This window comes from Bombina bombina, chromosome 3, assembly GCF_027579735.1.
Source record: "Bombina bombina isolate aBomBom1 chromosome 3, aBomBom1.pri, whole genome shotgun sequence".
Taxonomy (NCBI): Eukaryota; Metazoa; Chordata; class Amphibia; order Anura; family Bombinatoridae; genus Bombina; species Bombina bombina.
Window position 1 is genome coordinate 245,422,496 of NC_069501.1, and position 72,089 is coordinate 245,494,584.

Genomic DNA, 72,089 nt, shown 5'->3' on the forward strand with positions numbered 1-72,089 from the left:
CCTTGCTGATTGGACAGCACCAATAAACAAGTGCTGTCCATGGTGCTGAACCACAAATTGGCTGGCTCCTCAGCTTAGATGTCTTCTTTTTCAAATAAAGAAAGCAAGAGAACGAAGAAAAATTGATAATAGGAGTAAATTAGAAAGTTGCTTAAAATTGCACACTCTATCTGAATCACAAAATAAAAAATTTGAGTTCAGTGTCCCTTTAATAAACCATGTCTAAAAGGGTTAATTTCATAATGAAGCAAATACCACTTGCCCCTTTCAGTATTCAAGACAGTCCTAATGTGTAAATTAAGGTGGCGCCAAAAATATTGGCCAATTCCTAATTTATAGTACCTTAGCGAAATAACTTTATGTGCAAATAATGAACTAGTTTTAGTCGTTTCTATTTTCCTATTTTCTATGTTGGCCCCTCTGATCTCTATATGTTTCGTTTTGATTGTATCTATGTACACGTGTGATTTTGTGGGGATATATGCCACTATAAGCTTTTATGATTAAAGAATTTTCTTTTATTTGACAATGCTTAAAATTGTTATATATAACACATCAATTCGGTTAAAAATGGTAAAATTCTCACAGACACCGGTGTCTAAAATGACTTAATAAAATTGGGGTTTTATAAAATGATCTATGCAAATTGCAATTTTTACAGTAATACTTTCTCTTTCAGCAAAATAAGATATAAAATTATACAATTTACAGCACTGATCTTATCAATGTAAAAGGATAGTTATCTTCTAACACATTTATATAGATGAACCATCTCCACTAGAAAGTTTTCGACAAAGATTATGATTTGTTAAAAGTTCGTCTTTAATTTGAAATGTCTTCCAAGTTTTTTATTTAAAAAACAGGCTTATTGGCCGTATATATACATTCTTTGTCTTTTGTAACAGTATCAACTCTGTTGCCAGATATTAAGGCAAATTAACGGTTAGAATGTCAAATCCTAGCAATTGCTTAAATTATTTTTACATACAGTTTTTTCAGGCTCTTTTCTCCTCTTTATCCTTTGTTGAACAGTGCACTGTACCGTTGTTTTTGATGCTTGAAATCTCTGTATGGTTCCGCCTGTTGCCAATCTGTATGCTTGCCTTTACCGATGTGGAATACTCCCGGACCTCTTGACAAACGCCTGATTACTGTCTCCTGACGTGGCTGGCAAGGCAACCGTAGTTTGGTGGCTTCCGTTTCTCAGAGGACGGTGTTCCCGGACCTTTTGTCAGGCAAGGTGACCGGAATGGTCTCTTCTCGTTTTCCAGAAGAATATATGTAGAGGTGCTCACGGACTTCTTGACAACAGCCCTATTTCAGTCTCCTGACTTGTCGTGGCTGACACCGACAAACACACGCTAAAGACCCTGAGCTTGTAAAAAGAAAGGTTCTGGCGAGTAAAAGTCATAAAGAACAAAGAACGAATTCTGAAGCACTCCGGTTGCCTTGCCAGCCACGACAAGTCAGGAGACTGAAATAGGGCTGTTGTCAAGAAGTCCGTGAGCACCTCTACATATATTCTTCTGGAAAACGAGAAGAGACCATTCCGGTCACCTTGCCTGACAAAAGGTCCGGGAACACCGTCCTCTGAGAAACAGAAGCCACCAAACTCCAGTTGCCTTGCCAGCCACGTCAGGAGACAGTAATCAGGCTGTTGTCAAGAGGTCCGGGAGTATTCCACGTCGGTAAAGGCCAGCATACAGATCGGCAAAAGGCGGAACCATACAAAGATTTCAAGCATCAAAAACAACGGTACAGTGCACTGTTCAACAAAGGATAAAGAGGAGAAAAGAGCCTGAAAAAAACGTATGTAAAAATAATTTAAAGTGAATGTAAAGTCAAACAAATAGCAATGCATCAAAGTGTTTAATTGCCCAAATAAAGGTTAGTTTCATTCATCATATTTTATTAAGATCAAAATAAAAGTCAAAATATCTAATATTACTTGCTATTGTTTTCGCCGTTTCCTCCGCTTGCATTTTTGGTCCCACTTTTCTAATCTGATTGACACTTGGCTGCCTTAATGTTTTTTTCTTCCCCGGGGCGTCAGGATAGTTGTTCAACACGTCACTTTCTTTAAACGCGCATGCGTGAACTACTCAGTGACGTAGCGTACTCCATGCTCGTCCCCGAGTCTCGCATGCGCAATAACGAAAGAATCGGAATCGGAACCTTACGTAGTTTAAGCGCATGCGCAATGGGAAAGGAGGTGCAAAACTTTCTAGAGATTTGCTCACTATACGCATCAGCGTTTGCTACGTAATTATTTAAACGCATGCGCAAATGTCGGACCTGCTCGTGAATGAGCTTCAAAGAAACGTCACGGAGTGGGCATAAAATATTGAAATGAGGAATAGGATATAGGGCTGCAATCCTGGAAGTAGACGGTTGGGAGGAGTTGAGTGCCTACAACGGAGATAAGTTCTAAATAAAATAAATGTATATTCCTTTTCTTTATTATATTGTTAGTAATGCGGATTCACTATTTTTAACATTGTGAGCAAGAATGTTTAATTATAACAAGTAAAATTTACATTCACTTTAAGCAATTGCTAGGATTTGACATTCTAACCGTTAATTTGCCTTAATATCTGGCAACAGAGTTGATACTGTTACAAAAGACAAAGAATGTATATATACGGCCAATAAGCCTGTTTTTTAAATAAAAAACTTGGAAGACATTTCAAGTTAAAGACGAACTTTTAACAAATCATCATCTTTGTCGAAAACTTTCTAGTGGAGATGGTTCATCTATATAAATGTGTTAGAAGATAACTATCCTTTTATATTGATAAGATCAGTACTGTAAATTATATAATTTTATATCTTATTTTGCTGAAAGAGAAAGTATTACTGTAAAAATTGCAATTTGCATAGATCATTTTATAAAACCCCAATTTTATTAAGTCATTTTAGACACCGGTGTCTGTGAGAATTTTACCATTTTTAACCGAATCGATGTGTTATATATAACAATTTTAAGCATTGTCAAATAAAAGAAAATTCTTTAATCATAAAAGCTTATAGTGGCATATATCCACACAAGATCACACGTGTACATAGATACAATCAAAACGAAACATATAGAGATCAGAGGGGCCAACATAGAAAATAGGAAAATAGAAACGACTAAAACTAGTTAATTATTTGCACATAAAGTTATTTCGCTAAGGTACTATAAATTAGGAATTGGCCAATATTTTTGGCGCCACCTTAATTTACACATCAAATTGCATAAACCTGATGGATTAGTTTATTTAAAGGTGAGCAAGATTCCATATTGATTAGGACAAGTATTAAAACATCTTCTAGGTATCAAGACAGTCCTAAGCCTGCCACCTCGCATATGCTCCTTACCCCTGAACCCGCTCTGCAGAGTATGAAAATTATATTCACTGGTTAATATTAATGGTTTACTAAAAATGTTTTATAGCTTTTTGAATTTCTGTATTGACTGTTAAGCATTTATTTAATGTCTAAAAATTAAACATTTTGTTCATGATTGGTTAATGGTATTAAATTATTAAAGTATTATTGTAAAGCTCTTTTAGCTGTAGTTTGGCTCATATTCACTAAGAAAATGTGTCTAAGTAGCCATATTGTTTATTTGGTTAATGCTATTGGTTTATTTTGAATTGTTCTAGAACTTTTAAATTGTGACATCAGATTTGCAATTAACAAATCAGGATTGGTTACCAAAAATGCTTACTAATATCATCAATAGTCTAGTGTAGCAGGTAGCTGGGTTGAAACTAAATTAATTGGAATAATTTTTAAATTATTTCTATCTTATTAATGCTATATTAAACCTTTTAATATTTTATCATAATTGAGTCCTCAATAGTTTGCATAAATATTATTATTTAATAATCATATTATTTCAACGTTTTAATATTTATAAACATCCTTAATATACCCAAGGCTTCACTCCTGATCACAGCCTGTTATCTAAAACTGTGTATAACTGTTAAAGTTGTGCATACTTGTTACCCAAATCTTCCATTTTGAACCCTTGCATCCACTTTCATCTTAGCTTTCAAACAAACATGATTATCCTTCAATTTTGCTCTCCTAACACTCATTTCCACATTCCATATTTTAGCATAAAAGGATTTATAAGCAAAAAATAGGCCCTATACATTTTTTAAAGTTAAAAAATATATATTCACAACTAGACACATCACTTTCTCCTAAATTCCACTGCCTTTGAGTTACACTTAACTCCAAACTGTCCTTCATTGCCCACATCCAATTGCTTTCTTCATCCTGCCGCAACCACCTATGCAATATTACAAAAATTCGTCCATTTCTGAGCACTGACACTACTAAGCAACTAATCCACTACCTTTTAACTTCCCGACTTGACTACTGCAATAACCTACTAACTGGCCTTCCTCTCTGCTGCCTCTCCCCACTTTAATTCATCCTAAATACCTCTGTCAGGCTAATTCACCTTTTCCGTTGCTCTATATCTACTCACCTCTCTGGGAGTCTCTTCACTGGCTCCCCATTCACTCCAATAATAAATTCAAAATTCTTACCCTTACCTACAAAGCCCTTAGCAATGCTGCTCCCCACTACTCAAACAATATACTCCAGCCCGCCCACCTATGATCCAACAATGACCTGCTCCTTGCACCTTCTGTCATCACCTCTTCCCATGCTAGACTGTGGCCCCTATTTAACAAAGGTCTTGCAGACCTGATCCTACACTGCGGATCAGGTCCGCAAGACCTCGCTGAATGCGGAGAGCAATACGCTCTCCGTATTCAGCATTGCACCAGCAGCTCACAAGTGGTCTTTGTGATCGCTGCTTCATAACTGCTGTTTCTGGCGAGTCTGAAGACTCGCCAGAAACACGGGCCATCAAGCTCCTTTTGGAGCTTGATAGATAGGCCCCACAATGACTTCTCTCTCGTGCAGCACCAACCCACTGGAACGCATTTCCTTGCACTGTCAGACTTTCCCCTAATCTGCCTTCTTTTAAACGCTCCCTAAAGACATTTTTGTCCAGGGAAACCTACTACCCATTTCAGTAACAAATAAATTGCACTTCCCTAATAATTGCCCCCATTTAACTCTGTATTAACATCATTCTCACCCTTGCAGTAATTTCTTACAGGAATTGGGCCCTCAATTCCTTCTGTATTTGTTTGTCAAATGTTGTTTTGTCTTTTACAAGTTTTGTATCATTGTTTTACTTATATCAACTGTACCCATGGACAGTGCTGCAGAATATGTTGGCGCTTTATAAATAAAGAATAATAATAAAATTAGTCATATAAGCCACAATTCTTGCAATAACAACAGTTCACGATTCCTGCAATGGATTAATTGTAAAAACAGACATATTGTTTAAGAAACAATTGCTTTAACAATAGCACGTTATGATTTTGCAGTTTATAAGCTTTTGGTCTTATTAAAGGGATACTAAACCCATTTTTTCTTTCTTTCATGATTCAGATAGAGCATGCAATTTTAGTTGGTGCAATGATAAATGCCAACAGAGTATGCTGTCTGCATTTATCGATGTGCGGCGGACATGATTCGCTATAGCAGATCATGTCTGTCCGCACCATGATAAATTTACCCCTTGATATCTTTATTTGAAAAGCAGGACTATAAACTTAGGAGCTGGCCCATTTTTGGTTCAACACCATGGGTAGCACTTGCTGATTGGTGGCTCACTGCCAAGGGTGCTAAACCAAAAATGGGCCGGTTCCTAAGTTTAGATTTCTGCTTTTCAAATAAAGATAGCAAGAGAATGAAGAAACATTGATTATAGGAATAAATTAGAAAGTTGCTCAAAATTGCATGGTCTATCGTCTATCTGAATCATGAAAGAAAAGAATTGGGTAAAGTATCACTTTAAGCAGCAAGCAGATTTTCTCTAATTGCTCACTTGAACTGTATTTTACGGTGAAGGAAATATGATTTTTGTTGAGTACATAATTAATATTTGAGCACTATGGAATATCACAAGACAAGAATTTTGGTTTGCATTAACTATTCCAGTATGAATCTAATTTTGGTAAATGGCTGAATAAGTATGTAATTACTAGGAAACAGATGCTTTGATTTTTTGCCATGGATAAACGTAAAAGACAAGATTTAAGATTGGGATTAGATATTGGGAATTTTTAACAATATTTGTCATTATCACACATTCTGACAGGATTAAAAATCCCTAAAGTTTTTCCAAATTTTAGAAGTGGAATAAATTCCAACCACATGTTCTTTATCACTAGTAGAAAATAATTATGATCAAAGAGAGAAAATAAGAACTCAAATAAAGTTACAAGATTAAATCAAATCCCAGCAAACCTTTCAGGATTGGATGATAAGAAATTTTAATAGAAATTACCTCTGCTATTTCAACCATTAAAACAAAAAATAACTTTATAAAGGGAGGAGGATTTTGAAGTAGATGTTGTTTATGACTTGTCACAAAAAGATAGATCTAATATATTTAGGTTTAAAGGCAAAAATAAATCAGCTTCATCTAGTAAATTTGACATTTCTGATAGTAATTCTTCTGGTTCTGAAAAACTATTAATACACCGGAAAAAACTTTTGTACTGAGGGAGGAAAATAAAAAAGTTAAACCAGGTACTTCTAATCAGGAATAAAAAAAAAATAGAATTTAATAAGAAAGGGCAAACAAATTCTGAAAATAAATGCACAAAACCATACCTCTAAACATTTATTGGAGGCTTTCTGGGAAAGAGAGGCGAGGGGGCATGTGACCAGTGACCCGCCAGTGTTTGGTAGATGGAACCACAACAGGAAGTGTGGAATCTCTGGGTGTGCTGTGAGATGGGAGTGTTGTGGCTGGAGCTAGGAATTCCCTGGAAACTGGGATGTTTCCCTGAAATAGAAAGATGCAGGATGGATACTGAGCAGACCTCTAAACCTGTGGCAATCCTAGAAGACCTGGGGCAGTTGGGTGATATGCAAGACAAGATATAACCATAAAATCAGAAAATAAAACATGCATCCAGGTATCAAGACAGAAAAAATATACTTATTTATTTTCTTGATTGTATCCTCTATGGCCCTAACTAATGGGAAATAAATAAACTTGCCATTTGGGATAAGGCGTGAAATATTACACCAACCATTGTATGGGCAGATCTCACTCAATTCTCTAAACAGGCATATAGAAATAAAATTAAATTGTTTCCAGAGAAATGTATCTTGCATTCACTTCCAGTTTTCCATACATGTCTTTTCTGTAAGTGCTATAAGTGCATTACGTAGTTTGAGACAAACTCATCAGATTTCATTAGGTGAGATAAAATAATGACACCTTCAAGCTTAAGTTCCTTACCGCTAGATTTGGAGTTTTGTCGGTAACGACCCGAAAAACTAACGCCGGCTTTTTTCTGGCCGCACCATAAAAATAACTCTGGTATTGAGAGTCCACATAAAGGCTGTGTTAGGCTCCAAAAATGGAGCATAGAGCATTTTTAACGCAGCTTCAACTCTCGATACCAGAGTTGCTTACGGACGCGGCCAGCCTCAAAAACGTGCTCGTGCACGATTCCCCCATAGGAAACAATGGGGCTGTTTGAGCTGAAAAAAAACCCACCTGCAAAAAAGCCGCGTTCAGCTCCTAACGCAGCCCCAATGTTTGCTATGCGGTAACCCTTCCTACGTCTGCACTTAACACTCTAACATGTACCCCGAGTCTAAACACCCCTAACCTTACACTTATTAACCCCTATTCTGCCGCCCCCGCTATCGCTGACCCCTGCATATTATTATTAACCCCTAATCTGCCGCTCCGTAAACCGCCGCTACTTACATTATCCCTATGTACCCCTAATCTGCTGCCCTAACATCGCTGACCCCTATATTATATTTATTAACCCCTAATCTGCCCCCCACAACGTCGCCTCCACCTGCCTACACTTATTAACCCCTAATCTGCCGACCGGACCTGAGCGCTACTATAATAAAGTTATTAACCCCTAATCCGCCTCACTAACCCTATCATAAATAGTATTAACCCCTAATCTGCCCTCCCTAACATCGCCGACACCTAACTTCAAACATTAACCCCTAATCTGCCGACTGGAGCTCACCGCTATTCTAATAAATGTATTAACCCCTAAAGCTAAGTCTAACCCTAACACTAACACCCCCCTAAGTTAAATATAATTTAAATCTAACGAAATTAATTAACTCTTATTAAATAAATTATTCCTATTTAAAGCTAAATACTTACCTGTAAAATAAACCCTAATATAGCTACAATATAAATTATAATTATATTATAGCTATTTTAGGATTTATATTTATTTTACAGGTAACTTTGTATTTATTTTAACCAGGTACAATAGCTATTAAATAGTTAAGAACTATTTAATAGCTAAAATAGTTAAAATAATTACAAATTTACCTGTAAAAGAAATCCTAACCTAAGTTACAAATAAACCTAACACTACACTATCAATAAATAAATTAAATAAACTACCTACAATTACCTACAATTAACCTAACACTACACTATCAATAAATTAATTAAATACAATTGCTACAAATAAATACAATTAAATAAACTAGCTAAAGTACAAAAAATAAAAAAGAACTAAGTTACAAAAAATAAAAAAATATTTACAAACATAAGAAAAATATTACAACAATTTTAAACTAATTACACCTACTCTAAGCCCCCTAATAAAATAACAAAGCCCCCCAAAATAAAGAAATGCCCTACCCTATGGAATCAGCCAATCAGAATCAAGTTCAATCCGATTGGCTGATCCAATCAGCCAATCAGATTGAGCTTGCATTCTATTGGCTGATCGGAACAGCCAATAGAATGCGAGCTCAATCTGATTGGCTGATCGGATCAGCCAATCGGATTGAACTTGATTCTGATTGGCTGATTCCATCAGCCAATCAGAATATTCCTACCTTAATTCCGATTGGCTGATAGAATCCTATCAGCCAATCGGAATTCGAGGGACGCCATCTTGGATGACGTCATTTAAAGGAACCGTCATTCGTTGTTCAGTCGTCGGCCAGGATGGATGTTCCGCGGTGGAGGTCTTCAGGATGCTGCCGCTTCGCTCCGGATGGATGCCGCTTGGATGAAGACTTCAATCGGATGGAAGACCTCTTCTGCCCCGCTTGGATGAAGACTTCAGCCAGATCATGGACCTCTTCAGCCCCCCGCTTGGGCTTGGATCAGGACATCGGAGGAGCTCTTCTGGACCGATCGGTGAACCTGGTATGGTGAAGACAAGGTAGGATGATCTTCAGGGGATTAGTGTTAGGTTTATTTAAGGGGGGTTTGGGTTAGATTAGGGGTATGTGGGTGGTGGGTTGTAATGTTGGGGGGGGGTATTGTATGTTTTTTTTTACAGGCAAGAGAGCTGTATTTCTTGGGGCATGCCCCGCAAAGGGCCCTGTTCAGGGCTGGTAAGGCAAAAGAGCTTTGAACTTTAGTAATTTAGAATAGGGTAGGGCATTTTTTTTATTTTGGGGGGCTTTGTTATTTTATTAGGGGGCTTAGAGTAGGTGTAATTAGTTTAAAATTGTTGTAATATTTTTCTTATGTTTGTAAATATTTTTTTATTTTTTGTAACTTAGTTCTTTTTTATTTTTTGTACTTTAGCTAGTTTATTTAATTGTATTTATTTGTAGCAATTGTATTTAATTAATTTATTGATAGTGTAGTGTTAGGTTAATTGTAGGTAATTGTAGGTAGTTTATTTAATTAATTTATTGATAGTCTAGTGTTAGGTTTATTTGTAACTTAGGTTAGGATTTCTTTTACAGGTAAATTTGTAATTATTTTAACTATTTTAGCTATTAAATAGTTCTTAACTATTTAATAGCTATTTACCTGGTTAAAATAAATACAAAGTTACCTGTAAAATAAATATAAATCCTAAAATAGCTATAATATAATTATAATTTATATTGTAGCTATATTAGGGTTTATTTTACAGGTAAGTATTTAGCTTTAAATATGAATAATTTATTTAATAAGAGTTAATTAATTTCGTTAGATTTAAATTATATTTAATTTAGGGGGGCGTTAGTATTAGGGTTAGACTTGGCTTTAGGGGTTAATACATTTATTAGAATAGCGGCGAGATTCGGTCGGCAGATTAGGGGTTAATAATTGAAGTTAGGTGTCGGCGATGTTAGGGAGGGCAGATTAGGGGTTAATACTATTTATGATAGGGTTAGTGAGGCGGATTAGGGGTTAATAACTTTATTATAGTAGCGCTCAGGTCCGGTCGGCAGATTAGGGGTTAATAAGTGTAGGCAGGTGGAGGCGACGTTGAGGGGGGCAGATTAGGGGTTAATAAATATAATATAGGGGTCGGCGGTGTTAGGGGCAGCAGATTAGGGGTACATAAGTATAACGTAGGTGGCGGTCGGCAGATTAGGGGTTAAAAAATTTTTTTCGAGTGTCGGCGATGTGGGGGGACCTTGGTTTAGGGGTACATAGGTAGTTTATGGGTGTTAGTGTACTTTAGAGTACAATAGTTAAGAGCTTTAGAAACCGGCGTTAGCCCAGAAAGCTCTTAACTACTGACTTTTTTCCTGCGGCTGGAGTTTTGTCGTTAGATGTCTAACGCTCACTTCAGAAACGACTCTAAATACCGGAGTTAGAAAAATCCCATTGAAAAGATAGGATACGCAATTTACGTAAGGGGATCTGCGGTATGGAAAAGTCGCGGCTGAAAAGTGAGCGTTAGACCCTATTTTGAGTGACTCCAAATACCGGCGGTAGCCTAAAACCAGCGTTAGGAGCCTCTAACGCTGGTTTTCACGGCTACCGCCAAACTCTAAATCTAGGCCTTAGATAATAAGATGAGACCTGTAAGCAAACGTTATACTTCCCAAAAGAACGTCTCTCTTCAGCCTTCCAACCAAAGCTGTGAGATTCATTTTACAATAGAAAAATAAAGTATGGTTTAAATTTTGTACCTCATATTTTAAAATGAAATTGAACATGAAATACTATTTTTACTGTGTATATTAAATACAAATTTCCCATGTGTTCTTTTAACAAGAATTTTGGTGTATAAATTAAATTTGCATTCTGCTGTGTACTTGACACTAATTTTAATGTGTATTGGTATCAGGCGTTTTAATATAACCTTTGAGGATTATCTATTTTATATTATACTAATCTACCTGGCTGACTCATTGTACCTGGCATTGGCTCACTGGATCCGATGATCTAAAGATCTCCACCCTGGCAAGATAATTTAAAATGTCACGTCATTATGTTAAGGTCCCTTAAATCATTTTAGAAAGGCAAATTATAGCTTGAGAACTGTTTATCTATCTATGGGAGCTGTTTATCTCTCTATTACGAGTGGAGCAGAAACTTGTGTTCAAACCACTAGAAGACATTTTTCCCCTCTGAGATTTGCGCTTGTATTACGAGTTGAAAGTAAAAAGTTTGTGCTGTCTCCTTCGCAAAGTCGCAGTAACAAATAGACTTTGAGAAATCACAAACACATTCCCCATAGGCTTAAATGGAGCTGAAAAAGTTGAAAAACCTAAGACTCACAAGTTGTGCAAACACAATCCCGGTTATTTAAAAGCAAAACATAAGAAGATAATATTTCATAAGCTAATCTTTTGCACAAAGCAGAATATGTTCTATTTATTCTTATAGAGATATTGGAATGTGAAGTATTTATAGTAAATAGACAGTATAACACTTTATTAAATATGAATATTGCATAAATATGCTTTTACATGTTTTCATTTACTTAAAGGGACATGCCACCCACATTTTTTCTTTTATGATTTAGAAAGAGAATGCAATTTTAAACATCTTTCTAATTTACTTATATTATCTAATTTGTTTTATTCTCTTGATATTCTTTGATGAAAAGCATATCTAGATATGCTCACTAGCTGCTGATTAGTTGCTGCACATAGAAGCATCGTGTGATTGGCTCACCATGTGCATTGCTTTTTCTTCAACTAAGGATATTTAAAAAATGAAGCAAAATAAATAATGGAAGTAAATTGTAATGTTGTTTAAATTTCTATTCTCTATCTTAATTATGAAAGAAAGATTTTGGGTTTAGTGGCCTTTTAACTGCAAAGGGCTCCAATGCACATATATATATATATATATATATATATATATATATATATATATATATATATATATATATATATATATATATATATGTATACATGTGTGTACATATGTATTTATGTGTTTATATGTGTATATATGTCACATATAAATACAACAATACATCTGTACACACATACAAACATATGTAAATACATATATAGACATGCATATGTATGTATCTCTATGTTAAAGCCCTTTTGCAGGCCTTTTTTTCTAACACCTGACACCTCATATCTTTGAGCCCTTATAACTTTTTATGCTATATTTATGCAACTGTACTTTGTAATGTATTTTTGATGTATATTGTAACACTTTTTTGACTCGCATACCAGTTAACCAGAGCTCTGGAGTCACGGTAATCATTCTAGAATACATTGCGAGTGTGCTCATGCGTTCAAATTTACTTTTAACTTGTAATGCAAGTGGAATTTAACTTGCACACAAACGGCCACGAAAACTCGATATAGCTTTTACGCAAACTATAGCACTCCACTAGGAAATTAGCCCTGTAAAGGAGAGATGCTTACGTTGCAATATAACATTCTTAAAAAGCCCCCAAAGGTTTTGTGTGGATTCTCTCCATGCTGGCAAGCTTCTGATCATCAGGCCTGGGTGAGAATTCCCCTGAATTTGTTTTATTTGCAATCTCTAGTCTGTAATGTATTCAATTATCTTAAAGGCTCTAAGGATTTTTACTGGTAAATTGGAAAATTAGCACTGGCAAGATGATTGACGATAAAAGTGGAATCTTTGTAAATTAATCCAACATGACTGGTGCAAAGTTTTCTCAATTGTATGTCAACCGTTTATATTCACATTTTTAAAATTGTGAGCCAATTTACTTAAAATTAATAAAAAAAAATTCAATGTATCCAGATTACAAACAACATTGCCAAATATCAGCCAAATTCGTGCATTCAAAATTGAATAATAATCAGTGTCTTACATGGAATTCTAGATCTATGATTACAACAGTTATATGAAGCACCATGCTTTATAAAGTATAAATAAAAGGCTGTTTTTTTTATCTATAAGCCATTGTTTCATTTTTTTTTATATATATATATTTTTTTTTTTTCAAACATGGAAAGCTTTTTTGAATATAAGCTACAGTTGCACGGTATACAGAATTCAGCATTTCATCTCCTAAACTGATATGTGAAGACATAAACTGCTGCGCGTGCATTTTGCAAAGCTTACCAGCCCCTTAAATGTCAGTCTCTGTATAGTGCACTGCAAACTCTATAGATGCCTACAATCTGCTATCCTGAGAGACGATAAAAGGTTCACTGGGATGATAAATGTAAGTCACAGGTGGAGAAGAATAAGATAGCATTCAGAAAATTTGCATGCTGATTAGTTCAGGTTTTATAGATAGTTAACTGACCATATTGATTTTGATAGACAATTGAGAGTCCGAGACGTTCAGAATTGTAATAGCTGGTATTTAATGGAATAATGGGGGTAAAAGTTAGGAAAGTTTAGTTTCTCAAGCCATAAGCAGGTTTCTAGAAAGGTTTTTAGATGGTCTAGAGAGAAATTAAACATGTAATTAGAAGACATTCTGTTTTTAACTATAGAATAACTTATCAACCAAGGCAAAGCATTTTTAAAACAAATTAACATCTTATTTTCTGCAATTGTTTTTCGGTAGCTAAACTCCAACCACCAGGCTTTAGTCTTCAGCTGAAAAAACTAGCCATTGTTATTATGTTGGTATAAACTTATGGTTCTGCTGTTGTTATCTGCTAAAACCAATTAAGGAAAGATATGTTGCAGAGTTAGACCTGAGAATTCTGCACTGTGGATTTCCAGCTCTGAGAATTAGAAAATCAACAATTTTCAGAGCAGCTCAGTGAATTTAATCATGGAACTTTTTTTTGGAAGATTTGCCTCTGTCAACTGTAGATGATATATATTGTAAAGTTGAAGCACCAAGGAGCAAAAGCAGCCAAGCCACAAAGTGGTAGACCACCCAAACAGAGTAGGGCTACTGAGTGTTAAAGTGTGTAGCTCATAACAATTGGTTATCATCTGTTGCATCACTCACTACAGAGTTTAGAACTGCTTCTGGAAGCAACATCTGCATAAGAACTGTGCATCAGGAGCTTAATGAAATGGGTTTCAATGGCCAAGCAGCTGTATACAAGCCCCACATCAACATGCACAATGCCAAGTGTCTGCTGGAGTGGTCTAAAGCACTAGAGCAGTGGAAACATGGTCTCCAGAGAGATGACTCATGCTTTACTCTCTGGAAGTCTGATGGAAGAATCTGGGTGTGGAGGACGCCAGGAGAACACTACCTACCAGAATGCATAGTGCCTACTGTAAAGTTGGTGGAGGAGGTAAAAATAGTCTAAGGCTATTTTTCAGGGGTTGGGTTATGCCCCTTAGTTCCAGTGAAGGGTTAGCTAAATACATTTTAGACAATTGGGTGCTTCCAACATTGTGGCTACATTTTGGGGAAGACCCTTTTCTGTTCAAGCATGACTGTGCCACTGTGCAAAAAGAGAGGTTCATGAAGACATGGTTTGAGGAGTTTGGTGTGGAGGAACTTGAGTGGCCTACACACAACCCTGACTCCTCTCCAACCGCATTGAACACTTTTGGGGTGAAATGAAATGTATTCATCAGTGTCTGATCTCATAAGTGCTCTTTTGGCTAAATAGGATAAAATTCCTACAGACACACTCCAAATTATGTGGAAAGATTTCCCAGAAGATTGGCAGTTGTTATAACTGCAAAGAGGGGGCCAACTCTATAATAATGCCCAAGGTATAAAACTGGATGTTATCCCATGCAGTATTCTGGTTACTAGCTCAAGCTTTGGTGATATACAGTGACTAACGAGAATTGTTGACATTATCCATTGCCCCAGTAAGTTCACATACTTTGGCACAACATTGAAGGTGTATACTGCAAACCATTGGTGCTCAATGACATAAGTAGTAAAAGATAGCAAAAAAAAAACCAAGTTGGAAATGAAATGTCTGATATGAGATATATGCTAAAACATCAGATGAATTAGTCTAATCAAGACTGCTCAGTAGAAAGACATTTTTAATCTACCACCAGAAGACTCTAAGGGTTCTGAACAAGGCAATCATGTTCATATGTTTTTATTATAAAATGTTCTTGATTGTCTAGTTTATGTTCTAGAGTACAATGTTGATCTTCACATTTAACCACAGTTGTTCAGTGGGATGCCCAGTACAGGTATGGTCCCTATGCTATAATAGAAATGTTGCTTACAAAGATCTTACTGTTTTCATATTTACCTCCACCTGTCAAATGCTAAATGTGTGCTAATGTAGGACCTTAGAAGTGAACAGACAAGTGAATTCATTACAGCCTTGTTTTTTTCACTGAATCAAAGTCTCTTTAAATTATAGGATGTACAGTATACATTTTTATTTGACGATCTAGAATAGATTTTTTTATTTGTGGTAAATGGTATAAGAATAAACAAATCTCTAGGGAAGATAATTTATAAACTCATTTGTGAAAAATTTTCACTTTCATAGGAGGTACTTAAGGTTGTAACTAATTATTATTTTGTATATGCAGTTATTAGTAAATAGAAAACTTCCTTGAAAATAATCAAAGAGCAATACAGCTTGACATATAACCACAGATTTGCAATGTAAGTGTTGTAAGTCAGATCCTGTAAGTCAGATATCAGAGCTTATAGTGAACTATTCTTAACCTTTAAAAAGCATGCAGGTTCCAAGCTGTTTAAGAGGTGAAGTATATGACATTGGTGAAATATGTTATTGGTTCAAATATGCTTATCGCATTTCATTACATTCAAATCTACTAGTTATTATGCATGTCTTTAAAAATACAAACAAATATATGTTAAAGGCAATGGTGTATTAAGGTTTTGTACTGCCCTAGGCACTCAAAATGTTGCTGTCCCCCCTCCCCCAGGTTTTAGACCTGTTTTGGCCATAATATTTTTGGTCAGGCCCAATCAAAGATTTCTTGAAACAATATTTCCCCGAACACAATACTAAGGGGCCAAATTATCATGGTGCGAATGCAGCAGTTTCCGCGTGAGCCTTCAGGCTCGCCGGAAACAAAAGTTAAGAGGCAGCGGTCATAATGCCACTGCTTCTTAACTCATCGGATACGATCGGATGATTGACACCCCTGCTAGCGGCCGATTGGCCACGAATGTGCAGGGGGCAGCATTGCATAAGCATTTCACACAAAATCCTTGTGCAATGATAAATGCATAGTTACTGCTCACCATGATAGTGTTTACTTTCTGTACCTCTTTGAATTTAAACCATTAAAGCCAGTAGGCAAAGTTCTGCATCTTTAAACTGGGTGTCGGCAACTTGTAGCGAGTGTATTGTTGCATCCCTCGATAGAAGCAGTGCGCATTCACAGATCAGTGATGTTAATGGATTTTTGACAGCTGTACATTGCACTTTGGATTATCTAACACAATATAAAGCAGATGCTTTAAATATTTCCAGTTTAAAAGTTACATAACAAATATAAAAAAGCCCTAAGGAATATTATAGAGAAATGCAGACACTGCATAAATGTACAGCTCCTGCTCTGTATTAAGGACCATTACATAGAATAGAATTGCATAATAAACAAATGCCCAGACTGTAAAAAGATCTCTGGGCTGGTGAGATTCTATAAGAATGCACTGCAGTCCTTTTATTTCCCTGGTGGAATTATATAACGCTACTTTTTACTCTGAAAACAGGTTGTCACTAAAGGGCTTATACTGCATTATATGCAGTCATTACTAATGTGCACAATGAAAATTTGTAATTTAACAATCATACAAAATGGATATATGAACCATTCACACAAAAATATGCAGGGAATTTTTTTATTATTAAGGTGCATATTGTATGAGGGTACCGGTATCCAAAAACATGCATGTATTTTTCTGAAGTAATTTATGTCATACAAGCCACTGCTGAATCTGGCCCGATGATCAAAAGTGCTGCGAGGCAGCAAAATATTCCAAGGGATCTGCAGCTATGTCGAGCAAAACTGTCAAAATATTCCAAGCTCCCGACATAGATGTGAACAGGTGGCATCGCTGAGAGGCCTTAAATATACTTGCCATTGGTCGGCGATGCTGGCTATAGATCACACCCAGCATCGCCGCCTATATTGGCGATGTATAGTAAACAATCTCTTGGAATATAACTGCCGTGCCTAACCACTAATCCTAATACCTCTAAACTGAAGTACCCCACGATCGCAAGCTAACACTACAGTAATAAATATCCCTGAGCCTACCTAGGTATTCTTTTCAACAAAGGATACCAATAAAACAAAACAAATTAGTTAATAGAAGCAAACTGAAACATTGTTTAAAATTGTATGCTCCATCTGGATCATAAAAGAAAAAAATTGTGTTTCATGTCTCTTTAAAGATACACAAATTAGAAGTTGCTGAATGTCTACCATTGAAAGAGGACACCAGTGTATTAAAAGGTGTCTGGAGTGTTTGGATTTACAAACTATCCTTGGCCTTTTAACAGTCAACCGTGAGACTATTATAAAATCCCAGCATGCACCTTAGAATTAGATGAGGTTTATTCGGTCTTCACAGCATTTATATTTGTGGTGTAACCGACCATTGTCTTTTAGAATGTGTCACATCTGACCATGTGATATCAGATGGATTTGCCCTTCTATTTACTTACTGAGATTCCAGGATTTAGAGTGTTCAGTGATTTATTTGGAGGGAATCAGTTTAAATTCTAGAGAATGGTATTTTGGCTCCTTCTATCATAGTTTTTATTGTGATTCTTTTATGTATAATTTTGTGTTGGTTTTTATTTTCTTTCTAAATTGTAGTTCTACATTTAACTTGAATTTGAACAAATGCTTAGCGGAAGTGACTTTGACAGAGATTTGACAACTAAAGTATCAAACTCATGCAAATTTTTATAATGGTTTTACAACTGTCATTTTGACACCTGATACTTAGGGGTCTATTTAACAAGGGCCGAATGGCCCCTGTTCCCCTTGTTTCCGCATGAGCTTTCAGGCTCGCTGGAAACAGGAGTTAAGAATCAACGGTCTTAAGACCTCTGCTTCTAAATTCATACGCCGCCTCTGATGCGGCGTATAGCAATCCACCCGATCATGTACGACCGGGATGACTGACACCCCCTGCTGGCCGCGAATCTGCAGGGGGCGGTATTGCACCAGCAGTTCACAAGAACTGCTGGTGCAATGATAAATGCCGACAGCGTATGCTGTCGGCATTTATCGATGTGCGGCGGACATGGTTCTCTATAGTGGATCATGTCTGTCCGCACATATATAAATAGACCCCTTCTTAGACACCAAAATCACATTCCCTCTCTTGCTTAATAGATTCTGAGGTCCCAATTCTCTAAAGCTATCTGGTCTGGCGAGATTTACTAAGAAGTCTCGTCATTACTTTAAGGTCCATCACAGACTTTTGGACCTGTTTATCTCTCTATTCAGGATTCTGGATGTGACGGAGACAAACCTATTTCACAATATAACACCAAAAACAAAGATTTTGGCATTTATTTATCAAAGCGTCAACTGACTTGCATTCGCCGTCACCAATACGCTCGCCTAAGATCGCCTAACATCGCTGCCGTGGACCTGTATACGTTCTCCAAAATTATCAAAAACAACGGACTGTTGTTAACTAACAGTCATCGATCTCGCTACTCTTCGGCTTTTTTACAGCTTTCTTGTTACCCTGTCCCCGCTGCAACTCTAATAAATGTATTAACCCCTAAACTGCCGCTCCCGGACCCCGCCACAACTAAATACAATTATTAACCCCTAAACCACAGCTCCCGGAACCCACCGCCACCTACATTATACTTATTAACCCCTAATCTGCCGCCCCTACACCACCGCCACCTACATTATATTTATTAACCCCTAATCTGCCCCCCTACACTGCCGCCACCTACATTATATTTATTAACCCCTAATCTGCCCCCCTACACTGCCGCCACCTACCTACATTTATTAACCCCTAATCTGCCGCCCCCAACATCGCTGCCACTATATTAAATTTATTAACCCCTAAACCTAAGTCTAACCCTAACCCTAACACCCCCTAACTTAAATCTAATTTAAATAAATCTAAATAAATATTACTATCATTAAATAAATTATTCCTATTTAAAACTAAATACTTACCTGTAAAATAAACCCTAAGATAGCTACAATATAACTAATAGTTACATTGTAGCTAGTTTAGGGTTTATTTTTATTTTACAGGCAACTTTGTATTTATTTTAACTAGGTACAATAGTTATTAAATAGTTATTAACTATTTAATAACTTCCTAGTTAAAATAAATACAAATATACCTGTAAAATAAAACCTAACCTAAGTTACAATTACACCTAACACTACACTATAATTAAATAAATTCCCTAAACTAAATACAATTAAATACAATTAAAAAAAATTATCTAAAGTACAAAAAAAAAAACTCAATTACAGAAAATAATAAAATAATTACAAGATTTTTAAACTAATTACACCTTATATAATCTCCCTAACAAAATAAAAAATCCCCCCCAAAATAAAAAAAAGCCCTACCCTACACTAAATTACAAATAGCCCTTAAAAGGGCCTTTTGCGGGGCATTGCCCCAAAGTAATCATCTCTTTTACCTGTAATAAAAAATTACAATCCCCCCAACATTAAGACCCACCACCCACACAACTAACCCTACTCTAAAACTCACCCAATACCCCCTTAAAAAAAACTAACACTAACCCCCTGAAGATCACCCTACCTTGAGAAGTCTTCACCCAACCGGGCTGAAGTCCTCAACGAAGCCGGCAGAAGTGGTCCTCCAGATGGGCAGAAGTGGTCCTCCAGATGGGCAGAAGTGGTCCTCCAGACGGGCAGAAGTCTTCATCCAGGCGGCATCTTCTATCTTCATCCATCCGGTGCGGAGCGGCTCCATCTTCAAGACATCCGCGCGGAGCATCTTCTTCTGACGACGGCGACTGAAGAATGAAGGTTCCATTAAGTGACATTCTCCAAGATGATGTCCCTTCAATTCCGATTGGCTGATAGAATTCTATCAGCCAATCGGAATTAAGGTAGGAAAAATCCTATTGGCTGATGCATTCAGTCAATAGGATTGAGCTTGCATTCTATTGGCTGATTGGAACAGCCAATAGAATGCAAGCTCAATCCTATTGGCTGATTGGATCAGCCAATTGGATTGAACTTCAATCCTATTGGCTGATTGCATCAGCCAATAGGATTTTTCCTACCTTAATTCCGATTGGCTGATAGAATTCTATCAGCCAATCGGAATTGAAGGGACGCCATCTTGGCTGACGTCACTTAAAGGAACCTTCATTCTTCAGTCGCCGTCGTCAGAAGAGGATGCTCCGCGTCGGATGTCTTGAAGAGGGAGCCGCTCCGCGCTGGATGGATAAAGATAGCAGATGCCGTCTGGAGGAAGACTTCTGTCCGTCTGGAGGACCACTTCTGCCTGTCTGGAGGACCACTTCTGCCAGCTTCGTTGAGGACTTTGGCCCGCTTGGGTGAAGACTTCTCAAAGTAGGGTGATCTTCAAGGGGTTAGTGTTAGGTTTTTTAAGGGGGGATTGGGTGGGTTTTAGAGTAGGGTTGGGTGTGTGGGTGGTGGGTTGTAATGTTGGGGGGGGTATTATCTTTTTTTGCAGCTAACGCCGGGTTTAAAAAAACCTGTAATACCAGCGTTACTTTAGGTGAGCGTTGAGGGAAAACTGTGCGTTAGTCACGCACACCATTGCCGACAAAAACTTGTAATCTAGCCGACAGTTTGTGTTGTGGATTTACTATGCAAAGTATTGTTACATTTTTGTGTTCAATGTTATGCTATGCCGCTTTCTACATTCTATTTCCTGTTGGCCTCTGACACTCAAAACTCTTTCACCACCTGTGATAATGTAAAGCCTGCAATATCACGATCCAGCAGACCAATGATCACAAAAGCAATAACTAGAGTACATAATAATAACACTGATCCAAAAGTCCTGCAGACTAGGTTATCTAAAAACACCCACCTATGGTCGAACTCCACTCCGGTCAGCCCACAGTGTGGCTCTATCATAGGCATACCGACCTCACCACTGAAACATTCAACAAGATGGCAACATAAACTTCATAAGGGGACCCACAAAATCCCTCTATCACTTATGATATTTCAAAGCCTGAAATAATACCTACTACTAAACCAACAATCACTGAAAGAAGACCGAGAGGACATATTTCTTATATTGACCCAAAAGTACAGCGGACTATGTTGTCTAAGATGGGTAACTTACAGTCAGATTCTCATCTGGTTAGAAAAAGGAATAGACCCATAGGGGTATATTTATTAATGTGAGAGTGGACATGATACGATGTAGCATATCATGTCCGCTGCACATCGATAAATGCCGACAGCATATGCTGTCTGCATTTATCATTGGACCAGCAGTTCTTGTGAACTGCTGGTGCAATGCCGCCCCCTGCAGATTTGCGGCCAATTAGGGGGTGTCAATCAACCCGATCGTATTCGATCGGGTTGATTTCTGTCCGCGGCCTCAGAGTAGATGGACAAGTTATTGAGCAGTGGTTATGGCATCAAGGTCCATATGGAGCTTGATAAATCAGCCCCATAGACTGCTCTTTTTATGGACTTTGAACCCCTTCATGATCCATACCTGCTTGCACCAGTGTATTGTGACTGGATTTGGGTAATGAGAAAGTATTCATTTGATATAATTCACTGTAATGTGTTCAAAATTTTCATGCTTTGCTTCACATGTATTGTATATTAAAATTGGTTATAAAAAATTGTACTTGACTAACATTACTTTGCAGTTTAAGTAACAAGATAAGCTGAAGGGGACTTGTACATTAAAGGGACATTATACACTAGATTGTTCTTTGCATAAATGTTTTTTAGATGATTCATTTATATAGCCCATATTTTTAAATAACATTGCTCTGATTTTCAGACTCCTAACCAAGCCACAAAGTTTTAGGAGAATACCGATGTATACCTACTCCAGCTTGCTTCTGTATGTGTAAAGGGTCTTTTCATATGCAAAGGAAGGGGGAGGGGGAGTGTCTGCTATTTCCCACTTGCAGTGGGTGTTCCAGTAACCTTTTAAACAGAGCTAAACTGGAAGCTTCTAAGTAAGTTTTTAAACGGTTGTCACGGATACTGGGCTGCAGGGGTTAAATCTCCCACCCCCTACTACCTCAACCTCTACTGTTTCTCAGCAGATTTGGTCTCCTGAGAGCAACCTCAATCTCCCAGACCTGTTGTTTCCTTTATTTTGTAATGTGAACTTTGACCTCTGACCGGGAAAACCCTTCTAGGCTGGCCGGTCTCCTGGAACAGCTGGCCGGCCGCACCACAACAGATACCCACCTAACCCCTCTCAGGCTGGCCGGGCTCCTGGAACTCCTGGTCGGCCGCATTATGCCAGACACCCGCTAACTTTACCCCTGGTTGCTCCAGTTGCCCTTTGCCCCAGAGCTCCGCTCTTTTGGGGATTGGTAGCCCCTAGGGAGGACAAGAGGTGGGAGAATTTCCGGAGGGGAATGTCTTTGGGAACCAGGGGTTTTGGACACCCCTACCCTCATATCTTTACTGGGCTGTAATTCTGGTCCCCAGTAACAAAACATGCCGATTTTTGGACTGTGGCATCTGGGGACTGAGAGGGGTGGGAATAGCCGGAGATTCGTGAGTAAGATAAGACCCTTTGTTTGTGTATAAAAGGAGTGTGTGATTCCTAATTAAATCAGTTCTTGTTTCACCTGAATGCTAGTCTGTCTAGTTATTTGGGTGGGCTCCTGCTATAATCACTCTTCTCCACTAAATAGTGGTAGGTTCCAGGTGTTCGAAAGACCATTTGGTGGAGCTACCCAGTCGGGATAGCCGGGCTCCGTCACATTGGTTGGCAGAGGTGGGATGCTTCTATCTACCTGGAACGTCCAAACCACCAACTGAAGACTTCTTTGGATGAAGCAGTATGCTGGACTCCTAAAAGAAACGTTGAAAGATCTGTCTGAAGCTCAGAGAAAAACTGCCAGCCATAAGTCTAAAGCGGCCATCATCAAGGAACTGATGGATTAGGCTAGCAAACCAGGTAGTGAGGCCGGTAGCAGCCAGAGCAGCGGACGGCTCAGCGAGGCCTCAACCCCGGAGACTACAATGTTGGACCTCCAGAGGGATATCTAGTGGCTGCTGGCCCTCTATGGGACTAACCCACCTGCAGAGATTATCACGCAGATGGTCATGGAAGCCACCCGGGTCCACATGCTGGAGCTCCAGAAATGAATAGGGGGAGCCGTGCCAGCTCCCCTGGAACCACCTCCCCGCCCAAGAAAGCTAACCCATGAGGCTTTTCGAGCCTTAAAAAACGGTGAGGAGGAGATTGACTGCTACCTCCAACTTTTCGAGACCCAGTGTGAGCTGCAGGGTGTTGCCTCCACCGACCGAGTAACCATCTTGCTTGAAAAGCTGTCCGGTCCAGCCCTGGATGCTTTTCACACTGTACTTCCAGGGAACCAGAAGCACTACGAACTGGTGAAAGAACACATCCTTGCCCGCTATGGACCCACACCGGAGGCTCATCGGCTGAAGTTCCGAGGGCTAAAAAGACAAGAGGGGCATCCATTCACTGAGTGGACCCACCGGTTCACCCGGTCCTTGGACTTTTGGTTTGCGGGCTGTCGTGTAACTTCCCTGGAAGAGGCTACCCAGCTCATTTTGTTAAAACATTTTTACAACAACTCCCTGGCAAAGGTCCGGAACTGGGTCAAAGATAAGGGACCTGCAACAGCTGACCAGGTGCCCATCCTGGCTGATAAATATTTGGAGGCCAGACGCCACACCACCCCTGAGCCCCAACCAGTGACCCGCTCCACTCCCACCTCTGCCCGCGCTCCAGTGCCTACTCAATACCCCCAGACCCGGCTGGCGCCTGTCCGCCCCTCTGGCCCCAGCTCATCCCAGTGGTGCTATGAGTGATGGGCAGGCCACATAAGAAGAGAGTGCCCAGAGCGGAAGCCACGGAATCCCTCTCCGGCTGTCAGGAGCTACCAATCTGCTGCCCACTGCCTGTACACCGAGGACCCCACCAACTACACCGGCTGGGCTGAAGAAGAAGTTGGGGTCCTGCATGAAGTGCACCCCGCAACTGGCGACAATTGCCGACACCATCGCCAGGACATCTGGGTCAATGGGCAGGCAGCCTAGGAACTAAGGGACACGGGAGCTACAGTCACACTGGTCCAACCCCACCTGGCCCCCGCCTCCGGCCATACAGGAAGGATACTTGCCATTGGGGTGGCTGGGGGTGCCATACTAAGGATCCCCACAGCACGAGCAGGGCCGGTGCTAGACTATTTTGTGCCCTAGGCAAGACCAGTTACTTGCGCCCCCCCAGCCCCACACCATGCAAAAAAAAAAAAAATTAAAGCAACAAAACATGACACTTTTATATTTCTTTTAATTTTCATGAATAAGTGCCATAAGATGCCAACAACAATATTAAAGGCAAAATATAAAGTAACCAAATGTAAAATTGCCTATGTTAACAAAAAATATATTTTAACTTTTTATTAAACAAAATATATATTAACTGCATTTTTCTTACAGTCAGAGAAACAAACAAAAAAAACCCACAGATTTGTCAGATAAAAGTTTAAATTTCAGACACATCAAAATCTCACTCTGCATGCCTTTTCCTTTGCAAATTTTGTCACCATTTCAGCCAGATCAAGTGCTGCTGCCTGTGTATGTTCAATTGATATAGTTGCCAGGACAACTAGTCTCTTTTCCAACATTGTAGAACGTATGTAACTTTTTATAAGTTTGAGCTTTGAGAAACTACGTTCACCACTTGCCACTGATACTGGAAGTGTGAGAAGGATCCTCAGAGCAACAGAAACATTAGGCATGTTATCCAGAAGTTTATTTTGTAGTATGAAGAGAAGTATTTCTTGTGGCGGTATAGGCTTTGGAAGTCTTCGAGCTATTGCTTCAAGTTCACAACGCAGATCTTCAGCATCAATATCTTTGTTTCCATTATGCATCAATGACTTTTCCAAATTATTACAGTCCTTAAGTAAATCTTCTGTCGATTTTTTTATTTATACTGTATATGTCATATAGAAAGCCGAATAGTGAATTATATTTTTGTAGCTGTTGGAATCTCTCTTCAATAGATTGCATGGCCATGTCTAAAACAGCATAGTAAAAACCTGTTTTGAATTTCTGCTTTGGATCTTGTGGTGCTTCTTCTCGGGCCTCATATTCAAACTGACGTTTCTTTCTCCTGTTTCGAACTTGATCTTCTGTCTCAAAGTTTGGTACTATCTGTATCTCATTTGCAATCTCAGTAGCATCTGTCAAAACTTGTTGAAAACTCTTATCACACCTGCAGGTTATGAGATAATTCTTGGTTACTTGCAATTGTTTTGTAGCTGAATTTAAAATCAGCTTCCTTATTTTGTAGTAGCTTGCTTGTAAGATTGACTTCAAAAAGGATGTTGTACCATGTAACAAGGGATACCACAAACTTGAATTTACTAACTGCATCAGCAAGGCCCTTGGCTTCAACACGGGAAGTATTTCCAGATGGACCTGATAGGCTTGTATCCTCAAAAATCTCTATCAAAGCATCATATATATTACCAAGATGATATCTCAGTGGTTTCAAAGCATCAATCTGACTCTCCCATCTTGTTTCACTCAATGGCTTAACAGTTATGCCTAAGTCTGATATATGGCTAATTATAACTTGCCAACGCTTAGTTGATGTAGAGAAATAATTATAAATCTGTTGAACTAACCATAAGAAAGTAGTTGCTTCCAGACAACACCTAGCAGCATCATTGACTACTAAGTTTAAAAAATGTGCATTGCAGGGAACAAAAAACGCACGTGGGTTTAAGTCCAGTATTCTCTTTTGTGCTCCATTTTGTTTGCCTTTCATGTTACTCCCATTGTCATACCCTTGAACACAGAGATTTTCAATTGGCAATTGAATTTGATTCAGTTGTTCAAGAAGAGATTCTGCTATAAAGGCACCTGTAGTCTCCTGTAGTGGAATAGATCCTAAGAAATGTTCTCTTATAGTAATACTTTCAGACTCATTATCTGATGGTTTGCTTACATCAACAAAACGTACAATCATTGTCATTTGCTCAATATGAGTAACATCAGGTGTGCAGTCCAGAATAATTGAATAGTATTTAGCTGAAATTGTACTTGTTATAATTTTCTGCTTTATAGCACCGGCTAGAAGCTGTATAAGCTCATTCTGGATATCTTTTCCCAGGTAGTGAACCAATGTTTCTTGATCTTTAACCCTACGCAAATGTTCATTCATGATATGATCAAGATATCATAAACAAACTTTAAAAAATTTCCATTGCCGGCAATATACAACTTGTCATTTGTACCACGGAATGATAAGTTTTGCATGGCAAGAACTCTTACCAAAGCAATCAAGCGTTGCAAGACTTGTTGCCAATATTGTTCTTCTTGCCAAATTTTCTGCTGGTTAATAGCATCAATTGTTTTTTCTTTAGATAAGCGCAATTCAAGTTCACGCCAGGCTTGATAGTTTTCCAAATGGTCAGTATTCCTCTCATGTGAAGAAATAATTGCTCCAATGTTCTTCCAGTCTTTTGAACCTGATTCTTGTAGGGATGATGCAACATTTCTTTTACTGAACAATTTACAGCAAAAACAAAAAAACACATCTTTTGAGGTTGAATATATCAACCATTTGCGACACACTTCTTCACCATTTGCCAGTCTCCTCTTGTAGTGTACAGGAGAAAATCGTCTGTTTTTTGAGTCTTTGGGAAAATCATGTGATACAACCTTCTGTGGTCCATGTTGAATTATAATCTGTCGTAGATCATCACTGCAAGAGCAGGGCCATTTAGCAGGGTCACTGTAATCCAAATCAGGCACAATATTGTTTTCTTTTAATGACTTTGCAGTGCTACTAGTCTCACTTTTATTGACATCTTTTTCTTCTGCGTTCTTTCTAGAAACATTTCCAAATTGTGAAACTTCAGAATGACTTGTAGTTGGAGCACAACATTCAGAGTTGCAGGTTCTACAAGAGTACAGTCACATTCTTGTTCTTGATTTGCTTTCTGTTTATGAAGGTATCTAAAGAAGGACTCCTCTTGCTTTGCTTGCTCCTTATCTTGTTCTGCCTTTCGTTTGCGATACTGGGCTCCAGAAGTTTGTTTTTTATCAGCCATAGCTAACTGAAGAAAATAAAAAACATCTGGTTCAGTAAAGATAGTTCAGCTCTATGGTCCATCTTCGAAAATATAAAACTACTTATATATGTATATTACAATCAGAGACATAAGTAACTATGCCACAATCTCCCCCAACTACACCCACATGGTCACCCCTATTTTTGCCTTTAAGCTGGGAAGTTGACCCCATTGTTTAAGGTTTTATTAATTAACAAATAACCGTACGTTGGTAAAATTCACCTGAGAAACAAATGACTCCACACAACTCAGGCCCAGCAATTGATCCTTGGCAAAATTAAAGAATTATTTTTTTCATGACAACTTAGTAGTTACTGGTTAAAACTCAATTAGAAGCTAGCAAGTCACCGTGTCAATATATATTTACATTTACAATTTACATTTAGCATCAAATTTGCTCTGTTCCATTAGTGTTCTTTGTTGAAATCTAAACCTAGATAGGCTCATGTGCTAATTTGTAAGGCCTTGAAGGCCATCTCTTGTCTGAAAGCATTTGACAGTTTTTCAGAGCTAGAGGGTGTTATTTCATGTGCCATATATAGATAACATTGTTCTCACGCCTGTGTGGAGTTACGCATGAGAGGGCACAGGCACCCATTGACTAAAAAGCATGTCTGTTAAAAGAACTGAGATAAGGGGCAGTCTGCATAGGCTTAGATACAAGGTAATCACAAAGGTTAAAATGTATATTAATATACAATAACTGTGTTGATTATGAAAAACTGGGGAAACGGTAATAAAGGGATTATCTATCTTTTTAAAAAATAGCAACTCAGGAGTAGATTGTCCTTTTAACCATATACCAAACATGGCAAGTACAATACTTGTTTAAGCGAAAAAAACATTTAAAAAAAAATAAAAAATCTCATGATCCAGATAGAGCATGCAATTTTAAACAACTTTCTAATTTACTACTATTATCATTTTTGGTATCTTTATTTGAAATAGCATGAATGTTATGTAAGTTTAGAAGCCTTAGCTGGTCCATTAGCTGATCACATACACACATTGTGCCACATAGGGCAAAATTCCACAAAGTATATGTCAAGTAACACACACACACAGCTATATAGGGCATACTATTAATTCCACAAAGCATATGTCATGTAACACACAGCTATAGGTAAAGTACACACTGACAGTGTAACACTGTGGAGACAAGGCACTAGGGAGATCCTGAACCATTAATCTTATTGGTAGAGCTTCCTGTGTCAGGACAGGGTGCTGAGGCTGATTGGGGTTACAGGAAGGCCTGTGGCTGATGGTAGTTAAAGGGGGGGCTGTGGCTGATGTTAGTTACCGAGGGCCCTGTCACTGTGGCTGACGCTAGTTACAGGGGGGCCCTGGGACTGATGGTAGTTACAGGGGGGTCTGTAAACCCCCATCAGCCCCAGGCCCCCCTGTAACTACCATCAGCCCCAGACCCCCCTGTAACCACCATCAGCCCCAGACCCCCCTTGTAACCACCATCAGCCCCAGGCCCCCCCTGTAACCACCGTCAGCCCAGGCCCCCAGCCCCAGGGGCCCCCTGGGCCCTGTCTGTAACCACCATCAGCCTCGCCCTCAGCACCCTCACCCTGTTGTAACCCCCATAACCCATCCAAGATAAGGAGGGACTCCAATTATATCACACATGACATGCTCCATGCACATATACAAAATTACTTATGACTGAAGGCAAATGGCAGATTGTGAAGATGCCAGTATCTGCAGTAGCCAGGGACCCAGGGGTAGTGTTATAAGGGTAGACCCTCTTTCTTTTTATATAAATATGTTATATTTATATAACACTACCCTGGGCCCTACAGCAGATACTGGCATCTTCACAAATTATCTGCCATTTGCCAGGATGATGTGCTTACATGGAAATATTTTCCAATGTGAGCACATCATCCCTGTGCATTATTTAATTAAAGAAATTGCAACAGCAGATTGTGAAAATACTATTACATTACAAATTTACAATATGACCCTCACATGTAAATTATATTGTTTTAAGCTAATCAAACAATCATATTCATCATACATTGTTCTGGACTGGGCCTGCTGTAAAAGTTTCAACAACCCGGACTTCTCAGCCACACAGCAAGGGCCCCCTCCCAGGCTCCCCTAAAACCCCAAAGTCTCAGGCTCAGCACCCCCCTCCCTCCCAGGCCCAGCCCGGGCCATAACCGTAACCAAACCAAGCAATAAATTATATGATAATCAGCCTGACCATCTCTCTCTCAGAGACAGACAGTATATTAGTAGAGTAGTACATACATTACATAAATAATAACATTAATAAATTAATAATAATATATACATAATAATTAATAAATAATGTATTTTTGTGTATCTTCTAAAAGATTCATCATGATGTGCAGCGCAACAGATATTAGGCTATAGCCTATATAATAGAAAGAATAGCAGACAGGACACAGCACTGGACAGTCATCATCACACAGAGCTGAGATTATACTAACATAATATAAACTTAGTCAAGTGCCGGTTCAGTTATGGTATGGGCCTGGCTGGCTCTGAGGCTGAGCTCCGCTCTGACTCATCTCTGAGTCCACTGTCCACTCTCTCTCTCACCTCTGTCTGGTGTGGTCTAGACTCGTCTACTCCAATCTCCACTCTCCACGGACCACGGTACTCCATCTCCACCACGGTCCACACATGGTCCATCACTCACTGATCGGCTCTGGGCTTGCTCTGCCACTGCTGCCAGGCTCAGCAGCCAGATCACTCCGCACTCTGTCTACAGTCTCTCTTCCTGCTGCCGTGTGTGAGGCTGGTACAGTGAGTGGCAAAGCGGGTGGGGTGGTCACGTGATGGTGACGTTGAGGTGCTGACGTTGCTGTGACTGCATAATACGCGCCAAGCAACAATACCCACGAGGTCGGAGTCTGAAGACTTAAATTGATAATAAATTTTAAAAAATCTGACACTGTAAATAAAAAAATACTGACAGATTGTACAGGGTCGGGGTGAGTGAGGTGAGGGTCGGCTAATAAAAAAAATTTTTGGCATAAGTTGGGTCAGACTGATGGAGTCAGCTGCGCCCTAGCTGGCAGTGTGCCCTAGGCGGCTGCCTAATTTGCCTAGTGGAAGCGCCGGCCCTGAGCACGAGTGCACCTGGATTGGCGTGTCGAGCCCTGTGCTATAGAAGTATGGGTCATGAGACACTTTCCTGCTGTGGTCTTACTGGGAAACAACCTTGGCCACCTTGCCACGGCTTTTGTGGGGGATAAACCTCTGGATGTTGCTGCAGTTACCACCCGCCAGCAAGCCAGATGCCAAGGCACCGCATCTGATCTGGGGACCCAGGTGAGACATTCGTCCCCGACTCCTACCTTACCCCGACCCTCTACCCTGACTCCTACCTTGCCCCGACCCAACGCACCAACTCCAACCCTACCCCCTAACCAACCCTCCTGGGCGTCACCCTCCTACTTCACCCAGGAGACCTTGAGTGACCCGACCCTAGCCCCTTACTGAGACCAAGTAGGTACTGGCCCCCAGGGCCCCAGGGAGGAACGTTTCCAGTGGGTGAGAGGGCTCCTGTACTGGATCTCTGAGAGGAGAAAAGGGCCAGTGCCCAAACATCAGCTGGTTGTAACGAAGAGCTTTCGGTCCGACCTGCTGTGGATAGGGCATGATATTCCCCTAGCTGGACATTTAGAAAACTCCAGGACCCACCACCGCCTGACCCAGACCTTCTTTTAGCCAGGGATTACAGTAGACATTAAGGACTACTGTAAAACTTGCCCAGTGTGTCAGAAGGTAGGAAAGACAGGAGACCACACTAAAGCTCCCCTGAATCCCCTTCCCATTATTGTCGAGCCCTTCAGTAGAGTAGCAGTAGACATAATTGGACTTTTGGCCCAACCTAGCCCCACTGGGAAGAAGTATATACTTACAGTGGTTGACTATGCTACCCGATACCCAGAGGCAATCCCCCTGGCCAATATCCAAGCGTAGACAGTGGCAGATGCAATGCTCCGGATATTCACCAGGGTAGACTTCCCCTGGGAAGCGATCTCTGACCAGGGTACCCAATTTACTGCGATCACCCAGCAGTTGTGGAGGCTATGCGGGATCAAACCCCTGCACAGTGTTCCATATCACACCCAAACTAATGGTCTATGTGAGCGGTTTAATGGGACCTTAAAGCAGTTAATTAGGAAGTTCTCAGCCACTCACAAGGACTGGGAGAGGTTACTGCCACACCTCTTCTTTGCATACAGAGAGGTGCCCCAGGAATCCACCAGTTTCTCCCCATTCAAATTAGTGTATGGCTAGAAGATAAGGGCAACGCTACACCTAGTGAGAATCCATTTGGAGGGGCCCACAGAAGAGGAAGGACCATCTGTTGTGGAGTACGTCCTCCAACTCACGGACTGACTGAAGGACCTCGCCGACAGGGTGCAAGAGAACCTTCAGGTCGCTCAAAGAAAACAGAAACGTTGGTATGACCGGAATGCTCGTACTTGGACCTTCACAGTAGGGCAGAAGGTCTTAGCTCTCAAGCCTGTCAAAACAGACAAGCTACAGGCCTCCTGGCAGGGACCCTACCGGGTGGTGGAACATCTGAATGACACCACCTACCTGGTAGCCAAATGTTCAGATGACCAAGTCTGCCGGACCTTTCATCTGAACATGTTAAAGGCATACCTGGATCCCAGGATGTGGCCGATATCTGTGCTCCGGCTGTGGAGAATTCTGAGAGTCTTCCCATGATGGAGCTCCCTGAAGTCAGACAAATGCACCATAGGACGCTCGGAGGTCCAGTACCTGGGCCACCGAGTGGGCTGTGGAAAGCAGCGGCCGGAGCCGGACAAAATTGAGGCAGTGGTGAACTGGCCAACCCTCAAGACCAAAACACAAGTCCCAGCGTTTCTAGGAACCGCCGGTATTACTGTAAATTTGTCCCCAATTACAGTGCCCTGGCCAAGCCCCTGACCAACCTAAAATGTAAGTGACTCCCCCGACAGGTCCTGTGGTCCCCAGAATGTGAGACTCCCTTCCAGAGCCTCAAGTCTGCCTTGATCTCTGCCCCTGTCCTAGCCGCTCCTGACCCCACCAAACATTTTTGTGTCCACACAGATGCCTCCATGTTCGAGTTGGGAGCAGTCCTAAGCCAGGTAGACAAGGAGGGGCAGGACCACTCCGTAGCTTATATCAGATGAAAACTGTTGCCCAAGGAAGTAGGCTAAGTGGTGGTGAAGAAGAAGTGCCTGGCCCTAGTGTGGGCCCTTAAGAAACTGCAGCCCTACCTCTATGGGAGGCCTTTCCCCATCCTCACAGATCATAACCCCCTCGTATGGCTCAACAGAGTGTCTGGGGTCAATGGACGATTGCTGCGGTGGAGTTTAGCCCTGCATCGCTACAACTTTGACATTCAGTACAGGCTGGGAAAGAGCAATGGAAATGCTGATGTTGTTTCCCGGGAAATTGAAATGGAATAGCTCCTCAAACAGCCCCAGGCCGACCCGTGTGTGGATCTAGCCGGGTCTGCCGAACTGGAAGGGGAGAGCTATCACGGATACTGGGCTTCAGGGGTTAAATATCCAACCCCCTACTACCTTACCCCCTCCTGTTTCTCAGCGGATTTGGGCTCCTGAGAGCGACCGCAATCTCCCAAACCTGTTGTTTCCTTTATTTTGTAATGTGAACTTTGTCAGAGAGGAGCTGATCTCTGACCGGAAAAACCCTTCTAGGCTGGCCGGGCTCCTGGAACTGCCAGCCAGCTACACCGCAACGAATCAGCCAATCAGATTCAAGTTCAATCCGATTGGCTGATTGGATCAGCCAATCGGATTGAACTTGAATCTGATTGGCTGATTCCATCAGCCAATCAGAATTTTCCTACCTTAATTCCGATTGGCTGATAGAATCCTATCAGCCAATCGGAATTCGAGGGACACCATCTTGGATGACGTCCCTTAAAGGAACCGTCATTCGTCGGGAAGTCGTCGGCCAGGATGGATGTTCCGTGTCGGCGGGATGAAGATGGATCCGGAAGAAAGAAGATTGAAGATGCCGCTTCATAGAAGACTTCAGCCGGATCATGGACCTCTTCAGCTCCCGCTTGGGCCAAGACTTCAGCCGGATCATGGACCTCTTCAGCCCCCGCTTGGGCCAAGACTTCAGCCGGATCATGGACATCTTCAGCCCCCGCTTGAGCCAAGACTTCAGCCGGATCATGGAAATCTTCAGCCCCCGCTTGGGCTTGGATGAAGACTTCGGAGCCTGGACGGATCAGTGATACCCGGCGTGGTGAAGACAAGGTAGGGAGATCTTCAGGGGCTTAGTGTTAGGTTTATTTAAAGGGGGTTTGGGTTAGATTAGGGGTATGTGGGTGGTGGGTTGTAATGTTGGGGGGGGTATTGTATGTTTTTTTTTTACAGGCAAAAGAGCTGTTTTCTTTGGGGCATGCCCCGCAAAAGGCCCTTTTAAGGGCTGGTAAGGCCCTTTTAAGGGCTGGTAAGGTAAAAGAGCTTTTCAATTTTAATTTTAGAATAGGGTAGGGCATTTTTTTTATTTTGGGGGGCTTTGTTATTTTATTAGGGGGCTTAGAGTAGGTGTAATTAGCTTAAAATTGTTGTAATATTTTTATAACGTTTTTTTATTTTTTGTAACTTAGTTCTTTTTTTATTTTTTGTACTTTATTTAGTTTATTTAATTGTATTTATTTGTAGGTATTTGTATGTAATTTATTTATTGATAGTGTAGTGTTAGGTTTAATTGTAACTTAGGTTAGGATTTATTTTACAGGTAATTTTGTAATTATTTTAACTAGGTAGCTATTAAATAGTTATTAACTATTTAATAGCTATTGTACCTGGTTAAAATAAATACAAAGTTGCCTGTAAAATAAATTTTAATCCTAAAATAGCTACAATATAATTATTATTTATATTGTAGCTATATTAGGGTTTATTGTACAGGTAAGTATTTAGCTTTAAATAGGAATAATTTATTTAATAAGATTTAATTTATTTCGTTAGATTTAAATTATATTTAACTTAGGGGGGTGTTAGGGTTAGGGTTAGACTTAGCTTTAGGGGTTAATACAGTTATTAGAGTAGCGGCGAGGTACGGTCGGCAGATTAGGGGTTAATAATTGAAGTTAGGTGTCGGCGATGTTAGGGAGGGCAGATTAGGGGTTAATACTATTTATTATAGGGTTTTTGAGGCGGATTAGGGGTTAATACATTTATTATAGTAGCGATGAGGTCCGTTCGGCAGATTAGGGGTTAATTATTGTAGGTAGGTGTCGGCGACGTTGGGGGGGGCAGATTATGCTCTACGCTCCTTTTTTGGAGCCTAACGCAGCCCTTCTGTGAACTCTAAATACCAGCGGTATTTAAAAGGTGCGGGGGGAAAAAAAGCACGCGTAGCTAACGCACCCCTTCTAACGCAAAACTCCAAATCTAGGTGTAGGTTATAAACATGGTCTCAATCAAGGGGCAAGGAGGGAAGTAGCAGACATCAAACAACAAGATCTCCTGGTTAAGAGGAACAGGGGAACTGACCAATTTAAAAATAAGAGGGGCATTTTTTGTCCCAGATTATAGTGATCAGTATCACAAAATCTGTGGGATAGTGCAAAAACACTTTAAGTTGTTCACCGCGGATGATGCTCTATCAGATACAGCACAACAGGGGTGTAAATGCTCATTCAGAAAGGGTCTCACATTGGGCAACATCTTAGCACCCACCCAACTAAAAATAAAACAAAGGGAGGATCAGAGTTCGTGGTTAAGGTTCAAGGGTGTTTATAGGTGCAGTAACCCTACCTGTGTAGCGTGTGACCACCTTATAAGTGGGGAAGGATTCAGAAGTTATGTTACCAACCAAACGTTCAACCCCAAAAAATGTATGAATTGCAGAACAGTGTATCCAGTCCATCTAGCGAGATTGTGTCAGTTGTCACCTACAGTATGTTTATCAAAGGGTGTATTGAGCAAGCTATGAGTATGGCATTCCAGCCGAAACGCATAAGCTACTTTTGAGAATGCTATGGGCTTTGTTTATACGCTGTAAACCTTGTTTTTACAAGGATAATAAAGGTGAAGTTTTAACTTTACTATACTTGCTGCGCCTCAAATTATATTTTTTGTTCTACTATATGATGTATCTCCCAAGGACTTGCCTGATCTAAGCATAGGTGAGCAAATCCGGATAAAGCCACTCCCTGGTGAGTCTGTGAGTAGCAGAAAAACCCATGACACAAGACTATCAGCATCCTGTACAGGACACAGTAGAGGTACTCACTGGCCCAAGTCATAAACTCATCAGCCCAAGCCCTTATACATCAAGCAAGGACATTGAGCATATACCTAAATTAAAAACATAAGAAGAGGATGACTTGAATGAAGCAAATGCACCAGTTAGTGTCTCTGAGCCCCACATACCACCAAACAGCTTTCTGAAGGCAAGATCCCTTTTATATCTCGCAGTGGATGATATTCAAAACCACCAGACCGGCTCAATCTGTAACAGACCAACTAGCAATGTACCATGATACACTTCATGTTTGTTAAGACAGGGGACAATATTAGTTTTATTGTTAGCTGATATAATAATTAACATAAAAAGTAAAGATGTTGTGGAGTTACAATGCAAAGTTTTGTTACATTGTATGTTCTCTGTTATGCTATGCTTATACATTATACATTATACATAATAAAGTCCCACGGGTTCCAATATCATTTGTATGCCGACGACACCCAAATCTACTTTTCTGCATCAGACCTATCTCCTTCCTTGCTAACCCGTGTCACTAACTGTCTTTCTCACATCTCTTCCTGGATGTCCTCTCACTACCTCAAGCTAAATCTCTCCAAAACTGAGCTGCTTATTTTCCCCCCTTCTTCCAAAATCTCCACCCCCAATCTCTCTATAACTGTCAACAACTCCATCATTACCCCTACCCCGCATGCCCGATGTCTTGGGGTTACACTTGACTCAGATCTTTCTTTCACTCCTCACATTCAGTCCTTGGCTAAATCCAGCCGCTTCCACCTTAAAAACATCTCTAAAATTAGACATTTCCTTACACAAGACACAACTAAGATTTTAATCCACTCGCTCATCCTTTCCTGCCTCGATTACTGCAACTCTGTCCTCTCTGGTCTCCCCAGCTGCCGCCTAGCTCCTTTACAATCCATAATGAATGCCTCTGCCAGGCTCATCTTCCTTACACGTCGCTCTTCATCTGCTGCACCTCTCTGCCAATCCCTTCACTGGCTTCCATTTGCCTCCAGGATTAAACACAAAATTCTCACTCTGACATACAAAGCCCTCAACTGCACTGCTCGCCCCTATATCTCAGACCTTGTCTCGAGATACTCTCCCTCCCATCTCCTTCGCTCTGCTCATGACTTCCTACTCTCCTCTCTTGTTACCTCCTCACACTCCCGCTTACAGGACTTCTCCAGACTGGCTCCCATCTTGTGGAACTCTATGCCTCGCTCCACAAGACTCTCCCCTAGTTTTGAAAACTTCAAGCACTCCATAAAGACTCTACTGTTCAGGGATGCATTCACTCTACACTAATCTTTCTTCATACCGTTTCCTCTCCTCCATTGCTATCCCCTTGAACCCCCTTAGCATTTAAGCCTAAGTGCCATGCTGTTTGTAGATCACTTTCTTAAGAGCTGATGACAACAGTGCGACTCTTAGCAGGGCCATCTACCCATCTGATCCCTATAAATGTTTCCTTGTATTACGACTATGTTTATAGCGCTGCAGAATCTGTTGGCGCTCTACAAATAACTGATAATAATAATACATTCTATTTCCTGTTGGCCTCTGAAATGGAGGTTTTTCACAGTTCTTAACATGGTCCCTAAAATGTAGCTATATTTTATAGTTAGAGAGAGAGAGAGAGAGAGAGAGAGACAGACAGACAGACAGACAGACAAACAGACAGATAGACAGACAGACAAATAGATGATAGACAGATTGATTATAAGGCTACGCAAAAGTTTCCTTGTTTATATGTTGGTGCCAATAGGGCAGAAGATACAGTGCAGGGCAGAAACAGAAGCGAACTGTAAATCTTACAATGGTAGGAATGCTGAAACTGGTAGTAAGGCTTAAACAGAAACACAAATGCACAGTCAAAGTTCAGGACAGGGTCAAGAACCAGAGAAGTCAAGGGAAGCCAGATGACAAAGCAGAAGGAGCGGGCAAGAGGATAATCCAATAAACTGCCAGAGGAGTAGGCAGATAGCAGAATCCAGATAACAAGTCGGGGTCAGACCAAGGTAGAGAAAACAGGAACAGAAATTCCAGGGACTTCATTACTGAATAACCAATCACAGAATGATGCAATCACAGACCTTTCTAAGCGTCCTGTGAAACTTTTGGCGGTGAATATGTTGCAAGGCTACTTCCGGCTTTTTTATTACAAATAGCTCTATCTTTAATGTTCTGGACCATCAATAGCACATCCTACGGTATTAACCACACAAAACCTTGGCCTCTTGTTAGAGCACCACATAGCTTGCTATAGTAAGTTCTTCGGGGACAGAAAATAATTCAAACTTCTTTTAACAAAGTGTTAGTTTGTCAGTTTCTATAATTACCTTACACTAGCACAGAGGTAAAGTGTCTCAGTGTGCGTCTTTAGTGAGACTCCCTCATGTAATTACACATAATAAAATGGCCTACAAAAGCTGGAAGGGTCTGATGATAAAATATTCAATTTCCAAGATGCATTATTATGCATATGTATGACAAATCTGTTTATTATGGATGGCCTGGATTTTAGGACTTTATATAATGTTTAACGTATTTTTTTAATGTACAGAAATATACCATTAGAATTGACTGTCCTGTAATAATTATTAATAGCTATGAATCATATGTATTTGCTTTGGACCAGATTGGTGTAGAATGTATGTTCTGTCTCTGTTTGAGCATGATTCATAAACTAACATGGGAGTTACAGGAAAGCTCTGTTACTACTGAGAAAAGACCATTGTAAATCCACAAAGTCTTAAATGCTATTTACAATTAAGGGGACATTTAACAGCTGTGCACAACTACATAAGAATAGTAGCTACTCACATTGAGGGAGATTACAAGTTGTGCGGTACGGCTTTAACTCTAAAAAATGGCCTTGGAGTGCGGAATGGTCACAAGCACAGTTAAAGGTGGTGCATATGCTAATGCTGGTTTGAAATTGTTTCTTTCATGGTTAGCTCACCCGTATTACAAGTTGTGCGTTACGGCTTTAACGTGATTGTTATGGCCTATTCCGCAAGAATCCATTCCACAATCAAAGACCAGTAGTTATGGATTTTGCAAAACAAAAATGTTTCACAAATCTCATAAAATATGTGTTACAAAGTACACTAACACCCATAAACTTACTATTAACCCCTAAACCACCATCCCCACATCGCAAATACTATAATAAACCTATTTACCCCTAATCCCACCCACATTGCGACTACCTAAATTAAAGTATTAACACCTACTCTGCCCCCCTCATCACTAACACTTAATAAAGCTATTAACCTCTAAACCGACATCCTCCCACATCGCCAACACTATATAAACCTATAAACCCCTAAACCGCCGACCCCCACATCACAACTCCCTAAATAAACCTATTAACCCCTAAACCGCCGGCCCCCACATCGTCAACACTAAATAAACCTATTAACCCCTAAACCGCCGCCCCCGCCCCCACATCGCGACTCTCTAAATAAACCTATTCACCCCTAAACTGCCGGACCCCCACATTATGATAAACTAAATTAAACTATTAACCTCTAAACTTAACACCCGCTAACTTTAAATTAAAGTTACAATATGACTACCTTAAAATAAAAAACTTACTTGTGAAATAAATAAAACCTAAGCTTAAACTATTAATAAACCTAACATTACTATTTAAAAAAATAAAAGATACCAAAACTAAAAAACCTAAATTACAAAATTAAAAAATCCTAACACTACGGGAAAAAAAAATAACCTAACATTACAAAAAATAACAAGATCTAAAATTAAACAAAATAACAAAACCTAAAATTACACAAAATAACAAACTCTAAAATTACGAAAATAGCAAAATCCAAGATTAGAGAAAAAATAAACGAAATTATCCAAAATAAAAAAAATTAAACCTAATCTAATACCCCTATAAAAACAAAAAAGTCACCCCAAAATAAAAACACCCCCTAATCTAACAATAAACTACCAATAGCCCTTAAAAGGGCCTTTTGTAGGGCATTGTTCTAAGTTTAACAGCGACGGCACTGACATCCGACGTGGAGGCTCTGTTTCATGCAATCGTCCACTGCACACTGAAGATTGAATACAAGGTACCCGTTTTATATTGGGGTACCTGGCATTCCTATTGACTAAAAATGTCAAATTAGCCAATAGGATGAAAGCTACTTAAATCCTACTGGCTGTTCAAATCATCTGTTAAATTTAGGGCAATGCCCTACAAAAATCCCTTTTAAGGGCTATTTCTATTGGTAATTTAGTGTTAGATTAGCGGGTGTTTTTATTCTGTGGTGGCTTTTTTGTTTTTATAGGGGTATTAGATTAGGTTTAATTTTTTTATTTTGGATCATTTCGTTTATTAATTTCTGTAATCTTAGATTTTGCTATTTTTCATAATTTTATACGGCTAGATTACGAGTTGTGTGTTAGGCTGAAAAAGCAGCGTTAACAGGTCCTAACGCTGCTTTTTCCCTACCGCTGCTATTACGAGTCTTGCAGGTTTAGGGGCACCGCACAATTCTTTGGCCTTACCGCAAAACGACTTACGTAAACTTTGTAAAGTCTTTTCTATGGGACTTCCATAGCGCCGGTATTACGAGTCTATCCTGGGAGGCCAAAAAGTGAGCGGTACACCCTCTACCTCCAAGATCCCTAACGCACTTAAAAGTCAGTAGTTAAGTGTTTTATGGTACAATGCTGTAACATAAAACTCATAACTAAAGTGCTAAAAAGTACACTAACACCCATAAACTACCTATTAACCCCTAAACCGAGGCCCTCCCGCATCGCAAACTCTAAAATAAAATTTTTAACCTCTAATCTGCCGCTCCGGACATCGCTGCAACTATAATAAACATATTAACCCCTAAACCGCTGCACTCCCGCCTCGCAAACACTAGTTAAATATTATTAACCCCTAATCTGCCGTCCCTAACATCGCCGCCACCTACCTACATTTATTAACCCCTAATCTGCCGCCCCCAACGTCGCCGCCACTATACTAAATGTATCAACCCCCTAACTGAAATATAATTACAATAAATCTAAATATAACCTACAACTAATAACTAAATAATTCCTATTTAAAACTAAATACTTACCTATAAAATAAACCCTAAGCTAGCAACAATAATAAATAATAGTTACATTGTATCTAGCTTAGGGTTTAATTTTATTTTACAGGCAAGTTTGTATTTATTTTAACTAGATAGAATAGTTATTAAATAGTTATTAACTATTTAATAACTACCTAGCTAAAATAAATACAAAAGTACCTGTAAAATAAAACCTAACCTAAGTTACAATAACACCTAACCTAACCCTACAATTAAATACATTAACGAAATTAAAAACAATTAAATAAATTAAATTAAATTAGCTAAAGTACAAACCCCCCCCACTAAATTACCGAAAATAATAAACAAATTACAAGATATTTAAACTAATTACACCTAATCTAATAGCCCTGTCAAAATAAAAAAAGCCTCCCCAAAATAAAAAAACCCTAGCCTAAACTAAACTATCAATAGCCATTAAAAGGGCCTTTTGCGGGGCATTGCCCCAAAGAAATCAGCTCTTTTACCTGTAAAAAAAAATACAAACAACCCCCCCAACAGTAAAACCCACCACCCACACAACCAACCCCCCAAATAAAATACTATCTAAAAAAACCTAAGCTCCCCATTGCCCTGAAAAGGGCATTTGGATGGGCATTGCCCTTAAAAGGGCAGTTAGCTCTTTTGCGGGCCAAACCCTAATCTATAAAATAAAACCCACCCAATACACCCTTAAAAAAACCTAACACTAACCCCCTGAAGATCGACTTACTGTTCTGAAGACCGGACATCCATCCTCAAGGAAGCAGCAGAAGTCTTCATCCATCCGGGCCAAAGTCCTCAATGAAGCCGGGAGAAGTCTTCATCCAAGCCGGGCGAAGTGGTCCTCCAGACAGGCAGAAGTCTATCTTCATCCATCCGACGTGGAGCAGCTCCATCTTCAAGACATCCGACGCGGAGCATCCTCTTCAAACAAAGTCTTCTTACTGAATGACGGTTCCTTTAAGTGACGTCATCCAAGATGGCGTCCCTTAGATTCCGATTGGCTGATAGAATTCTATCAGCCAATCGGAATTAAGGTAGAAAAAATCCTATTGGCTGATGCAATCAGCCAATAGGATTGAGCTTGCATTCTATTGGATGTTCCAATCAGCCAATTAATTAATTCCAATCAGCCAACCTTAATTCCGATTGGCTGATAGAATTCTATCAGCCAATCGGAATCTAAGGGACGCCATTTTGGATGACGTCACTTAAAGGAACCGTCATTCAGTAAGAAGACTTCGTTTGAAGAGGCTGCTCCGTGTCGAATGTCTTGAAGATGGAGCTGCTCCGCGTCGGATGGATGAAGATAGAAGATGCCATCTGGATGAAGACTTCTGCCCGTCTGGAGGACCACTTCGCCCGGCTTGGATGAAGACTTCTCCCGGCTTCATTGAGGACTTCGGCCCAGTTGGATGAATACTTCTGCTGCTTCCATGAGGATGGATGTCCGGTCTTCAGAACAGTAAGTCGATCTTCAGGGGGTTAGTGTTAGGCTTTTTTAATGGTGTATTGGGTGGGTTTTAATTTTTAGATTAGGGTTTGGGCCGCAAAAGAGCTAACTGCCCTTTTAAGGGCAATGCCCATCCAAATGCACTTTTCAGGGCAATGGGAAGCTTATGTTTTTTAGATAGTATTTTATTTGGGTGGTTGGTTGTGTGGGTGGTGGGTTTTACTGTTGAGGGGGTTGTTTGTATTTTTTTTTACAGGTAAAAGAACTGATTTCTTTGGGGCAATGCCCCACAAAAGGTCCTTTTAAGGGCTATTGATAGTTTAGTTTAGGCTAGAGGGTTTTTTTTATTTTGGGGGGCTTTTATTTATTTTGATAGGGCTATTAGATTAGGTGTAATTAGTTTAAATATCTTGTAATTTGTTTATTATTTTCTGTAATTTAGTGGGGGTTTTTTTGTACTTTAGCTAATTTAATTTATTTAATTGTTTTTAATTTAGTTAATTTATTTAATTGTAGTGTAGTGTTAGGTGTTATTGTAACTTAGGTTAGGTTTTATTTTACAGGTACTTTTGTATTTATTTTACCTAGGTAGTTATTAAATAGTTAATAACTATTTAATAACTATTCTACCTAGTTAAAATAAATACAAACTTGCCTGTAAAATAAAAATAAACCATAAGATAGATACAATGTAACTATTAGTTATATTGTAGCTAGCTTAGGGTTTATTTTATAGGTAAGTATTTAGTTTTAAATAGGAATTATTTAGTTAATGATATTAATTTTTATTTAGATTTATTGTAATTATATTTAAGTTAGGGGGTGTTAGGGTTAGACTTAGGTTTAGGGGTTAATACATTTATTATAGTGGCGGCGATGTTAGGGACGGCAGATTAGGGGTTAATAATATTTAACTAATGTTTGCGAGGCGGGAGTGCAGCGGTTTAGGGGTTAATATGTTTATTATAGTGGCGGCGACGTTGGGGGCGGCAGATTAGGGGTTAATAAGTGTAAGATTAGGGGTGTTTAGACTCAGGTTCATGTTAGGGTGTTAGGTGTAGACATACTTTTTATTTCCCCTTAGGAATCAATGGGGCTGCGTTACTGAGTTTTACGCTGCTTTTTTGCAGGTTTTAGACTTTTTCTCAGCCGGCTCTCCCCGTTGACTCCTATGGGGAAATCGTGCACCAGCACGTACGACCAGCTCACCGCTGACTTAAGCAGCGCTGGTATTGGAGTGCGGTAAGGAGCACAATTTTGCTCAATGCTCACTTCTTGCCTTTTAATGCCGGGTTTGTAAAAACCTGTAATACCAGCGCTGCAGGTAAGTGAGCGGTGAGACAAAACTGCTCGTTAGCAGCGCATAGCCTCTAATTAAAGCAAAACTCGTAATCTAGCCGAAAGTTTGTTATTTTGTGTAATGTTAGGTTTTGTTACTTTGTTTAATTTTAGATTTTGTTTAAATTTTTGGGGGTTTTCGTAGTGTTAGAATTTTTTAATTTTGTAATTTAGGTTTTTTAGTCTTGGTATATTTTATTTTTTTTAAATAGTAATGTAAGGTTTATTTATAGTTTAAGCTTAGTTTTTTATTTCATAGGTAAGTTTTTATTTATTTTAAAGTAGTTATATTGTAACTTTAATTTAAAGTTAGCGGGAGGTTTAGGGGTTAACAGTTTAATTTAGTTTGTCGCAATGTGGGAGGATGATGGTTTAGGGGTTAACAGCGTTATTTAGTGTTGGCTATGTGGGGGGACGGCAGATTAGAGGTTAATAGGTTTATTTTAGTGGTAGTGATGTGGGGTGGCGGTTTAGAGGTTAATAGCTTTATTTAGTGTTGGGGATGTGGGGGGACGGCAGATTAGGACAGGAGTTAACTTTATTTAGTGTTGGTGATGTGGGGGACTGCGGTTTAGGGCTTATTAGACTAGGGGCTTTAGTTTCTCCATAGAGCGTTAATGCGATCGCCATTTCGCAATTGCAGGTTTTTTCCAACACTTTTTATCCATTGATCTCTATGGGGAAAACGTGCACGAGCATGCTAAACGCACCATACCGCACAACAAAAGAACGTTTTTTTGTAACTTGTAATGGCGGCAGTATAGAAATAGCGGTACGGACCCACAACTTGTAATCTTGCTCTATGTTATTGCATTTCATCCTGTTCCTGCAGCTCTCTCAAATCAGTTTCCTGTTTAAATAGCTTAAAGGGACATAAAACCTAAACATTTTCTTTCATAATTTAGAAACAGCTTGCAGTTTTAAACAACTTTCTAATTTACTTCTATTATGTCATTTGTTTCATTCTCTTGATATTGTTTGCTGAAAAGCATATCTAGATAGGCTCAGTAGCTGCTGATTGGTGGCTGCGCATAGATGCCTTGTGTGATTTGCTCACCCATATGCATTGCTATTTCTTCAACAAAGGATACCTAAAAAATGAAACAAATTATATAACAGAAGTAAATTGGAATGTTGTTGAAAATTGTATTCTCTACCTGAATCATGAAAGAAAAATGTTGGGTTTAGTGTCCCTTTAAAGGTGCCAAATACTGAAGCACCTCTTCATACTAGGTGCCGCCATCTTGGAGCTCGAGTATTGCAGGCAATATTACTGATCTGTGATTATGCACTGCTTCTGTCATAGTGGCCCCATATTCAAAGCATTGGCAGACCTTTGATATGTTCTAAAAATGGAGACGGACCCACGAAGTGCCAGCGAGTAGGGATGTGTGTTGCATAGGATTTAATGGGGATTGATACGTCAGCTAAATATCTCCGACATTGCCACTTGTGAGCACTTTCAGCAGGAAGGGAGGGGGGGCAGTATTTGAAGTGTTCCTACACAGCACAGACAGTGCGCTCACTGAAACCAAACACGGTTTCTGTGTTGGAACACTTCAAATAAGGCCTTTGTGACCTAACTCTAAGTACACCTACACTACCTGCCTCACACTGTAAAGTCTCGCCACTGAAAAGGTGGAGAGACAAACATGGCTGACACCCTACTCGCAACCTGTACTTCAGAGATTTGAATATATCGAACTGCTGGCGATGTATCCCAATCAAAGTACAGGATACTCCCCAGGCTAACTCCCACAGAACCCGTGCTCTCCGGTGAGAGATGAAACAGCAAGGATAAAAGTGGTTTGTGACGGTGGTAACAAACTACAATATTGCCATTAAAGATATCAGAAAAAGAAAGTTCGTGGCTGCAGTAATAAAATAAAAAAAAAGACTTTATTTACACAACGTTTCTCGGTCTGTACGTGACCGTTTCCTCAGGTGCATAAGTGTATAATAAAACACATAAAAACCACGAACTTATATCAGTAGTACAGCGTCTCCAAATGCATACTGCGCATGTACGTGGGTGTGTCCCCATACTGGGAGTTCCATTGGCGTTAACTAACCAATGAGGTGCTTGTAATCACACACCTCCATAATTACGAGTGTAATGGGGAATTACTCAGTGTGGTTTTAACAAATAGCCCACACAGTTTAAAAGCCGCAACGGGCTATGATAATCAATAAATCTAATGAATAGATACAGTACAAGAAAAAATATTCTATAAAAAAATATATACATGTATATAAAAATATATATAAAAACATCAATAAAATGTGTAAGTATACAAACTACCAGATCGGGCACATCCACTCGCTATGTATACAAACATACTATTACTAACGTTCATGAAGTCATTAACTCTTCATAAAATTAGTTCACATACAGATGGTTAATTCCATATATATAGGAGAGATCTTACATGTAAAATGCAAACTATGAATATTGAATCCTATATGTAAAAAATATATATAAAATACGTCTCTCCCCAAAGATACGATTGATTCCATAATTTGGTAAAAATGACAGTATTAGATAAATCCATATTAGTCAACGTGATCAGAGAGAAAATTTCTTAACCATAGACAGAGTGATTAAAAAAACTTAGCTAGGGTGAATGAAAAGGATTTAGAACCAAATCCAACCTGACAGTCTAATTGTAAGGACTTGTAATAACTGTGTTAGCTTATTAGTAGACATTAATCATGATGTTTCTATAGGGTACCTAGACTAAAACTAATTATACTTATTTGGAGGTGCATAACGTGACATTCATAAAAATAGTAACGATATATTGTATATCAAAATACATTAAATTTTATAACCACATATACATGTTGAAGCTAGCAGGGGTCAGGAACCGAGCCCTACAAATCTAAATAAAAATACTAATTAAAATGACCTCGGATTAAGATACTGTGTGTTAGGGTTTGCTATATGTGGACTATAGTGTGATCACTTGATGATGTTCATTGTTCCTCATAATAGAGTGCTTATAATTATAGTAAAATTGTTTAACTAACATATACCTTATGTATTAGATGAAAAAGGTCAAATTAAAGCTAGATAGTAATCTCACATCGATGATGGTGGATATAAACAATAAGGTTATAATGTGTCTAGCAGTATAATAATCTCAGTGTGGGGCCTATATAACAGGGGTGGGTATTAAAGTCCTATATTGAACTAAATACAGAGTGACTCATAGTGGATCAGTTAGTTGAAGGCCGCCATATCAATATTAGCGTTCAGGCCGCCAGGGGACAGGGTGCGCATCTTCCAGATCCAAAAAGTCTCCCTTTGTCTTAAATGCAAATATCTGTTTCTACCCCATTTGGGGTACACTTGTTCTAGAGGGAATATGCTAAACACATTTGATGTATTAGTATGGCATGTATTAGCATGCCTAGGGACACTATGATTGGCAATGTTTTTACTGATATTCCTTAGATGCTCACCCCATCTTTTTTTGAGGGGTCTCGAGGTCCTACCCACGTACTGGACCCCACAGCTGCATTCTAACAAATAAACTACAAAGGCCGAATCACATGTGAAGTGTGTTTTAATATGAAATTTTTCCTTACTAATATAAGATGCAAATTCAGTTCTCTTGCTATTTGTGTATTGACATAATCCACAATTAGCTCTATTGCACTTAAAAAAACCTGGTTTGTCTAGGAACTTATTACCTCTTGTACTACTTAATTTACTCGTCAGTGATCTTTTCTTCATTACTATTTTACTCGGGGCTAGTAAATTCTTTAACGTGGGAGCTCGTCTAAAAGTACAGACAGGTGTATTTCCTATACTATCCCTCAGCAAAGGGTCCCCTGTCAAAATGTGCCAGTGTTTGCCTAATATAGTTTTAATTTTATTATGGTTGTTATTGAATTGTGTTATGAATCTGACTTTCTCACTCCCTTTAATAGAACCTCCAATAGGTATAGTCTCCTTATTCTTGACAAAAAAATCTTCTCTGCATTTATTTCTTGCTCTCTTGTAGCTAGTCTCAAGACTATATTAGGCAAACACTGGCACATTTTGACAGGGGACCCTTTGCTGAGGGATAGTATAGGAAATACACCTGTCTGTACTTTTAGACGAGCTCCCACGTTAAAGAATTTACTAGCCCCGAGTAAAATAGTAATGAAGAAAAGATCACTGACGAGTAAATTAAGTAGTACAAGAGGTAATAAGTTCCTAGACAAACCAGGTTTTTTTAAGTGCAATAGAGCTAATTGTGGATTATGTCAATACACAAATAGCAAGAGAACTGAATTTGCATCTTATATTAGTAAGGAAAAATTTCATATTAAAACACACTTCACATGTGATTCGGCCTTTGTAGTTTATTTGTTAGAATGCAGCTGTGGGGTCCAGTACGTGGGTAGGACCTCGAGACCCCTCAAAAAAAGATGGGGTGAGCATCTAAGGAATATCAGTAAAAACATTGCCAATCATAGTGTCCCTAGGCATGCTAATACATGCCATACTAATACATCAAATGTGTTTAGCATATTCCCTCTAGAACAAGTGTACCCCAAATGGGGTAGAAACAGATATTTGCATTTAAGACAAAGGGAGACTTTTTGGATCTGGAAGATGCGCACCCTGTCCCCTGGCGGCCTGAACGCTAATATTGATATGGCGGCCTTCAACTAACTGATCCACTATGAGTCACTCTGTATTTAGTTCAATATAGGACTTTAATACCCACCCCTGTTATATAGGCCCCACACTGAGATTATTATACTGCTAGACACATTATAACCTTATTGTTTATATCCACCATCATCGATGTGAGATTACTATCTAGCTTTAATTTGACCTTTTTCATCTAATACATAAGGTATATGTTAGTTAAACAATTTTACTATAATTATAAGCACTCTATTATGAGGAACAATGAACATCATCAAGTGATCACACTATAGTCCACATATAGCAAACCCTAACACACAGTATCTTAATCCGAGGTCATTTTAATTAGTATTTTTATTTAGATTTGTAGGGCTCGGTTCCTGACCCCTGCTAGCTTCAACATGTATATGTGGTTATAAAATTTAATGTATTTTGATATACAATATATCGTTACTATTTTTATGAATGTCACGTTATGCACCTCCAAATAAGTATAATTAGTTTTAGTCTAGGTACCCTATAGAAACATCATGATTAATGTCTACTAATAAGCTAACACAGTTATTACAAGTCCTTACAATTAGACTGTCAGGTTGGATTTGGTTCTAAATCCTTTTCATTCACCCTAGCTAAGTTTTTTTAATCACTCTGTCTATGGTTAAGAAATTTTCTCTCTGATCACGTTGACTAATATGGATTTATCTAATACTGTCATTTTTACCAAATTATGGAATCAATCGTATCTTTGGGGAGAGACGTATTTTATATATATTTTTTACATATAGGATTCAATATTCATAGTTTGCATTTTACATGTAAGATCTCTCCTATATATATGGAATTAACCATCTGTATGTGAACTAATTTTATGAAGAGTTAATGACTTCATGAACGTTAGTAATAGTATGTTTGTATACATAGCGAGTGGGTGTGCCCGATCTGGTAGTTTGTATACTTACACATTTTATTGATATGTTTTTATATATATTTTTATATACATGTATATATTTTTTTATAGAATATTTTTTCTTGTACTGTATCTATTCATTAGATTTATTGATTATCATAGCCCGTTGCGGCTTTTAAACTGTGTGGGCTATTTGTTAAAACCACACTGAGTAATTCCCCATTACACTCGTAATTATGGAGGTGTGTGATTACAAGCACCTCATTGGTTAGTTAACGCCAATGGAACTCCCAGTATGGGGACACACCCACATACATGCGCAGTATGCATTTGGAGACGCTGTACTACTGATATAAGTTCGTGGTTTTTATGTGTTTTATTATACACTTATGCACCTGAGGAAACGGTCACGTACAGACCGAGAAACGTTGTGTAAATAAAGTCTTTTTTTTAATTTTATTACTGCAGCCACGAACTTTCTTTTTCTGATATCTTTAATGGCAATATTGTAGTTTGTTACCACCGTCACAAACCACTTTTATCCTTGCTGTTTCATCTCTCACCGGAGAGCACGGATTTTAACTGGATAGCTGGATTTGGGGAAACCGCAAGAGAGTCCTATTGGAATACTGGCTGGGAGCCACAACCACCAGCGGAGCCATCCTAATCGATAGAGACAAGCGGAACCTTACCACCACAGTGGAGTGGGAGTTAGCTGGACAACTATGAGAGTCCAGGAGGCACCTGTGACACTTCTCAAGTGTCTTTCATCCTGTGAGTATCTGGTATTATTTACTAAGCGTGTTCCATCCTATTGGTAACCGCACTATGTTGGCGCCTTCTTTTATCTTTTTTTCTATATAGTATCCACCCCTGGGTCACCAACAGGGATCTTTTGGAGAAGAGCCTGCCTACTGTGATTTGGACATTACGCCCATCATATATGTAACACTTTGAACTCTGGTCATTGGGACTTTTTCACTATATTATTTTATAATTCTACCACATTGCTGTGTTTATTATTTACAGTGCCTTGCAGTTTTATCACCTTAATATTTTGGGGTGTTTGCTGCAAAGACACCACTATATTACATTATCACTATTACTATCTAAGAAGAATTTATTTGTTTCTTATTAACTCATTTGTATCCCAATATAATTTGATTGGGGTATTTTTCTATAACGATTTGTATCGTATAGTTATATATTTAGATTTTTAACACTGTGATTGTGTCTCTGTCATACAGACAGTAGATTTTCAGACCGTTGGCGCACTAATTATACACTAGCACTTTTTTAACTCCCACAGAACGCCTTCACCTATACTGTAGCTATACTCCCCATGGAATGGCCAGCTAACTCCCTAATACCGCCTACACGTACGTCACGCCTTAGCTAAACTCCCATGAAAGCCCATCTAACTCCCTAATACCGCCTACACCTACATCACGCCTTAGCTAAACTCCCATAAAAGCCCAGCTAACTCCCTAAAACCGCCTACACCTTTGTCATGTCTTCCCTATACTCCCCCCTGGAACACCCAGCTAACTCCCACAGAACTCTTACACCTACATAATGTCTGCAATCTACCTGACTAATAAAGTATGCAAAAAAAAACTTCCCTATGATAACTATAGGAGCTATGTCGCTACATTTATATACAATGTTAAAATGATATGCATTGTCAAGTATTATATATAATTTTACATGTAGTTATTCTGGTTTGTTAATTTTATTGTTTGTAATTTAAATATATAATTTAAAATATGTATTTATGTTCAACATAATAAAATAAATAAGACAAAATAACTATATATATATATATATATATATATATATATATATATTATATATATATATATATATATATATATATAGTGATGTCGCGAATAGTTCGCCGGCGAATAGTTCCCGGCGTTCGCCGCAGACGGCGAACATATGCGATGTTCGATCCGCCCCCTATTTCTCATCATTGAGTAAATTTTGACCCTATACCTCACAGTCAGAAGACACATTCCAGCCAATCAGCAGCAGACCCTCCCTCCCAGACCCTCCCAACTCCTGGACAGCATCCATTTTAGATTCATTCGGAAGCTGCATTCTTAGTGAGAGGAGGGACAGTGTAGCTGCTGCTGATTTAATAGGGAAATCAATAGCTAGGCTAGTGTATTCAGTGTCCACTACAGTCCTGAAGGACTTATCTGATCTCTGCTTTAAGGACAGCACCCCAAAAAGCCCTTTTTAGGGCTAGAACATCAGTCTGCTTTTTTTTTTTCCTGTGTAATCTAATTGCAGTTGCCTGCCTGCCAGCGTGTGTGTCAGGCTCACAGCGTATACTGTGCCCACTTGCCCAGTGCCACCACTCATATCTGGTGTAACAGTAGTGTACATTTAAAAAAAAAAAAACTTTTTTGACTGGGAAATAATAGCAGACAGCTGCCAGTACCCAAGATGGCCACCAATAAGGCAGATGGGCAGGGTTAGAGAGCTGTTTTGGGGGGGGATCAGGGAGGTTGGGGGCTAAGGGGGGATGCTACACCACAGCATATGTAAATATGCTTAAAATATTTTTTTTAAAAAAATGTAAAAACCTTTTATTTTAGTACTGGCAGACTTTCTGCCAGTACTTAAGATGGCGGGGACGATTGTGGGGTGGGGGAGGGAAGGGAGCTGTTTGGGAGGGATCAGGGGGTCTGATGTGTCAGGTGGGAGGCTGATCTCTACACTAAAGCTTAATTAAATTAACCCTGCAAGCTCCCTACAAACTACCTAATTAACCCCTTCACTGCTAGCCATAATACACGTGTGATGCGCAGCAGCATTTAGCAGCCTTCTAATTACCAGAAAGCAACGCCAAAGTCATATATGTCTGCTATTTCTGAACACAGGGGATCCCAGAGAAGCATTTACAACCATTTGTGCCATAATTGCGCAAGCTGTTTGTAAATAATTTCAGTGAGAAACCTAAAATTGCGAAAAAATTTGTTTTTATTAAATTTGATCGCATTTGGCGGTGAAATGGTGGCATGAAATATACCAAAATGGGCCTAGATCAATACTTTGGGTTGTCTACTACACTACACTTAAGCTAAAATTAACTCTACAAGCTCCCTGCATGCTCCCTAATTAACCCCTTCACTGCTGGGCATAAAACACGTGTGGTGCGCAGTGGCATTTAGCAGCCTTCTAATTACCAAAAAGCAACGCCAAAGCCATATAAGTCTGCTATTTCTGAACAAAGGGGATCCCAGAGAAGCATTTACAACCATTTATGCCATAATTGCATAAGTTGTTTGTAAATAATTTCTGTGAGAAACCTAAAGTTTGTGAAAAAGTGAACAATTTTTTTTTATTTGATCGCATTTGGCGGTGAAATGGTGGCATTAAATATACCAAAATGGGCCTAGATCAATACTTTGGGTTGTCTACTACACTACACTTAAGCTAAAATTAACTCTAGAAGCTGCCTACATGCTCCCTAATTAACCCCTTCACTGCTGGGAATAAAACACGTGTGGTGCGCAGTGGCATTTAGCAGCCTTCTAATTACCAAAAAGCAACGCCAAAGCCATATAAGTCTGCTATTTCTGAACAAAGGGGATCCCAGAGAAGCATTTACAACCATTTATGCCATAATTGCATAAGTTGTTTGTAAATAATTTCTGTGAGAAACCTAAAGTTTGTGAAAAAGTGAAAAAAAAATTTTTATTTGATCGCATTTGACAGTGAAATGGTGGCATTAAATATACCAAAATGAGCCTAGATCAATACTTTGGGTTGTCTACTACACTACACTTAAGCTAAAATTAACTCTACAAGCTGCCTACATGCTCCCTAATTAACCCCTTCACTGCTGGGCATAAAACACGTGTGGTGCGCAGTGGCATTTAGCAGCCTTCTAATTACCAAAAAGCAACGCCAAAGCCATATAAGTCTGCTATTTCTGAACAAAGGGGATCCCAGAGAAGCATTTACAACCATTTATGCCATAATTGCATAAGTTGTTTGTAAATAATTTCTGTGAGAAACCTAAAGTTTGTGAAAAAGTGAACAATTTTTTTTTATTTGATCGCATTTGGCGGTGAAATGGTGGCATTATATATACCAAAATGGGCCTAGATCAATACTTTGGGTTGTCTACTACACTACACTTAAGCTAAAATTAACTCTACAAGCTGCCTACATGCTCCCTAATGAACCCCTCCACTGCTGGGCATAAAACACGTGTGGTGCGCAGTGGCATTTAGCAGCCTTCTAATTACCAAAAAGCAACGCCAAAGCCATATAAGTCTGCTATAATGGCATGTCTGGCACACAGTGTTGGGGCAAGGGTCCATCTGACCACTGATACCTGGTCTGCAAAGCATGGTCAGGGCAGGTATATCACCTACACTGTGCACTGTGAAGCGGGCATAACCCTTACACTACCTGATCGATACAACATCATACCTGATGTTTTAAAGCACGTTATTCCAAACAATTTAGGAATGTTAGGTGATTTATGCCCTTTATGGATTAAAACCAGACTCTGCATCAACTATGTAATTTTCCATGGGAGTTTTGCCATGGATCCCCCTCCGGCATGCCACAGTTCAGGTGTTAGTCCCCTTGAAACAACTTTTCCATCACTATTGTGGCCAGAAAGAGTCCCTGTGGGTTTTAAAATTCGCCTGCCTATTGAAGTCTATGGCGGTTCGCCCGGTTCGCCGGTTCGCCAACTTTTGCGGAAATTTTTAGGTTCGCAACATCACTATATATATATATATATATATATATATATATATAAAAATTATATACAATACTTAAAATAATATACATTATACATGACATTGCATATCATTGTAACATTGAGGTTAGTTAATTATTTAAGTAGTATAGTGCTTATTGCGTTGGTGGGTTGTGGTGGTATAGGGGTTATTAGGTTAGGGGGTATTAGCAGTATAGGGGTTAAGTAGTGAAGGGGGTGTTTGCGGTGGGCTATTGGCGGTGTATGGTGTTAATTGGTTAGAACGTTTATTGCTGTGGGCTCTTGGCTGTATAGGGGTTAATAGGTTAGGAAGTTTATTGCGGTGGGCTATTGGCAGTATAGGGATTAGTTAGTGCAGGGTTAGTCTGCGGTGGTGGGTTATGGCAGTTTAGGGGTACATAGGTATAGTTATTAGGTTGTGTGCAATATATTTTAATGGGATCCGCTACTTTACATCGCAAATGTCAGTGCCGATGCTGCTTGGAATATTTCTGCAGCTTCAGCGATACATTTCGATGTATTGTAAAATGTCCCTCTGTGATGCTGAATTCTCGACATCAGATCCCTTTTGAATATATTGCTGCATCACAACACTTTTAATTATCAAGCAAGTATGTGAAAATACTTGAGCTCCAAGATGGCGGCGCCCAATATGAAGAGACAGAGCTTCAGTATCTGGCACCAAAACAGGAAAACTGTTTCAAAAGAGCTGCAGGAACAGGATGAAATGCAATAACACAGTGAACAGTCATTATTCTTTTGTAGTTGTGCACAGAAGTTTAAAGTCTATTTAACTAGAAAAAGCGATTTTGTAAATCTTTCTGTCTCCCTGTCTATCTTTCTGTTTTCAGGTCTTGTTTATCAGTTTATTAAGGCCTAGATTATGAGTGGAGCGCAAAATTGCGCTTTTGTAAGCACAACATTTGTGCTGCACTCAGTAATACCAGCGCATGCAAATGTGTGCTGGTATTACAAGTTAAGTGCAATGTTAACAAGACCCAGTGGAGGCTCCTCCATATGTGCACTCCCGCACGTGAGCCTCCTGTGAAAAAGGGAAAAAAAGAAAGAAATTACATTTTTTGGCTGAATAAATATAATTTCCCCCTATTGGAAAAATTATATTTATTCAGCCAAAAAATGTTCTAGATTGTGCAGTTTAAATAAAATGTCTAGATTGTGCAGTTTAAATAAAATAAAAAAAATCCTTTAATATACCTCTCTACCGCACGTGCGGTAGAGGAGGTATAGGCTGCTATAGCCTTTTGGTCATGTTTTCTATGTATCTGCTGCTCCGCCCATAACAGAGCCTATACCTTTGCTAATCGCACAATTTTCAATGTGCGATTAGTGCCATTACTATGGGCGGGCAGCAGGGGAAGCACTGTTTTTTAAACTTGTGTGTTATCCCTCCATATTGGATCCCAGTGGCAGCGGCAGAAAAGGAAGAAGCTAGCAGGAGACCGGGCTGAGTGATCTAACAAGGTGAAAATTGAATCACTCTTTAATTCTAACAGAGGGCTTATATGGGAGACTACCATACTGCTTGCAGCCTTGCAGTCACAAAGCAGCTTAATCCCAGAGCAGAGAAGACGGCTATTATGTTCACTCCATATTCCATAACAAAAGCCATCTTGTCTGCTCTGTGAATAAGCTGCCAGGAGCACCAGAGCCAGCCCACTGTTCCTCAGAGATCACTGAAATGAAGACCTAGTGTGATCGGCAACACTGAGTTTTCTATGGCTCAGTCTGGTTAGCCAGTGCAGGTCATAAACAAGACTTTCTATCGGGTCCTACATGTCACGTATAGAAGTAATCCAACAATGTTACCAGGCTGCTGCAGCATGTGGTTCAAGTTAGTGCTGTGTGCTGCTCTTAGCACAGATAGTAACCATCTCACTGCTGACTCCATGAGGCTTCTTTATAAATATCAGGAAGCCAGAGCCAAGAATTGTTTCAGGTGGGGGGCAAGAGTCACTTGCTCACTGGAAGCTGGTCACTGACATCTTACAGTTACCGGTAAGCCTTACCAGTTTTCCCCAGCACTAAAGTACATGTAGAGGGTCTGGGCAGGGTTGAGGATTCACTTAGGTTTTAATTGTATAATGGAGGTCTGGGTGATATATATTGTAAATGCAGCGGTGGCAGTAGGGGGTTAATTATAAATTACCAGCAAAAAAGTTTGCTTGGCCTTTAAGATTTGCAGACTGCAGACAGCCGCTGGAGCTGTCAGGGGCCAGGCACATTTGAGGAGGTTGGTCCTGTACACACGCTGTAGTCAAAAGCTCCCTAATCTAAATGAAAACAAAACATGTCCAGAGTCAATGCACATCGTAAATTTAAAGCTGCTCTTAGTCGTTCACTAAAGCAGGTCAGACACAAATCTCCAGTCAACATCTGACACGGTTCATATTATTTACACCGTATCCAGCAAAAATTACTACTTCTGTAAAGTGAGTTGTGGCTGCTATAATACCATGGTCCTAGTGCCCTTTCCTGAATGTATTTCTTTAAATGTGTGTGTTTGTGTTTGTGTAAATGTGTGTGTGTGTGTGTGTAAATGTGTATGTAAATATGTGTGTGTGTAAATGTATGTGGGTATGTGTGTGTAAATGTGTAAATATGTGTGTAAATGTGTGTGTGTAAATATGTGTGTGTAAATGTGTATGTGTGTAAATGTGTATGTGTGTGTAAATGTGTAAATGTGTGTGTGTAAATGTGTATGTGTGTGTGTAAATGTGTATGTGTTTGTGTAAATGTGTGTGTAAGTGTGTGTGTTAATGTGTGTGTGTAAATGTGTATGTGTGTAAATGTGTGTGTGCATGTGTAAATGTGTGTGTGTGCATGCGTATGTGTAAATGTATGTGTGTATGAGGGTCCTCTAATAGGATATACTACAATATAGTACCCAATTGGGGGGGGAGATTGTCCCTCTATGAACATTTTAAATGTTGGGAGGTATCAGTGCCAATCTTTCCTTCCAGTAACAAAAATGTACTTTGCGTGCTACAAACAAATCACGTGACCAAAGAGACTGTCCTGTAGCTCTAATAATTTTATAACTTTTAACACGTACTCTCATTAGTTGGAATTGTGACTCAGTGTGCGGAGACGTAGTGGCGGGAACTTTGGGTCAGGAGGTGGCAGCGGATGGTGTGAAAGCTGTCTGTAATATATATAATTTTACATAACTGGTCCGTGAACCCCCATTTGAATAACCCACGAGCCGCCACTGACAAGACCTCTTGTTTGCATTGCTTGGAAGCCTTGCGCTCACGAACACGCTTCCATAGGATCCAATGGGAGCCTCGTTCTCATGCAGTAAGACAAGGCAAAGAACCTAGCGCAGCGCAGAGGGTAAGTCACGCAGCGTTGGGCAGCAAATTAAAAATATATATGTATATGAATACATATACTAACACATATATATATATATATATACAGTATATATATATATATATATATATATATATATATATATATATATACAGTATATATAAAGTAAAAACACACTCCCCATAGACTTTAATGTAAAGGCACTTTCAGTTCTGTATTTTTCTAACACCCCACATCACCTCACTTTTTTTTTCAAATAAATATGCTCATATTTTTTTTTTATAAAAGGAACTGTCCACTTTATTTTGGGGGCATTTAGGGCACATTTTTGTAATTAGCCTCTGGTTAATTGCGCTAAGCGCAAAGTGCTCCCTTGAGGTCGCGGGTGTAATGCTCGTGGGATACTGCTCTATCAGACTGAACTCGGCCAGTATTCTTGTTATCCTGGCGTTGAAACGGAATGATAGGGAATATCCCAGAGCAGAGAAAGTTAGTAAGATGAGGAGGGCGGCACTCACCACAGGCAGGACAGTCCCCATCGGCAATGGCAGAGCAGTCCAATGCAAATCGCTAGAATGGTCAGACAGGCAGGACTTGGCAACAGTAAAGCAGTCCAAGGGCAAACCACTAGAATGGTCAGGAAGGCAGGGTTTGGCAACGGTAAATCAGTCCAAGGGCACACCACTAGAATGGTCAGGCAGGCAGGGCTCGGCAACAAAGAGGCAATCCAGAACAATAGGGGTTAAACAGGCAGAGTAGTCAGACAGGCAGGGTTCAGCAGCAGTATATCAATCCAGAAATTTAGGGGTTAAACAGGCAGAGTAGTCAGACAGGCAGAGTTCAGCAGCAGTATATCAATCCAGCAATTTAGGGGTTAAACAAGCAGAGTAGTCAGACAGGCAGAGTTCAGCAGCAGTATATCAATCCAGCAATTTAGGTGTTAAACAGGCAGAGTAGTCAAACAGGCAGAGTTCAGCAGCAGTATATCAATCCAGAAATTCAGGGGTATAGCAGGCAGAGTAGTCAGACAGGCAGGGTTCAAACACATAAAGTCAATACAGTAGTAACGATCTATCACACCCAGGAGCACACAAAGTAACACCTATACTTGGGCAGTGATAGATCATTATTGAGCGACTTACATAGGCGCAGGATTCACGCCAGAGGAATCCGGACCGGCATCTGAGAGAGAGGAGCGTGCAGCAATGACGTCAGCGCCGCACACATCCAGACCCGACACAGCCCCTGGCAACAAGAAGGGAAGGAGACGCCATGCCCCTTGCAACGGCTAGAGCAGCGCGGCGTGACACCGGGATCATTAACCAGCCACTTGTTATGGCCGGTTATTTAATGTGTGCCCGTAAACGGGCAAATTTGCTCATTAGCGCTCCTTTTGTAATCTAGCCCTAAATTGGTAACAATTTCACATTTCACACCTGGAGAGTGCTTCCTTTTATTGCATAATTTTATATATATATAAATAAACACATAGAGCTTGATTGCAAGTGACACGCTATTGTTAGTGTGGGTTACAATAAGTAATATAGCGACTGCGCAAATTAGCGAGCATATTACAAGTTGAAAGAATACAGTTGTGCTCCAGTTCAAACAAAATTTGCGCTGAAGACAGCGTAAACTGTAAGGGTTAAAAAAAATGTTGACCAAACACAACATATATACAATAAAATAAAGTATTACACTAATATATACACTTTCTGATACAAATATTTTAAATAAATATTAATAGAAATGTTTTATAAGGTTTTAAAGGGATATGGTATATGACAAGGTATTTGACTAGGAAGGGCTATAATGTATTTATACAATATTTGTCTGTATATGTATATACATGTGTATTTATGTGGGCAGAAACTTTTTACTTCTAACTTGTAATACATGAACTAACACACCCCTGTTAAAAATAATTTCTAGTGAATTTTGTGCAAGCGGAAAAAAATAATTAGCGCGCCACTTGTAAACTAGCCCTGATAATGCATTACAATATTTCATATAAAAATATATATATATTTTTCAATAACACAATACCTGGAGAGTGCTTCCTTTTATAAAATAATTATATTTCTATATCTGCACACACAAATAAATATAAATATAGATATAGAAATATTTAATTTATTGATAGATAGATAGATAGATAGATAGATAGATAGATAGATAGATAGATAGATAGATAGATAGATAGATAGATAGATGATAGATAGATAGATAGATAGATAGATAGATAGATATATAGATGGATAGAGAAGTAGTGAGGTTTGGTATTCAAACATAGGTACAGATAAGGAGGCATATGTGTGTACAAAAAGTGATAAAAGAAGCAGATATGATTTCCCTGCTAGCTCAATGCATTTTGATGGATTGTGGTGCCAAAGATAAAAAAAATGACTATTTTATATACACAAATAAACCCAAAGGAGCAAATTCTGTTACATTTTATATTCTGCAGCTCGTATAAAAAGTAATTTGACACATTAAGAGAACATTTTTTATAGTATACTGCTCCTTTAACAATATTTAACTCAAGATACATAGATCTTATAATGTACAGGGTAACCAGATGTCCTAGTTTTAGTGTCCTTAGAAAATACGTTTCAGTTTTACCGACAAAAAGGGTGATTAATGATGAGGAATCCTGATTTTAATAAAATAAATAAATGATTATATTATTATTATTCCTCAAAATTAATAATAATTGTGTCGGACTTCCTGTGGGCGGGACTTCTGGATGGAAGCAAGCACCAAGAACTTTCGCTACCATCTGCCAAATAAGTGGCTTTTTCCTTGAATTATTGTGATCATCCAGATCCCCACACTTCACATCTTACTGGGAGACCCTGCTCCGGTCATCGCCAGTCAATCTTACATCTGTGTAGGGCGTGTCATCTACCCTAGCTCCCGGTCGCATCATTCACAGCTCTGCAACCCACGTGGCTACTGCAAGGGCGTCAGAGCAACAAAGAAAGCCATAGCCCTCAGCCTCTCTCCACTTACAGAAACCTCTGGAGCAGGAGAAGTGAAGCGCTACAGGATCGTTGTGCCCGGAGTTCACACTGAGGCATACACCGGACCGGACAGCTGGAAAAAGCCGCAAGACCTCAGAGCAGGCCCAGAGCGTAGCCTCTGGGTGACATTGGTGCCTGATACTGCAATCAGCTACATCTAGGGGGTAAGCTACTGCCGCAAAAACCACACAGCGCTTGGGCTGGTGAGAACCATACTATATGTACTGAGCGCCGGGTAGGATGGTGGAGGCCTCAGCTGAGTCTACCTCACGCTAGGCCCGGGACTTTGTATAAAATAAAGGGTGGCTTAGCCCCCCCCCCCCCATTTATTTTTGCAGAGATTTGTGAAAAAGGGCCATTTGAGATTGGGCTGCCTCATCATACACCTCAGTGAGACCTGAAAGCAGTGACCTCTTGTTCTGACCTGGGCTGGGGGAAAGGGACATAACTTGCCTCATTCTTTAACTTGTACCTGAGTGCTGTGGACCACTGCCCTATTCAGTTTACAGTGTCCACCCTAAAGAGTACCTACCTTCTGGATTGCCACATGTGGTGAAATTGTTAGTGCCAACTGTATATCTTTGACACGTGGTTGGAGAGGCGCTTCCCATCAACTTTATTCCTGGTTACACGCCTGGCATTCAGAGGGTATCTGTGATAAACCTCAGGCCCATACATCTCCATTGGGGATCTGGTATAACCACCTGGCTTATTCTGCCACTATAGAGGCAAACCTTTTTATTAATACTCAATCTCATGAAAGTTGATCAATACTTTAAGAAAATCTCACCTACTCCAGTTGACAAAATGAACAGCAAATTAAGAGCAGCGGATGGAAAAGCATGTCAAATAGCTGACTTACATTCTGATACCCCCAACAATCAGACATATCTGCAGCACACCCTGGAGCCATTTCTCCTCTTATGCAGGAATTGAAATCTTTCTTCCTACTAAAAATCGTCTCCCTTCAGACAGGCATGGATAACTTAACAAGTGAGGTAAGGCAATTTTCTTCTTGTCTTTCTGCCGCTGAGGGTCATATATCAGAGGTTGAGGATAGACAATCCAGTGCAGGTGTAACAATTAAACAAATTGTGAGGTAAAACAAATATCTTCTGGACTGAGTTGAAGATTTAGAGAATAGGAGCTGCCCCAACAATTTGCGGATAGTGGGGGTACCTGAGTCTATAAAAGGTAGGGCACTCATGGAGTTTGTTACGGTTACCTTCCCCAAGTTGCTGGGTGTTTCATCAGATCACCTTGCCATAGATGTGGAAAGAGCTCACAGGGTGGGCCCGGACATCCTGCCCAACACCAGGAGCAGACCTCAGCAGGTGATTTTTAAATGCCTGAATATTTAGGAAAAGGTTCTTCTTCTAAAGGCATACAGATCACAAAAAGAGATAAGGTATGATACTGCTCGTCTCCTACTGTTCCAGGATTACTCAATGGAAGTTACTAAAAAGAGAAAGGACTTTGCTCCACTCTGTTCAAAGCTGCATGGGCAGGGACGACAAGTATCTTTGCTCTACCCTGCTAAACTTCATCTAGCTACACCCTCAGGCCCTAAATTCTTCAACTCTCCACAAGCTTTGGAAGCATACCTAGCCACAGAGGCCAAAGCCCTTCAATCACCAAGATCTGGAAGTAGAGACATGGGCTGACTCTTTTACTTAAATGCAACATCCACCATCTGTCTGATATGGATATGTAATGTTTTTTTGTGATTACAGTTACCTTCAAGATGTTTTACCTGTTTTTGCAGTTAAGGCCTACCTTAACCTATTTTTTTAGTCTGCGATAACCAATTTCCATACCTCATTACTGAGTTTTGTTATTGCGCTGGATGTATTAATGTCAGCAAACTGATTGTCACTGTTTTGCTCATTAATACATGTTTAGATCTAGAGATATCACATACTCCATTTGTATATATTACCCAACTACCTCCTACTCCAACCTAGAGACCGCTTTTTACATTTATCAGTGGGAAAATCTTTTACCTCATAATCTACTACATAGAAATGGTATCGGCCTTTGGTATGTGGAGAGGATGCCTTAGTATATTGAATCCCTGCACGCACATAGACCTCAGGAACACCATCTGGTTCTCTTTGTCATATACACCCACAATAACACATACTATACATGGAAGTGATGCCTCGGGCACTCCCCTCCTAATTATTACACCCAGTTGGTGTTGGATTACTACAAACAAACATTCTAATGGGTTTTCTATGCAATGTATAGAAATAGTTAAAGGCAGGGATGCTTGGTTACGCCTTATAGTGCGTTACACTCAGGATATTTTGTTATTTATATTGTTGTTACTATGCAATATTTCTCAAGATGCATTGCTATTTAGATTGTTGTTGTTATATATTCTATTCTGCTTCTACATACCCTATTGCCCTTTTGTCATAATCGTATACCCCTCCCAGAGGGGAAGACCCAAATATTTAACATGCTTCACACAAGCTAGTATAAACCTCCCTCCCTTTTCATTATTTTTTGGACCAGTCATTTTTCAATATGGGCCTGTTAGTCTCTCTAGAATTGAAAATCTCCCTATATGTGAAAGATTTATTATCTGCCCTCACCTTCTGATGGGTGTTGTGGTCCTTCCCCCCCCCCCATTTGTTTTCTTTTCTTCTCTCTCCTCTGTACCTTGACTTCACAAACTCTGTGGTTGTCTTTTACAACCCTTATGATATTTAACAATGGTATTTAGAATCCTTTCCTGGAATATGGGAGGCTCTAAATGCCCCCATATCCACAGAAGAGATCCAATTTACTATTAAATCCCTATCCTTAGAATTTGATAGGCTCTTATCCCCACAAGTATCTCCCATCCTATCTAAAGTATACAATGCCCTTTTTCTAGATGACTCCCTCAGATTCCATTGTGTCAGCTCATATCACCCTGATTCTCAAATCGGGGAAGGACCACATCCTCCCAGAATCATACCACCCCATATCCCTTTTAAATACTGATCACAAAATATTAATGAAAATCTTAGCTAATAGACTAAAAAAAATCCTTCCCTCCCCTCCCTATTGCACCCTGACCAAACCAGATTTGTATTTGGCAGATTTTAGGTGGTCAACCTACGCAAAGTCCTCCATGCTATTGAATTTTACTGGATGAAAACTAAAGAATCTCAATATAAAAAAGATCAGGAAGCCTTCCTGCTATCTCTCGATGCAGAGAAGGCTTTCAAAAGGATTGAATGGTCCCATTTATTCCATACCCTCCGGCAATTTTGTTTTGAGGGTCCTTTCCTTGATTTTCTATGTAAGATTTTCAAATATTATGGTTAATGGCCTCCTCTCCCTGGCCTTCACTCTCCAGAGGGGTACTTGTCAGGGGTGCCCATTATCTCCCCTATTGTTTGACCTGGCCCTTGAGCCTTTAGCCCTTAAACTGAGACAAATCTACCCGGGGATACCGATTAACGACTCCTCTACCCATATTTGTACGCTGATGATATGCTCCTCTTTATCACAAACCCGTCAAAATATATACCAAAAATGATAGATGTATTAAACATGTTTGGAGATTTCTCGGGGTATAAAATTAATATGAGCAAATCGGAGATACTATGGTTAACAGATCATAAATGTGAAAAATCTACCTTCCCTTTTGTGGTACAACCCAACACCCTAACTTATCTGGGTATAAATCTGCTTCGCAAACCTCACAAAATTTATGAGCTTAACATTACAAAACAATGCTACCTAATACAGACACAACTCAGAGCTTGTATGAATTACCCCTTGCCTTTCTGGACGCATCAACGTAGTGAAAATGTCAATCTTGCCCAAAATCTTATACCCACTCTTAATGTTACCATTTCTCCTCACCAAACCTGACTTGTCACAATCCAGTCCTTCATTAGGAAAGGCGGGAAAACACGTATAGCCACTAACAAACTACAACAACCATACCATAAGGGGGGACTGGCACTCCGGAACTTGAAGTTATATAACTGGGCAGCACTAACTCGCTTGGTTCTCGACTGGCAACTTCCAACTGCACACTTCAAAATCCCCACACTAGAAGAAGCAGTGACAGTGCCTCACACTAAAGCATATGTCCCACACATTCCACTTTCAGAAATCAAAAATAGCATAATTTAGAGGGACACTCTAAAAGCATGGTGGCTAACCCTCATATTTCATGGCAGAAAATCCCCCTCCCCTAAGCTCATCTCTCTAGTAGGGAATAAAGACTTTCTGGCTGGGAATGATACGGCCCCCTTTATAATCTGGAAATCCTCTAGTATTAAAGGACCAGTCAACACAGTAGATTTGCATAATCAACAAATGCAAGATAACAAGACAATGCAATAGCACTTAGTCTGAACTTCAAATGAGTAGTAGATTTTGTTTCTGACAATTTTAAAAGTTATGTCTTTTTCCACTCCCCCTGTACCATGTGACAGCCATCAGCAAATCACAAATGCATACACGTACCATGTGACGGCCATCAGCCATTCACAAATGCATACACACTTATTCTTGCACATGCTCAGTAGGAGCTGGTGACTCAAAAATTTTAAATAGAAAAATACTGTGCACATTTTTTTTTAATGGAAGTAAATTGGAAAGTTGTTTAAAATGGCATGCTCTATCTGAATAATGAAAATTTAATTTTGATTGAGTGTCCCTTTAACTCATTGAGTGTGCTCTTGAACCCGTTGTCACACACGGTCAGGACGTTCCAAGACCTAAAGAGCAAATATAGCATCCCTAATTCACATTTTTATGCTTATCTGCAAAGTAGACTATATGTATATGCTTTAATCAATCAGAATGTCAGTTTCTAGGATCTCTCTTCTTTCACAGTTACGCACACGGCTTATAACTTGGGTCGCTTTTCCATTTCTCCAATTTACCAGCAACTAATCTCACATACCTCTGAGGATGTTATGGAGAGCATTTTGATTAGGCTTCAGGGTGAAGGCATGAGAGATATTTCAGTTGAGGATCTCAAAACCAGCTTGGTAAGGACCAAAGCAGCAGGTCTAGCAGTCTCTCTTAGGGAAACGCAGACTAGGATTCTCAATGTAGATTATATTACCCCAGCCCGCCTGGTACATTAGAACCCTGCATGCTTGAATACTAAATGTTACTCACCTAAACCTACACTTAGCCATTATTTCTTTGAGTGCCCTCATATTAACCAATTCTGGTGCATGCTCCAGCATTGGATTGGGGTTACTTTCCACCTTAATATAGTGTTTGATCTGAAAATGGTTTACCTTTTTACTTAGGTCAGACAGTACAAAAACATGCACAATATACTTGCGCTTTGCTCTATCTTGGCTCGTCACTGTATACTAACCCTATGGATCTCTAAAAAAAACAACTCCATAACACAGTTTAAACAGAGACTACTTAAACAGCTTTTCATTGAACAACTTGATACCAAACTGGACAATAATCACTGACTGCGAGCATTTCTTAAAAAACGGCAACCTTATATTTTTACCCTCTCCCCCGCATTGCAGCACCAAGTTTTGAAACCTTTCCTACATCACAAATTACTTTTAGATGTTTCCCTTGGAGATGACTGGAACATTCCGGACTTTAATTGCCAGAATAATTTACAACAGGTTAATCTTGGGGAGATACTGATTGAGGGCTAATGTCATGGCCTCCCTGCTATATTCTCTTGGGGCCAAGGGGAATGGAGAAAAGTGTTATGATTTTTTTTCCTCTCTGCCCCCATCCAATTTAAGAATAAACTAGATATTTTGTGGTTCTAAGATAATATTTTGTTAAAAATAGTTTTGAATGTTTTAGATGTAGGTTTAATTGTTTTGATTGAGGAGACAGAAAAAGTGAAAATGGCAATGTGGCATAAGTTATTCACATGGACACACTTTACACTTTTGTCAAGCAAACCCTTACTTCTGTTACGAGGGGAAAATTGTTTTGGTAATACAATTGACTTTGAAATCTTCTCATGCCAATGGATATATCTATGCCAAACAATGTAACCATACCATTCTTGTCGCCATTTATAATCTGCTACTTGGCTGTTTTATACATATTTGTATTATGCTACCATGTGATTCCTAATAAAAAAAGAAATTTAAAAAATAATAATAATAATAATTGTGTCATGTCTATATGCACCATCCCACACACTCACTGCAGTGTGGAGGTCAGTCCTGGGCAAAGCAGAACAGTGTGATGTCACATAATTGGCATTGTTGGTGGTGGGTCCTAACAATCTATCTGCAAGCAAGGAGCACACTTGTATTGACACATTCATTTGTCTCTATGACAAAAGTTTTAGTTGTTAAATGACTTGGAGAGCTCTTCTACTATATACGGGACAGTACTAGCTTTAACAGATTTGTCTGCAGACTTAAAATCCATCATTGTACTTCCTTCACTGTAGTGAATAGAACAGAGAATACACAACACCAAATTCAGATATCATCTGCCCACTTATGAGAGCCTCTAATCTACCCCTCAGCAGGAATAAAAATAAGTGCCTGGGCTTACTCCCTACACCCGCCCCATCTATTGCTCCTAGTGAGTATTTTCCCAACTTCCCTTTCCTTCTATTGCTCTTAATGGGTACGTCCCAGCACCCTAATTGATGCCTTTAATATCAACATGAAGGTGCGTTAATATCCATAACCTAACCCCATCAGCAATTTCACTGATAGTCATTCCATTTTTAGCTACAGAAGATTATCCTCTCGTGAATTGCTCTACAAGTCCTTTCTCTCAAGACAGATACTCTTCTATCCATCCACTTACTCTGGACAGGGATCCTGCAATATGTCTAAAACATTCAAAAAGAAACAAAAGAGCCTAACCACACATAAAAGAACCATCATAGACCACTTCCACCTATCAACCTCAAACCTGCAAACAGGCTCAGATGATGAGTGCTATCAAAGCCCAGATTAATGTGGCTCTTCTACAACACTCAACCAAGTCTGCCTCAACTGAGACAATCTCAAATATAGGATGGCCTCCCACCATGATTCATTATCTAAGACATTTGACAAGTCTCATACAGACCCCAAGAGAGAAATTGCCTCTATAGGGGAATGTGCTGATGCCTTAGAATGTAAGCAAGAAGACTTGATTGTAGATCATACCAGTTTGATCACATATTCTCAGATTATAGCTGACTAACTCTCCTTTCCTGGAGGCCAAAATAGCTGATCTCGAAGATAGAACCTAACGAAATAACATCAGAATCAGAGGTATTCCAGAACCAGTTTCACCTAAGGAACTAGAAGAGTATCTACAAGGATTCTTCAAAGACACTCTGGAACACATCATGAAAACAAAAGTTTAATTGACAGGGATCATAGAGGCCTCAGACCAAGATAAGTAAACAATGAGAAGCCCAAAGACTTGATAGCCATACTCCATTACTACACAATTTGAGAAAAACTTCATTGAGCACTTGCCAGAGAAATCCCTCTTTCTGGCTAATATAAGGGTCTCCAGGTGTTTCCTGACTTGTTGCCCCACACCTTGCAACTTAGTACAGCATATGCCAACTATACCAGAATCCTGAGAGAGCAAGGCTTTAAATATAGATAGGGATTACCAGTCCACTTAATTATCACCAAAGATGGACAGCAATATGTAGCTACTTTACCACAATAAGCTAAAGCGTTACTTTAAAGATGGTATCTTCTTCCAGACCCAATGGACCAAGCTCTAACCCACACCAATTTCTACAATCTCTACAACTTGAGCCACAGCTCCCGAGTGGCAACCTCTGGCCCAAAGACCTAAATGAACAAATAAAAGACCACCCTCTTCTCCATCTAAGGGGAAGTCTTGACTATGTTCTATACTTTCTAATTTAGCCATTGACAGCCTTGGGAGTACTCATTTTACTCGTTTCAATTGATCATCTCAGTTAAAGAAACATTGAACCTATGGCATAGCCACATAATGACCTCTCAGTGAACTTGATACCAAAATCTCAGGTAGAGATCCAGGCTTGGTATCATAGATATTGAAGTATTGCTGATTACTGTTTCTGTTAACTGTTTCATGTTTCTAGGTCCATATAGTTGTTTTATACCAGTGCCCTTTAAGCCTGCTTTGTATATAAAAAAATGTGTATATTCGAATATTTGTTTCCGGACTTTATCCAGCCTAGGTATCTCAATCCCCAGAACTCCCTCCAATGCTCTCCTCCATGCAGGCATTCATTCCTTACCTAAACACCAGGCTTATTTATGTATATACCTTCTAACGGCAACCAAAGCGGCAATAGCCAAATCCTGGAAAAGTTCGACTCCCCCAAGTTGGCCCACTATATTAAACATGATGGCGTATATTTACGCCATGGAGAAAAGCATATTTTACTCCTTAAAAAATTCCGATCTATTCGAGCTTATCTGGGCGGACTGGAATACCCGTTACGACACTACATGGTCACCCTCTGTCACAGCACAACCATGACACATACCTTAAGACCGGGGTACATTCTTGGTTTCCCTCCCTTATAACCCATCCCACCTTCCCTTTCCTTTCCCACTCCCTTATACCTGCACCTAAAGGTTTTCTGTTGATATAACTACAAACAGCATATGTAAGAATAAGCAATATTTATTTATTTGTTATTTGGTTTTTGTATCTATGTAGTAGGGGCCTGCGTGCTCCACCTACCTTGGCTCTTTTGGATCCGTGTATTTGATTTTTATCTATATCAATAAAAGTTTTCAAAATAAAAAAAAATAAAAATGTATATATTCATTTCTTTTTGACACTATGGGGGATATTTATCAAAGGTCTGTCAGACCTAATCCGAGAGTGCGGATCAGGTCCGACAGACCTCGCTGAATGCAGAGAGCAATGCGCTCCCCGTATTCAGCTTTGCACCAGCAGCTCTTGTGAGCTGCTGGTGCAACGCCGCCCCCTGCCGATCGGGGGTGTCAATCAACCCGATCGTACTTGATCGGGTTGAATTGTGGTGATCTCTGTCCGCCTGCTCAGAGCAGGAGGACAGGTTATGGAGCAGCGGTCTTTAGAACGCTGCTTCATAACTGGTGTTTCTGGCAAGCCTGAAGGCTCGCCAGAAACACGGGGCTTCAAGCTCTGTACGGAGCTTGATAGATATGCCCCTGCCAGTGTGATACTGTCTCTAGTCAAAGAAGTGAAGAGGGAGGGAGGACGCTGCCACTGGACAGTTTACACAGTTATATTCTTTGGCTCTTGACAAGTCTTTTTCAACTGATTTAATTTGAATACTCCAGGCAGTACATTAATACAAATAACTATTTAAGTATTGTATTATTTCTCCTCAATATTTTTATACCCTTGCTGCAAAGTCTGTTCTCTACATATTTGGGTCTGAACACAATTAATGTCACTAAATGGAAATATTCCCTGGGGTCAGATATTCCTTATATAAAAGAAAGTAAATAAAAGCACAATTTGCCATGCAGTGTTTTCAACTCCACATAGTGGACATTCAGACATCAAAGATCATATAAACACAAGGATGCATCAAAATCTAGTCAAAAAGTGACATTTAAAAAAAAAATGCTGCTGTAGGAGCATGAACTGAAATTAGCTGCCGAAGAAGGTACTTTTGCCTATTCTGTCTTTCATAATCACAGTATCGTTGAATGAACCGTACATCTTTCATTGCACAGTAGTCTGAAATTCTCATGTGGAAGGACAAAATGTTTTAAATTATTTAAACTGTTTTCAATGTGTTGTCTGTAAATACTTTTGAAAAAGTTTGCTGAAAAACTTAGCTGTGTAAAGTACGTCTCAGTGATGATCAATGTATCCAACCACAAAGCCCTAAAAAATTCTTCCAGTTATTGTCCGTTATTTTTATCCTATAGAAGCCATCAAAAGCTTAATTCACAAATTAAAATACAGAGACTCTGGTTTCCTACATGCAAAGAATTGTGAATGAGAATGGTTTAATAGAGAAAGTTGCTGCTATCGCAGCAAACAACACAAACACATATTTTATTTTGGTGGGGTTGACCAGAAAGGAAAAACAATATTTTTCAAAATTTACAAGAAAAAATGGAACATCCAAACAGTTACAGGATGCCTTCCAAAAGATGTTGGAGCTTTGTTCTATAAAATCTGCAATGTTACGACTGAGTCTTTGAAAGAATTTGCAGATGTGGAGTACAAATCTTTACAAAGCCACTCCAAAACAAGATAGATGTCTGTGTCCTACTCTTCGGTGTGTTAGGTATGTTTGTTGCTATGAAATCCTCTCTCTATTGATAAATGCCCATGCAATTTAAATGAATCTTCTCTAGCCTAACTATATTGTTATGGCTTAAGTTTCTTGTTGACCAACTTGATGTGTATGATAGATCTATAAGAAAGTTGCAATCAGAAAGACTATAATTTGTTCAAGTTTCTATTTTGATTGATAACCTATGTGAAATTCTCATCAGCAGGAAGACAAACAGGTTTATTTCCACTGATGTTAGGAAGGTCCTCCAAGAAGTAGAAGATGAAGTTATGATCCCCAAGCAGGAGTTCTTCAACACCACAGATTTTTTATTTGACAATTGTGTTAAATATATATATATATATAAAAACTGATGTTGCCACAATGACGCTTAAGCCCAGCACAGTTAGGATAGTATGGAACTTTCTAACAGCAGGAAGGGGTTAAAGGGATATGAAACCCCAAATTTTCTTTCATGATTTAGATTGAGCATGTCAATTTAAGTAACTTTCTAATTTAATCTTATTATCAATTTTTCTTCGTTCTCTTGGTATCTGTATTTGAAATGCAGGAATGTCAGCAATAAGTTATTTTGCCACTTGTAATACCTGCGCATCCCCAAATGCCAAAAAGCCATAAAGTGTGCTGTGTTTTCGCAATTGCAAAAAACAGATTTGCTGTGTGGCCCAAAGGTAGTTGTGCATACTCTACATTCCAATGTTTTTCACATAGAAGAAAACTTTCTTTTTAAATTTTAAAATATACATACATTTTTTTAAGAATGTATATATATATAGCTATATACATATATGAATATATAAAGGTATAGATATATACAGATATACAGTATTTAGGAATATATATTTAAAAATACTAAGAACATTTTCTACTATGTGAAGAACATTGGAATGTAAAATATTTACAGTACACACACAAAAAAATATTTTTCATGTTTTAAAGTGTATGTGTGTGTGTGTATATATATATATATATATGTATATATATATATATATATATATGTGTGTGTGTGTGCATGTGTATATGTGTTCACATGTGTATATATGTATGTATGTATATATATATATATATATATATATATATATACTTATATGCATATATTACATACATATACAAATATGGATCAAATAAACAACGTGTAAAGCGCCAATAGGAAAATACAAAGGATTTAATATAAAATAAAATATAAAAACATGTGGTCTATCTGACCAACTGGGGATATATCCAAACACAGTCACAGTAAATAACGCATTAAACAGTATATGCAAAAATAAAACAAACCGGATAAGATAAAACAATAAAATTAGGTGCACCTAAAGATGTATAGAGTACCGTCTATAGGTAAAGGCGGAGACGTGTCCTACTCCGTATAATCCATAAACAAAGTCAAAGAATTACAATGTCAATTGTGTCCAAGAAGTGAATAAAGTGATGAGTGGCTCCGATGTGTGTTCGTGAGTAATCCAGTGGGTGTACAAAAAGTAAAAAATAAAAATCAAAATGTGAAAATACAAAAATAAAGGCCTATGACAGAAGGCCGAAACGCGTCGATAGTATTGGTAAGCCTTATTTCAATTTGTTCTATTGGATCACTGGCAATATTGCACTATGTTATATTATTTTCCACAGGTATTTGAAGAAGATTAGAAGACGAAAGG